We start from the raw sequence: 72089 nt of genomic DNA on the forward strand, positions 1-72089 counted from the left end.
CTATGTGCATCTAGGCAGGATATTATGCTTAGTGTTTGCATGTGTGCCCGATTTCAAGCTACACCGAAGGAATCACACCATAAGGTTGTGAAGCATATTCTTTGATATCTAGCTCACACACCAACACTTGGATTATGGTATCCCAAGGGCTCTTCATTTGATCTCATTGGATACTCAGACTCTGACTATGCTGGCGATCGCATGGACCGCAAGTCAACTTCAGGCACATGTCATTTCCTCGGACGATCTTTGGTCTGTTGGTCCTCGAAGAAACAGAACTGTGTATCTCTCTCCACTGCAGAAGCTGAGTACATTGCTGCTGGATCGTGTTGTGCTCAATTACTTTGGATGAAGCAAACACTCAAGGACTATGGCATCAACGTGAACAATGTGCCTCTCTACTGCGACAATGAGAGTGCTATCAAAATTGCTCATAACCCAGTTCAGCACTCGAAGACAAAGCACATCCAGATTCGTCATCATTTTCTTCGTGATCATGTTTTGAAGTGCGATATCTCCATCGACCATGCTAGCACTGAAGATCAGCTGGCCGATATCTTCACTAAGCCCTTGGATGAGAAGAGATTTAGCAAGTTGCGGTGTGAGCTAAATATCCTAGAATCTTCGAATGTTCTCTGAAATGGTCCTAACACTTATGCTGACTTGATGACTTAGATGCGCAACACACAAAGTAACGTTTTTCTTCAATCAATGAAGACTAACCTTCTAAGTGCAAAGAAATTAATGAAGAAATTGACTCTCAGAGCCCTACGACAATTGTACGCGGTGTCTGAAGCCAACTTTCTTATATGGTGGGTTACGCCACCACAAAAGTTGAAAATCATCAATTTGAGTTTTTCCTCAGTGTTTGAAATTCCTCAGTTTTTCAAATTCTTCAACTTGAAATGTCTTCACTATTTCCGTCATTTGTCTTCATTTGAATATATATATCTATATATATATATATATATGAATTTTATGTCCTCTACAGCATTCACTTATTGCTAATTCTTCAAGTTGTCTGTTTTCGCTAAGTGAATGTGATCGGACCCTTCCCCCTTCTATGCTAAACTCAATCTAATCTTTTCACAAATTCTTCATATGCGTTCTGATTTGAAACTCGTTCAAAATATTCACTGTGTCCGTTCTGCTTCTCACGACAACTACTTATCTATTCACCCACAATCCTACACGATCGCCACCTCACAGTACATGGGTTACACATGTCATGTGAATGGGAAAAGCAAGGGGCACGTTCGTCCAAAATCCTCAGGCGCACAGTTTTTCACTACCGCTATAAATACCCCTGCCTTCTCCTCACTTCACTTTTACTCCGCTCGACCTCTCTCTCCCGCTCGAGCTTCCCAAACCCTAGCACCGCCGCTACTTCATCGTCGCCGGTGAGGAAGAGCTTCACTGCCTCGACCTCGTCGCCGTCGTACTCGCGCCAGTTGCGGATTTCTTCACTCCGCCGCCACCGTAGACGTCTTCCTCCACCGAGTTAGGGCGTGGAAGATCTGAACGGACGAACTTCACCTCAAAGCTTCCCAGTTCGTCGTGTTCTTCACTTCGGGTAATTAAAAGTTGCTTTTATTGCCCTCTTTGATTCATGTGATTTCCTAAATATCTTCAAAGGTTTTTATTCTTCAAATCTTCACACACTAAAACACCTCACATGTTATTTATTCTTGATTCGTTTCTCTAAGCAATGATTTTTGTCAAGATTCCTCAATTGTGTGGATTTTCAAATCTGTACAACTCTAGAACCTAAGACAAAGAACGCTTAGTGAAATTCCTCAAGACTTATCTGGTCAAATTCCTCAAAACCTATTCTTTTTTAAAAACCTTCTGAGAACGCATATGACCTCTCCAAATTCCTCGCAACTATACTCTGTTCACAGGTACAAATGTCCGCTGCTGAATCACTAGGTTCTCATCAACTTAACTCATTTGCAGCGTTCCTCGAAGAAAAATTGCATACCTCTTCAGAAACTTCAGTTGTTCATATTCCTCAGCTGAAGAAAATGGCTGACAAGAAGCCACAGAAGGGAGGAAAAAGGCCTGAGGTCAACACAGTGTTTGAAATCCCTGAGGATATTTATGCTGGATACTGCACTCCTGGTGAGGCCAAGTTTGTCAAGGAGGACAAGAATCAGCGCAAGGTGCGCATACAACGAATTGAGAGGAGATGGGCACGAGAATGGAGGGAGTACAGGTATGTTACTCCCAAGTACATGAAGAAATTTGCGCTCAACCCTCCATGCTCAAGACCTCCACTGAGACCTGGCCAACTGGCGGATCCCACCAGCCTCAAGCGCGGTGAGGACTATGCTACTGAATGGGCTAGGCGCCAGGCCAAACTAGCCAAGCAAGCAAAAGAAGCAGTGAGGAAATTCAATGAAGATTCTGCTGCTGCTGCTAACGCTGCTGAGGCCTCTGGCAGTAAGCCCAAGAAGGCTATGCCAAAGAAGCCTGTCCACAAGTCCAATGCTTCTCCTTCAATGCCCTCACGGCCAAGCTCCTCAGCAATGCCCTCACGGCCAGTATCTTCAAAGCCCTCACGGTCAATTCCTCAGTCTGCTCCTCCTGCTCTGACAAAGTCTTCAGCTTCTCCGACAAAATCTTCGGCACCTGTGCATCTTGCCACGTGCCAAAGGACTCAAGGCTTCTCTATTGCCTCAGGAGCATCTGCAAGCTCCTCAGTTGCTCGACCTTCCTCAGCTGGTCCCTCACTGCTGAAGAAAAAGGCAATGCTGGAGGAGGTCTTCGACCAAGTCCTCACAAGAAGCAAGTCGCTTTCCAAGTGCCCTCTGATGATGATGAGGCGGATGATGATGAACTTGCCGAAATCATCAAAGACAGGCAAGCGAGGGACGCTAGAGCCAAAGGCAGCAATGTACCACTACTTCTGGATCCCAAACTGATCCTCGATTTCATTGATTTATGGCACAAGGACCCAGCTACACCTTTGCCGGAGATGAACCTCACTCCTGGTCAAAGTCATGTTCTCACTCACTTCATTGAGGAAGAAAAGTGGAAATATGAAGAAGGACGAAGGCTGAAGAAAGCGCAATACGAGAAACAGCGCTACCTCAAGGACAATGTCCTCACTCTTACTCCTGAACAACTCATTGATGTACAAGCTGAAATCAAGCAACTGAGTGATGATTTCAATCGGTACCATGCTGATTGGAAGGGAGCAAAAGTTCGGTTCGTCACTTTGACGAAGACTTTCTCTTCTTCTGCCTCTGCGCCGGTGCATGTTGAAATTCCTCAAGCTGAAGAATCTGCCCAGCCCACTGAAGAACATGCCAGCACCGCTGATGTCAGTATGGCTGCTGAAGAAAATGAGAGTACCAGGGCTGATGACTCCATTCCATCCGCTGAAGATATTGCCAGGGCACCCACTAGTGGTGCGCCTGAAGAAAGTGAACAAGTCAGGGCAACTACAATAGTTGCGCCTGAAGAAAATGCACCTCCTGCACCTACACCAACTCCGATCCTTCCATCTGCATTAGATGTGAAGAAGACCAAGGCTGCAGAGCGTGCAGCGATGAAAAAGAGGAAGGCATCAACCTCTTCAAATTCTTCAGCTCCGAAGAAGATGAAGACTCTGATCAGTTCAATTGACAATCCAATTGATGCCGTTCCCATCTCTTCAACGCCATCAAAGGACCTTGTTCCTTTTGGTGAAGAATATGTGATTCCTGATGAGTCAGATGAAGAAACTCCTTATGCTGCTTCGACAGAGCAGTTGGACGAAGAAATTGAAGTGGATGAGATCCCTTCAACCCCAGTCATTTCCTCACCTTTGCCTCAGTTTACTGCTGAAGAGGCAAGTGTTTAAGAAATTGAAGAGGAGGATGTGGACATTGGTTGTACCACACCTGTGCTCAATGATGAATTTTGGGACAGTCAACATCCCAACTCTCCAATGTTCACTCCCCTTCAAGCTATTCCTCAGTCCCCTGCCGCCACTGAAGTGCAAATGGGATCTGAAGAACCTCATGCAACCCCAAGTGTTCATGAAGAAATTCCAGCCACTAGTGCTGAAGAAATTGTCAATGAAGAATTGACAACCCAGGCTGAAGCTGCTGAAGAGCCTGAAATTCCTCAGCCCGAGGAACCTGAGATTGCGATCCCTGAGGTGGTAATGCAATTGACTGATACTCCTCAGCCCAAGCCAAAGGATCCTTTCTCCAAGAAGCAAAAAATAAAGGCTGATGATTTCTTTGGCGAGCACGTATTCTTCATGGATTTCAACCCCTATGACAATGCTCGTCTTAGAAGGAAGCGTTTCTGGACTGCTAGCCTGGCCAACTTCTATTCCTCAGTGCTCTTCAACAAGGACAGAGTCTTCGATCACGACATATTCCTCATGTGGACATGGAATCCATGCCTTGCTTCTCTCAAGTCCTCAGCATGATTCATGACGCTGGCTTGCTCAATTTCTGCTCTAACATAGTTGATTGGAATTAAGAGCTTATTCTTCAGTTCTATGCAACTTTGCATATCACAGGCGATGTTGCTGACGTCAACTCGTGGGTGTTGGACTGGATGACTGAAAATACTCATTAGAAGGCACCAGCCACTGAATTGCTTCGTGCCTTACCTATCAGTCCCCCACCTGACGGTGCTCGCTGTCTGTATGATGAACCTGAACTTACTGATCACTATATGAAAGTGCTCATGAAGCCGCTGAAGCCAGGACAAGCTCCAAGGACCAAATTCCTCGTGAAGGAATTTCTCTATGTGCCCAGAACCATCTACCGCATTCTGACGAAGACCATGAGTCCCATCAAAGGCCATGACTCATCCGATGAAGAAATTATCGGAATGATGAAGAATATGCTTTTCAATATCATGCATGGCATACCCATAAATTATCACGATTTCTTCATGAGGACTCTGGCGAATGTTGCACTTTCACCATTTGAGCTGAAGCCTTACGCGCCATGGATCATGAGATTCCTCAGAACAAGGTCTTCACTCAACTACAAGGCAGATTTTCAGAATCACCTCAGCTACTTGCCCCCTATTGAAGTCCTCAAGCGGACAATTTCCTCATCTGATGAGAAGGGCAAGTCACCAGCTGTGATCGATGAAGGCACTCGTCCATTGGATGGTCAGTTTCGCAAAGCTGCATCCTACTCCACCAATGATAACTCTGCCACACATGATTCTGCCGCCAATACTCCAAAGTCAAGTCCTCAAGCTACTGCTCCTCATGTGATGAATGACTGTGAACTGCTTATAAGTCTTCACCAGAAGGTCGAGTGAAATCACAAGTGGGTTAAGCGTCAGTTTGGTTCTATTCTTCACAACATGACTTCCACACATAATGCAGTGAAGAAAAAACACTACTACCTCCATGAAGTGTTTGATCGCACCTGGGCTATTTTATCACATCTATATGGTGAAGAAGATCTGAAGCAAATGGGCTTCAAGGAAGACTTTCACTGGTCTGCTCCTCCTCCAAAGAGATACAAGAAGGTCAAGGTTCCTCCCTTGGTGGCCAGCTCATATTCTTCATCGCGCGACACGGACGAGCATGAAGACTTGGACGACACTGCAGTAGGCCCTACAATGACTCAAGACCCTGACAATGCCGGCGCTCCTCCATCATCATGATATTCTTCAGGGGCGTTAGTCCTCAGTTTCAACCATTTTGGTCATTCGATGACAAAGGGGGAGAAATTTGAGTTAGTCTTCAAGCGGGTCTATATATATGGGTTTTTTTGGCTAAGTTACAACTCTCATTCTTCTGATGACTTTGCTGGATTGAGTTGTAATCTTTAACTCTATGGTGGCTTGATACTTTTGCCTTGTTCTTCTGCATGCTTGTTCCTCATTAATGTTAATGCACGCATGCTGAATTACATCAGCCACCATATTTCATCATGCATTTCAAATTCTTCATATTATATATCAAATGCATGTATGAATTACAAGATATAGGGGGAGATCTCCATGATTATACTCTTAAAGTGTGCATTGCTTCAAAAGCAAATTCCTCACTATGCACATCTTCAGGAGGAGTTCTTCTATATCTTGCAATCAAATTCCTCAATATCAGTATTTACTCTTCATATGTTTATTCCCGTTGAAAACTTAACCTATATTGTCATCAATCACCAAAAAGGGGGATATTGTAAGTGCATCTAGTGCCCCTTAGTGATTTTGGTGTATTGAAGACTTATAGGTTAAGGGACTGATGCGTTTGTGAGTGTACACAGGTCTATAAGTCTATGAGGAGTTTGATATTTACAGAGAAAGTCGACCCCTAAAAATGAAGTTCTTCGACTGAAGACTTTGGATTTCTGAAGACTTATTGAAGACTTTGAAAGTGAAGAAATTGGTGTGACCTTGAAGACTTGGTATTCATTCGAGGAACATGAAGCGTGAAGAATTTTGTTTTTATTGTTTCATTTTCTCTTTCTTCAGTCATAGGAAACACCGTAATGTTAAAGGGGGTCGAGGAAATACTAAGGAAAAATTTCCATGTGATGCTCAACTCAAAATCCTACACCTACCAATCCCTTCGAGTGAAGCCATTGGAAATCTCATACAGTTCAGTCATATTCTTCAGTGACAAAGACGAAGTTCTTCTGATCTCTGAGGAATTTGTTCTGACTGAGGAGTTAGGAATTCACCAGTGTGAATTGCCTACACAGTGAGGAACATGATAGCCCTGAGGATTTTGATAGTCAAAATTCCGACCGTTGTTGTGCTATGCACCAGCGGTTCCAAAATATCTACCCACCTAACGGTCATATCAGACAAGGGCATTTATGTCTTATCATGCTGGGCTGCTCCCTAGGCTATAAATAGCCGCCCCCTACAACCACTAGCTGGTTGGCTGCTCCGAGAGAAACTAACACTTGTCATTTGAGAGCAACCCATCCTCCGAGGACTTTGAGAGAAAATCATCGAGTGAGGAAACACTACTAGGGAAAACCTTATACACAGAATCTTACCAGTAGCGCGTGTTAAAATGAGGCGCTACTGCTAATTAGCAGTAGCGCGTCTACCAAAACCTCGCTACTGTTACCCCCTTAGCAGTAGCACGGCAGGAACTGAACGCACTACTACTATAATTGCCACACCGTTCCCGACGTGCTACGTATAGTAGTAGCGCCCTTCTAGAAATGGCGCTACTACTACCGATTTTAGCAGCAGCGTGTTTTCCCCTTGCACGCTACTGTTATATCTATTCTCACCTAACCCTCCACGCGGCCTGATTCCCTCCTCTTGCTCCCCCAATTCACCACTCTCTCTTCTCCCCCCTTGTCGCCTCCACCTCGCCGCCGTCTCGCCGCTGTCTCCCCCGACCCCGCCTCACGGCCGTCTCCCCCGGCCCCGCCTCACCGCCGTCTCCCTCGATCCGCCTCACCACCGTCTCCCCCGACCCCGCCTCGCTGCCGTCTCCCCCGACCCCATCTCTCTCCCCGCCCTCTGTAAGCACTCTCCCCTTCCGATCCCTCTTGTTAATTTGCTTAGTATAACCCTAGCAATTTAGTGCTAGTTAGTATGAACCCTAGGCTATTTTTAGTGTTAGTTAGTTAATTTAGTGTTAGTTAGTTAGTTAGTATGAACCCTTAGCAGTAGTTCCTAGGTACTAATTAGTTAGTAAGAACTAGGTACTAATTAGCTAGGTACTAGTTTATTTTTCTTTATAGTAAGTTTATTTTCAGTAAGAACTAATTGAATTAATAGAACATGTTAGTAAGAACTTGTTGCTATTTTTTTAGTTAAAGCAATTTTTCCCGCATCGACGTGGACGATGCCTATCCTGCATCCTCGTCGTCGAGTCGGTGGAGGACGACACCTGCTTGACCAGATGGGCCATGTCCGGGACTGGGCTTCGCCGGGGTGGTACTGGGAGGCGCTACCTACCGGGGGGCGCAGGTTGGTGAGGAGCCAGCCTGTCATTGACCCGAACCTTCTTTGGTGGCGGTCGCATGGGCCAGTGACGATCCAGAGGCTCGAGGACCCCGCGGAGGTGGTGCGTCACCGTGTCAATGAGGAGGACACGCACGTCCGTCGCTACCTGTTTGCGTTGGAGCACAGGCTCTCCAATACCTGGCAGGTTCTCCAGGGATCTTACTGGAGCTATGATCCCGTGATGGTTCCTTCTCTGTGGGTGTCCACCGCTCGCGCCAATACCCGTCGTGTGCTAGGGTTTTAGTTGTATTAGTGATGTTATATGTATGACACTATTCGGGATGTATTAGTGATAATATTCGACGATGTACGAACACGCATGAGATGATTTACTTTTGCTTATTCAATGCATGCTAATTTGAGTCCTATAAGATATTTTGAAATGTATATCTTGTGTTGCTCAAATATGATATGTGCTTGCCCAAGTGTCCGGTCATGTTTGCAGGTTACACCTCCGACTGGCCTATGTTTTGCCGGAGTGTTGATTCATTTCCGTTCCGGCAAATTTCAGGCGCTCGATATGTCCTATTTTAGCAAAGGTCATGCTGGATTTTTTCGTGAATTTTGGCATGACTTGTGCCAAAATATGTAGGAAATATCAAGTGCCCCGGATTTATGTGTTGAGAATCCTGGTACTTGTCTTCGATCGATTTTCAATTAATGTTTTAACGATGAACATAGGAAATGTCTGACAACGAAAAGGATTTCGGTATTTGCAAATACTGCGAAGACGAGCGCGGCCTGTGCGACGGAATCTTCCTAGATGATGATAGGCGCTTCAGCATCAAGCTTGACGAGAACTTCGAAGTGGATACAGTAAGTCACAACGACAAGTCTTTTTTCGTAATTAAGCATGACATATGCTTCATTTTCTTCAACTTATAATTTGTTTTTACTATTCTACTAGCGTATCCCCTGCCATGCAAGAGTTTTTCTATCGGATAAGATAGGTTGCAGTTGTACTATGGAGGTAAAGAAATTTTACTTAAAGACCGAGCATGGTTATATTTTCCACACAAAATTATACAATTCAGACGACTACACCTATTTTGGATGCAAAACATGGCGAGCACTATGCAAGACTTATGCATTTGAGCCTGATATGGTTATCACCTTTTGATATTCGTCCGGAAGATGATATTGAAGGTAATACCGACATCTGGGTCGATGTGCAGACGCCTCCAGTTATACCAAAATGTGAGTTTCTCAACCATATTTATGTCTTTGATATTGTTTATTCAAAAATATTTGACAATTAATTTCTATTAATAGCTTATTTTGGTGCAAGCAAACATGTCAGCGCTTGGTAGACATGACCGTATACTGTGTCGGGGCTGAACTCAACTGCGAGGAGCTCAGTCATTATGTTTCATGGCTTGCGGATCTTGATACTGTCAAGACGAATTTTCTTCCTGGATTTAGAAATGTTAGTACTGAAAACGTGCGACCAATAGTGTTCGTACTGAACTACGGTCACATCTATTTAAGAAGGATGGTAAGATTTTTAATATTTGTCCTCAGTGCATCTTTTTCATACATTATTTTTGAAGCTAAACTTCATTGCTAAGTATGTTACCATATGATGTTCTTCAACAGGGAGTCCTGATGAATGTTGTGCCTTATGGGATCGAGACTAAAGGTACCATGAGTATTATTAGCTTACGGCCAAGATATCCTACAGATTACTGTAGTGCATTCGAGATTAGCGACGGATGCTTAATAGTGCAATACTGGACCAAATATGTGATGGCGGAGCGCAGAGAAGTACTAGGGGGCAGCAAACAGAAGCGCATCCCACGATTAGGAGACAGGTTCATCTGCATGCTCCAACTTGATCAAGAAGGAGAGCTACACATGTTTTATGTTATTTTACCTAAGAGAGAGCAGCAGGAGTGATTAGCTAGCTAGAAATGAGTTTGAGGATGATGATGTGCTACACATTTACTAGGATGATAAAATAGCTAGTGTTGGTGGTAATGACTATGATGATTATTATTAGCTAGTGTTAGTGGTGATTAAATAAATAATGTTGGTGGTAATTACTATGATGATGATTAAATAGCTTGTGCTGGCGGATTAGATTCAAGTGGAGGCAACATGTGGTGCACATCGAAAGTACTACTAGTCCAAACTAGATCAAGTTTGGATTAGTAGTATACTTTTGACATGCACCACATATTGCCTCCACTTGAACCTAATCCACCTTAATTTGACACACTGGACATAATGATGTAAACCTCATAACTGGTATTGTACCAATATTTGTACGATGGAGAGAAAACCGCATAAATACACTAAAAATAAAAAAAAATAAAAAAATCAATACTAGTAGTGATGGACAGAAAACGCGCTGCCACTAGTTTCATTAGCAGTAGCGTGGGGATGAACAAACGCTACAGCTATTTGTCCTAGCAGTAGCGCGCGCCGGCACGCATTACTGCTAAGCAATAGCTGCAGCGCCTTATTAGTAGCGCGCCTACCCGCGCTACTAGTGAGCACAAAACTAGCGCTACTGCTAGGGTTTTCCCTAGTAGTGAAATCCCAAACCCAAACCTACAAAACCCTAAGTGATTGAGCATCACTGAAGAGATTGATCCTGCGTGGATCCGACGCTTGTTTCCTTTGAAGACTGTGCTTCTTCCAGACGGTTAGGCGTCAAGATCTAGAGCATCCAAGAGGAATTGTGGATCACCGAGTGACCGAGTTTGTGAAGGTTCGGAAGTCACCTGAAGACTTACCATGAGTGATTGGGCGAGGTCTGTGTGACCTTAGCTCAAGGAGAATACGGTGAGGACTGTGTAGCTAGGACTGGGTGTCCTCGAGTTTAAATACTCAGCCGCTCCAACCAGATGTACAACTGAGACAGCAGTTGGAACTGGTCTACCAAATCATTGTCTTCACCGAGCTAACTGGTTCTATTTCCTCAACTCTTTCATTTCCTCATGTATGTTCTTGTGTGCCTGTTCATATCTGTTTGAAGACTTTTGACTAAAGACTTTCTCAATTTCCTTAGTTTAATTTCTTCAGTCTGTCTGTCTTCATCTTGTGTTATCCTGTGTTTACGCTTTTTGTACTCTGTGGTTGTCTTCATTTCATCATGATGACTGTGCTTGTGTTCTATTATGTTCCTTTCTGAGTACTTATTCCGCTGCATGTAGTTCTTCATTTAGGAATTTCCTCACCAGAAAATTCCTCAGTAAAGAATTCATAAAAATCGCCTATTCACCCCCCCCCCTCTAGTCGATATAACGCACTTTCAATGACTACTTGATATCAGGAAATGAACGAAACTTGCCGATATGGTGCGATAATGATTGAACTTACTTCTGGAGCATTGCAGTCATGTCCGCATAAGCCTTGGGATCATTACGTCTCGACTCTAAGACAATTACTACTCCCCCGTCAAGCTTAATGGATAGCAGAATAAAGTGGAACTTGCGCATGCATAACTCATCAATTACATTACTTAACCTTGAGTAAGCAAAACCAAATATGCACAAGAGTATTTCCCTTTTGTTTTGATGTTGAAGGAACGCTTTTAGCAAGTTATCCTCAATTTCTTTGGCTTTGTTTTCTACCGTCCATTCATTTACGGTTTTTGGGCTAATGAACCCAATGTCGTAGATTTATCCTCCTTTGCATTCAATGATCTTAAATCTGCATAATATAGTGAGGATAATTATATATACATGCAATGAACAAGTTGAGCTAGAGACTTATGATACGTCTCCAACGTATCTATAATTTTTTATTGTTCCATTCTATTATATTATCCGTTTTGGATGCTTATGGGCTTTATTATACACTTTTATATTATTTTTGGGACTAACCTATTAACCGGAGGCCAGCCCAAATTGTTGTTTTCTTGCCTATTTTAGTGTTTCAAAGAAAAGGAATATCAAACGGAGTCCAAACGGAATGAAACCTTCGGGAGAGTTATTTTTGGAACAGAAGCAATCCAGGAGACTTGGAGTAGACGTCAGGGAAGCTTCAAGGTGGCCACGAGGCAGGGAGGCGCGCCCTACCCCCTGGGCACGCCCCCCACCCTCGTGGGCCCCTCGTGGCTCCCCTGACCGACTTCTTTCGCCTATATATATATCTATATACCCTAAAAACATCGAGGAGCACAATAGATCGGGAGTTCCGCCGCCGCAAGCCTCTGTAGCCACCAAAAACCAATCGGGACCCTGTTCCGGCACCCTGCCGGAGGGGGGATCCCTCACCGGTGGCCATCTTCATCATCCCGGCGCTCTCCATGACAAGGAGGGAGTAGTTCACCCTCGGGGATGACGGTATGTACCAGTAGATCTCTCTCTCTCTCTCTCTCTCTCTCTCTCTCGTGTTCTTGAGGTGATACGATCTTGATGTATCGTGAGCTTTGCTATTATAGTTGGATCTTATGATGTTTCTCCCCCTCTACTCTCTTGTGATGAATTGAGTTTTCCCCTTGAAGTTGTCTTGTCGGATTGAGTCTTTAAGGATTTGAGAACACTTGATGCATGTCTTACCGTGCTTATCTGTGGTGACAATGGGATATTCACGTGATCTACTTGATGTATGTTTTGGTGATCAACTTGCGGGTTCAATGAACTTATGCATAGGGGTTGGCACACGTTTTCGTCTTGACTCTTCGGTAGAAACTTTGGGGCACTCTTTGAAGTACTTTGTGTTGGTTGAATAGATGAATCTGAGATTGTGTGATGCATATCGTATAATCATGCCGACGGATACTTGAGGTGACATTGGAGTTTCTAGGTGACATTAGGGTTTTGGTTGATTTGTGTCTTAAGGTGTTATTCTAGTACGAACTATATGATAGGTCGAACGGAAAGAATAGCTTCGTGTTATTTTACTACGGACTCTTGAATAGATCGATCAGAAAGGATAACTTTGAGGTGGTTTCGTACCCTACAATAATCTCTTCATTTGTTCTCCGCTATTAGTGACTTTGGAGTGACTCTTTGTTGCATGTCGAGGGATAGTTATATGATCCAGTTATGTTATTATTGTTGAGAGAATTTGCACTAGTGAAAGTATGAACCCTAGGCCTTGTTTCCTAGCATTGCAATACCATTTACGCTCACTTTTATCATTAGTTACCTTGCTGCTTTTATATTTTCAGATTACAAAAACCTATATCTACCATCCATATTTCACTTGTATCACCATCTCTTCGCCGAACTAGTGCACCTATACAATTTACCATTGTATTGGGTGTGTTGGGAACATAAGAGACTCTTTGTTATTTGGTTGCAGGGTTGTTTGAGAGAGACCATCTTCATCCTACGCCTCCCACGAATTGATAAACCTTAGGTCATCCACTTGAGAGAAGTTTGCTACTGTCCTACAAACCTCTGCACTTGGAGGCCCAACAACGTCTACAAGAAGAAGGTTGCGTAGTAGACATCAACTTAATTACAGAAGTGATACTTACAGACAATAGCAAGTCATGAGTTGTTTGTCGAGGGCGTCTTGATTGAATAACTGAAATAATTCCACAAATTCAACAGGCATCACCTCAACTCCCATGAAGTCGTGCTCATCTTTAATTCCCAGCAATATATTGTTGGTCCCGTGCTTGCTGCAGGTTTCCAAGTACCAGTTATGCAATATTTGCATCATCGTTAGTAGATGTAGGAGCTGATCAGGTTTGACGAGAGGCTTCCCATGCTCGTATCTAAAAATCTCTACTACCTCAGCCGTTTCAAACTGTACATCATCGCCCACATAATCACCAAAAGTGGTACCGGGCAGTAGCCCTGGATTAGCGATATCACTAGACACCTTGAGCTGGGGGCACGATTGCTTCTCCTGTTCGCCGAGTTGGCGAATTGTTTTCCCACTTCTTCGTCTTGCAGCACTGGTAGTACTTCCCGACCGCCGTGCTTCATCATATGTCCTTTCAATACAGCGGTCATAGTTAGATTGCGGCGGAGGCGGTGGTGGTCGCTTAAGGGCATCCAGAGTGCGCTTCGCTTTCACCGGATCTATTGTTTCCTTCAGAGGTGGACGTTTCTTCTGTTCAAAATGGGCATGCACTTCAACTTCCTCGATGTCCGCATTTTCCTCGCTAGTCCTCTCATATGGTAACTTTGGAGGAGAGTTGAGGCTTGACCCATATTTGAATTTCTTCCCGCCTGTTGTTGATGGGGAAAGTAGCATACAATTTCAAAACATTTCCTACGCTCACAGAAGATCTATCTAGGAGATGCATAGCAACGAGGGGAGAGTGTGTCTACATACCCTCGTAGACCGTAAGCGGAAGCCTTTCACAATGTGGTTGATGTAGTCGAACTTTCTTCACGATTCACTGATCGAGTATCAAACGTACGACACCTCTGAGTTCTGCGCACGTTTAACTCGGTGACGTCCATCGCCTTTTTGATCCTGCAAGATGTCGAGGTAGTAGATGAGTTCCGTCAGCACGACGGCGTGGTGAAGGTGATGGTGCAGTGATCTCCGCATGGAAGTTGCTCCATTTGACTTGATTTGCAGTAATTCTCCTTGGTTTCCTTCCATATATGATATTTCCGCCAAACAACAGAAAAACAATTTTTCTTCCTTTTTGAAGGATTAGTGTTAGAAATTATCAAGAAGTAATAGAGTTCCAGTGAAACCAAATAAGAATCACTAAAAAATATCACAAATTATCGAGCTATTAAACAGTTTAGGGCCATCGGCGGCAATCTATGTGCCGCCGCTGCAGCGATGGAGTTGACAACCCTCTTGTTCCCATAGATCCTCATCCTAATAGTTGATCGTCCTAATTGAACACCATTCGTCACCATAGCTACCACCTCTCTGGCAACCCCTTTTTCTTCTGCTCTCTCTCTCTCTCTCTCTCACACACACACACACACACACATACACATAGGGTCGATTGGATGCTAATAAAAGTCACGTCAGGGGCTAAGTGAAAATTTTCCAACTGCTTCGGCCACCCCGTGTCTACCTGCCTGCCCACGTCGGCATTTTTTGCTTGAAGTCATCTTATGTTGGACTAAGCCGAGTCAATTGCTAAGTAGAGGATGCAAAGCCTGCATTTTACAACTACAAAGGTGTAGATAACTTTTTAGCAAGTACAAGGACCATTGCAGTATTTAACTCAGGGAGAAGGTGTGAAAGGAAGAATGCGCCAATTGAGAAATTTATCATAAATGAAGTTACAGATTTAAAATCCACCCAAAAAATGGAGCAAAAAATTAGTTGTTAATACCCGATGGACCACTAGCCCCCCTTTCCTTTTTTAACTCAAATTAATCAAAATCCTGGCGAATCAATTCAACTAAAGATATGATTATGTAACAAGGGCTAACTTGAAGGTTGGGAGGGGGCTTCTTTCTCAAAGTATCATGGTGATTATCCGGCATAGGTCACTAGATTTGAAGCTCAATCGAAGGGAAAATCCAATGACCTCTTTTTGACCCCCCATCTCATTCTCTCTGCCCCTTCTCCTAGAGAGTTCTTCCTTCCGGGCCACTCCGGCCCCTCCCCTCTCCCCTCGGCCTTGCCGGTAATGAGTTGTGTAAGGGTCCCATCCCATTTTTCCTTTCCATATTTGTAGGTAGATTTAGGGTTAGATTGGCACCATGTCGTGTCTGAGCTTCGTGCTGGAGATCTTGAGCGACTTTCAACTCACGGATTCCATTCCTTTTGCTCACTATTCATGGAGGGGGGTGGAGGTTGGTTGATCCGGTGATAGCTCCATGAATAAGCTCGTGGGGCAATTGGAACTGTCAAGAGTGGAGTTGTTTTTTCGTGTGTTCTTTGTAGTCGTGGTGGCAGACGAGAAGACAATGGTCTCCGACATCAGATGTGGAGCACTTACGAATGCTCTGTCTTTCGCATATCATCGGTGGTGTTCTGCATCGGCCTCAATTGCTGCACCGCTAATTGTTCTAACCGAAGGGAGGCACTTTTTCTCATGCCATGGTGCTGAAAGGAAAGCATGTTTGACTTTCTCCCAATGTTCATTCATTCTCTATCCCGATGACAATGAAGCTACGGCAAGGTCCCCTTCCCGGGACCGTGGTCGTCCGTTTCCGCTTTGCCGGTCGATAAGATCACTAAGGTTGACCAGCCAGCTGGGTAGGTTTGGTTATTCCTTTCTATTGAAAATGAGTCAGCTGTCTGTGCGAGTCACCTTCATTAGGCTCCGAGTAAGTGGTTTTGTCCTTGGTGAGGGGGATTCTTGGCCTAGGGGTGAAGCTCAGAGACGGTGGATTGTGGATCACATTGCAATCTCCCTATCGTGTCTAGGGTCTTTTCTATATAGTACTCCGACTGAGTTGTATTTCTGCATTTCTTTGGGGTCCTTTCACAGATGTAATCCAAATGTTTGATGAAGCTGGTCCACGTCGTTCTGGACCATTTCCTGTTAAAAAAGGGGAAAAACAAAAGATTTGTTAATTTTATTTTTATGAAAATTTAAATACCAAATTTGAACCAATCCAAACCAGTCTAGAAATTTCTCGTAAATGAAGTTACATATTTAGAATCCAGAAAGCATATTTTGGCGGACATTTTTCTAATTACTCGAGCCTGACTTAATCCAAATACCTTCAAATTAATTCAAATACAATGCATGCTACACGTCCGCCGGCTGATCTTTTTAAAAGATCGGCCGGCTCGCAGGTCGTTAGATTTGGCGCATCAGCGCCATCCATCATTGCAACATAGGTCTTATTGCAGAAATTTTTCGCAATGGTGATCTTGTTGCAGAAACTGCAAAATAAATCGCCAGCAGTGAGGAGCACATCACGTGGGAAAGACAGAGGGGCGTTTTCAAAAAGTGGCATAGGACACCTGGGCACCTGGGTGGGGTGGGGTGGGTGGTGGCGTTGGGACGTTTTCAGAAAAGTAGAGGGGCTTTTTAAGAAAAAAGCAGAGGGGTTTGGGCAGGGCCGGGTGGGGTGGGGTGGGGTGGTGGCGTTGGGGCTAGGTGGAGTCCGTTGGGGCTAGGTGGTGAGGCCGCCTCCTCTACATATTTCCCCCTTGCTCTTTCCATCCAAAACAAACAAACAAATTCTGTCTGCTCGCTCCCCCCAAATCCCCAGCCCGCCGCTGTCCTGTCAACCTCGCCGGCACCGTGGTCGATCGATGGGCACCTCCGTCGACGTCGTCCCCGATTGGGTGGGCGACTTGGGCAAGTCCGTCGGCCCCGTCGACTACGGCTGCGTGCGCCGGTGCCGTCACCGCCGCCTCGCCACCTACCTCTGGCTCCACGGCTTCCGCGACGCCCTGCGAGGGTACGTGCATCCTCACCCCCTCCGTCCTCCTGAACGAACTGCTTCGCCCGCTCACCGGCGGCCGCCATTGCCCCAATCAATCAATCGCTCGCAGGCTGCTCAACGAGACGGACGCGTACATGAGCGTCATCCACCTGTCGCGGCTGGTGCAGCAGGGCCTCTGGGACGACGCCATCGCCTACGTCTCCCGCTTCCTGCGCCCGGTCACGCATCCGCAGAGCGACGAGGCCCAGGTGCTCCTCCACTTCCTCATGCACCACGCCGCCTTCGCCAGCATGGTCGCCGGCGTGCCCGACCGCAACCTCAAGTATTTCAACCACAAGTACAACACACGGTACCTCAAGCACGATGACTCCGTCTCCTTCGACTGCCTCAGGATCCGCTCCATCGTCCTCTCCATTCTCCATTCGGAGCAAGTCAGGTAGCAGTCTGGTCGAGTAACACTAGCTAGACGATCACATCTTCAGTTCATGTCTGCCTGTCTGTCGATTCCTGCAATTTTCAAGCCATCTTCAGTTCCCATCCAAAATTTTCATCTTTACATCTTCTCAACTTTAATACTGTACTGTTACACATATATGTGCAAGCAGATCCTCGCTGGACTGGGAGCGCGTTCGTTGCAAGGCGTCTCAAATAGTCCAACACTTGGCTTATAAGGCTCCAGAGTTGAGAAACGTGGCCCTATTGCCGGCCGGCCCGATGATGCCGCACGATGTGCTTCCCATCGGATTCAGGTGATTCCGGTTCCATACTCTATCAGTTTGGTCGCCCATGTTCACTTGATGCATCCCATTGTAGGTAATGTGTAAAACTTTGCTGTCGATTTCACTGTAACTCACTTTGATTGCCCTGCAATCTTGCTTGCCTAGGTCCCGTCAGAGGCGTCACGTCAAGGAACAAGACCTGCCAGCACCTAAAACTCTGGCCAAGATCTATCTTAGGACCAAAAAGGGGTAAAAATATGACCTTGAAACATGCCAAATTGAAGGCGTCCCTCGATTCTGTTCTTGCTGGCTCTTTCTTGACCAAATCAGCACATGTTCCATGTTTTGCAGGCTGCGTTCGTTGACTCGCAGTCGCAAGTTAAATAGTGGTACAATGCCCTATTTACAAGCATCTTATGATTAAGCAATATACTTCCGTGTAGATTCTAAATCTGTATGCTAAAAGCCATCGTTACTGTTTTGGTGGCAGGATTGACAGACAAGACAAGGAAGTGGTTTGTAGATCTTATTGGTAAAACTAGCATCTGCCCTTGTGTCCTTGTCTTGTTTACTTTGCACTTTGCACTTTGCACTTTGCACATCTATTACTGCGCTCGACTTACTGTCAATCCATATACATTTGGCAGCAAGCTGTGAGGGCCTTTTATTTTTACTGGTTCACTCGTTTGAAAAACCTCTTGGATCATGTATATGCATATAAACTGTTCAACTTGTGTTATCTTCAGATGAAAGTTTGCAAGCTGGTCTGGAAGTTCAATCAAGTGGGAAGGAAGGTAACCTTAGCTCACCCATCTCATTTATTGTTGTCCCTACTTATTATATGGGGTCTCCACTACCCATTTAATTTGTTAATCCTTTTGGGCTATGTTTGCACATCATTTTTCCAAACCAATTTGAGCGGTCCCTTCTCTTTCAATTTCACAATTTTAGCTAATGATTTGGAGACCGTAGCCCTGTTAGTTATGTGCACATGCCTCATTTGCATGTTCGAACCAGGTCTTTGTTCTTGCTTCACCAATTTTATTAGTATCATCTTTCAGTCATTTTTTTGATTGTTTGTTGCTTTTAAAGTGCTCCACTAGGTTATACTTTGGATATTCCTGTATTGTGCCTCTACTAGTTTATGGCCATTAGTACCTCAACCAATTGTTTTGTTCTCATGCAAATTACCAACTCTTTACTTGTAGAAGTTATCTTTGAAGTATCTGTAGTTAAAACACGTTGTCCTTTGATTTTTCAAATCTGTCATTCTTTCGTTGGTTGCTCCGCATTCTTTGTTTCTTTGATGTGCACATAATTCAGAACTGCATTCTCTGTCGGTCTTGATGATGTTGTTTGCATTATATCAGTGCTTGGCTGCTCGCTGCCATTTTTAACCGTTTACCTGATTGCAGGTGTTCCTGGTCTTACAACCTCGTACACCATGCCGAATACCTCGACAGATCTTACTAAAAACTCTGGGTCTGGGACCTCTTCATTGACAAATTCAGGTATGTTGGTTTATCACCCTTGTTCATTCCCCAACCAGGACGAACTTCCATCATCTCGGGTGCAGACCTTACACTATAGCAGCAAGGTATGTTTGCTGTTAGAAATCACCAAATGTATGCATCAAGGGGTTATATTCATTATTGATGATAATACCCCCTCCATTCACTATTAGAATACGTTTTTAACTTTTTTCTTACTGGGATGTATGTAGACATGTTATAGTGGGTTTGTTCACTCATTTCAATCCATATGTAGTCCATATTGAAATATCTATAACATCTTATAATAGTGAGCGAAGGGAGTATTTAATTTAGTGATGATATGCAGTGGTTGAGATGTCTCAACAATTATCCATCGATATATATATTGCTGAGGTAATAATGGCCATCACTAAATTAAATACCCCCTTCGCTCACTTACCTATAATTCTTAATAATGGCCATCTTATAACAGATCCAACTATAATTCTTAATAACACTTACCATAAGGCTCGTGTAATTTTTTTGCCCTTTATGAATGCATGTTTACCTGCTGCCTTTACTACTGCTGGATCTGTTGCAGGTGCTCCAGGTTTGCAGACTATGTCCACATTGACAGTTCCTGCTAAAATATCCGGTATCTCAACTGTGAGAATTGCATGCAATATTTTTTTCAAACTTTGTCAAACTTCCACCTTGTTAGTTAATCGCTAATTTTTTTCATTATCATAGTGTATCAAATGTACTCATTGGCTATATGCATCATCATAATGATATTTTCATTGTTGATGGCATGCAGTTGTTCTTATGTTCCAAAAATCTGTTAACCAATTCCAGTCTATAACCTATGTGCCTGTAACCATTGGCATGTCTTCATTATATCGCATTACTTACTAATTTATTGTTTGATTCATGGTCCCAACACTAATAGTTGATTTATTGTTTGGTTCATATGCACATTGCCTGCCCATAGTTACAGAAGTTACTATTTAGTATCTACATCAGGGAACAATTCCCCCCCCTTAAGCTTTTCATTGCCAATCTTTTATTTTTCCATTCACATATTGTACCTGTCTTATGCAACAACACAATCATGCTTTGATGATGTTCATTACACTACCTTAAGCACCTGTACCTGCTGCATTTCTAATTAGTGAACTCGTTGCAGGTGCTCCTGTTGCTGCAGTCTCACAGACTGTTAATTTGACAAGCCATGCTGAAAACTCTGGATCTCGGCAGTGAAAAATGCAGGTAAATTTTTGAACAGTGTCAGCTGTTTCTGTATCAGGGTGAAAATCATCTGCTCAATTGATACCTAATATTGTTAGTTGCGAGCATACCAAATGTATAGTCAAGTAGATGCATGCATCACCTAATAATATTTATTATGTAATAAGCCATGTTTCAGTTTCATTTGTTCTGTCATAGAACTGGCTGTGCTGCTTTCTGCTGTCTTTTTACCACTTTGTTCCTTTGTAAATTATTACCTTTTGAACGATGTGGAAGACATTGTTTTGTCTATCAAGTACTCTCTCTGTCCCCATAATATAAGAGCGTTTTCGACACTATACTAGTGTAAAAAACACTCTTATATTATGGGACGGAGGGAGTATCTGTTAGCTGTTTTGGTTGTTTTGCTTATTTTTTATATTATGTTCATGGTAGTTCCAGGGCTAAATTTGGATTGGAGGGGCTAATTTTTCTTTCATGTTTATACTGCATAACAGTACTTGAAGCAGTCATTTTTAACACTATATATAGGTCCTGCTTAAAAAATAAAATAAACGTTTATCATCAGAAGAGAGTAATGAAAGTGAATAAGTTGAGATTCTTTCGTGCACAAGCTTCTTTCTTCACCTTGGATCCTTGTAAAAGTTGAGCCAAGGCATGTTATGACATGGTGTTAGTTACTACTCCCTCCGTCCCATAATATAAGAACGCTTTTGACACTAGTATAGTGTTAAAAACGTTCTTATATTTTGGGACAGAGGGAGTACTTAATTCAGTGATCCTTAAGAGTATTATTAATTCTTGGGCAGGCACAAGTAAGGTTGTGAGTTCGAAAATCTCCAACCTCAGAAAGCATCAAAGGACAGAAGAAGCAACTTTCGAGCAAGGTCCTCATCCAAAAATGCAACGGACACGTGGGGGGACTTTTGGTGAAGCATGTCTGGTAAGAAACCAGGTTTCATTTCCTTACTTCGTATCAACGCTGATATAACAGCCCGCAGTGGATCATTGCAGTTCCTAGTGTTCTTTTCTTGTACTCACTCTGTAAACTAATATAAGAATGTTTAGATCACTATTTTAGCGATCTAAACTCTCTTATATTAGTTTACGGGGGGAGTATATATGAAGTAAGCTGGACAGTCTTGGCACAGCACTATAGTTACTATGCATCATCTGGCAAGGTGTACTACTGTCTTGCGCACTATTAACCGGTGACATACACTTGTGTGGGAGTGCAGGCGTCAGTGACTAAGGCTGGAGCTGGCTCGCGCGCTGGTACTGTCCTGGAACTGGAAGGTCCCAAGCAAGAAGTTGAGCACGCCTAGCTTCTGGACTTGTGATTCAAGAGACGGTTTTCTGATGAAACAAGATGCTGTTGGAACAAAAGGAAAAATAAATAAAGCTGGTGCTGCTTGTACTGCACTCTGTTTCTGTGACCTGGAGTCTATGCTACGTTATGATGGTGCACCTGTTTTTATGAGTTTCTAATATCAGCTTGTGTATGAGCTGCTTGGCTTTGGCATGTTCTTTTCTTTTTAAAAACAGAGGCAAAAGATCAGTCTCATCCATTGACAAACGCACGGGGACTTGAAAACCTTCACAACCAACAAATGGCATTTTCACTTAAGACAAATCTCACCTCCAAATCCTTCCTTATAGTGAAACGCCATTTGGAGAAAAGGTGTGCTACCCCTACCGACTCTTTTCTAGTACAATTAGGCCAGCCCAACCTTTCTAAACAGTCGGCCGTCCAAACTTTGTTTTGAATGGCTAGTCACACAAACCTTCATTTTGGATCGCTAGTCGCACAAAGAATTGGATTTCAAACCCTGCAAAAAAATAAAAGAATTTGATTTTGAGGGGCCCAAGCTTTCTAGACGGTCTTTGGCATAGGGAATAGAGTAACCCCAAAAAATTTGCAGCTTGTAGACCGATCCCGCCGATCATTGTAAGTTTCCAAGAATTGGTGTCTTCGTTGTCGTTTTTGATATGCACTAGCCTCAGAGCAAGCTTGTAGATGCGCCATATCTACAACCTCTGAAACCGTTTTGAAGTGCGTGACGTGATACCATCTAAGAATCAACCCCAAACTATTGAAACCGGCTTGACATCATTATACAAGAGAGAAGTGCATATTTTAACTCCCAACTCTTGCCCTAGTCTAATCTACAATCCTCAACTATGATACCGTCTAAGAATCAACCCCAAACTATTGAAACCGGCTTGACATCATTATACAAGAGAGAAGTGCATATTTTAACTCCCAACTCTTGCCCTAGTCAATCTACAATCCTCAACTATGATACGTCTAAGAATCAACCCCAAACTATTAAAACCAGTCATAATTCAACCCTCCCCTCCGCGTTGATCAGTTTTGAGTTTTGACCCATTGGCCATATAGTTAGCATGTCCAGTTAGCAAAAAAACTAAAATTTCCAAAAAAAGAGAAATTTAAAACACAGAAAAATAAAAATACTGGTACAATTAATTCTTAATATTCTGTAAAGAAAATAAAAGAAAAGATTCTGTAAAATCAAAAATATCAAAATTTCCTGAATTTTTAATTCCTTTTAATACTTTAGATAAATATTTTTTATTTTACAGATTTTCTTCTAAAAATATCTGGACTTTTTATGTTACATAATCTTTTCTATTTTCCTGGAATTTTAAAAATTTTGTTGTGTGGATGGTCAACTGCGTCAATCGGTCAACAGGGAGGGGAGGATTGAATCCTGGCCGGTTTTAAGATTTCGGGTTTGATTCTTAGACGGTATCATAGTTGAGGGTTGTACATTAGACTAGGGCAAGTGTTGTGAGTTAAATATACACTTCTCTCATATTTTTGAGGCTATGGACCTTGTGGGCAAACTCAGATTCGCTATAATGAAACAATCTCCATATTTTATGGGCCCATCCGTCAGCGTCCATCGTCCCTTCTTTCCTATTTCCCCTCCCCCTCTCTCCATGCGATCCCATTATGCACTTGTATATCTTTCCCAATCACATTTTTTCATAGATGTTCATCGAAATAGGATGTTCGACACCACAAACTTGAAACAAAAGTAATTTAAACTTATTAGTCAATGTCGACTTACGGTGACACTTTGGAAGAGACCTCCTCAGAGGGAGATACTTTGGCTGCTTCAACTGGACTTGTTTGGCGTACCACCAGGTATCCTGGATGCGGGGGATGGCCACAACTTTGGTGACCTCCAAAACCACCTCGACGTAGGTGACCGCTCCCATGACTGATTCGAATTCAACCAAGGCTTTGGCCACAACCTTTTCGTAGTAAGCGCCTCATCTTCTCCTTAGTGACCCGGCCTCAACCAGGTTTCATGTCAAAAAGCAAGGTCAGCGTATGGAGGAAGAGTGGTGAAGGCGGTATGGTGACGTGAAACCAGGAGGCGATGTGAGAGGATTGTGGAGAAAATCGGGAGGGGGCGCGTCCGGCTTATGTAGCTGTGAGCGACACACTAAAGCCATAGGGAAACAAGCACGTGGAGGAGAAAATGGGCACGGGAGCAATGGCCGTCACTAATAGTGGGTTTCCTGGTGGAAAACACACCTTAGGCTAATCATAGTGGGGAGTAACTTAGGTTAGTATCATACATATGACTTTAGTCTATGTCACTATGCTTATTGTGCAAAGTGTCATGGAAATAGTATCATGTATGGCTACATTTATTAGCTTGTAAAATAAACTTTTATTGGAAAGCGCTTATTACGGTAACATAAGAATGCTGCTACACAGCCCGACACACGCTGGACAATTTTGAGACGATACAGCGCATCACACCATCCATGCAATTGGCAAAAGTGAGCATCACTACCCACTTCTCCCATCGTGTAAAGTTCGGCCGGCGACTATTGTCTGTACAACAATTTCAGTGACATAGTATGTTACTTCAAACACTTCTCTCATTAACTAGCTGCCATATAAACAAATTTATTTTGAGATGTGTTATGTTACTTCCTCCGTTTCTTTTTAGTTTGCATATATATAAGATTTGGTCAAAGTCAAATTTTGTAAAGTTTGACCAACTTTATAGGAAAACATATCAACATTTACAATACTAAACTTATATGGTATGAAAATTAATTTCATGGTGCATCTAAAAATATCGATTTCATATTATAAATTTTGATTTTTTTAGTAAACTTAGTCAAAGTTAACAAAGTTTGATTTTGATCAAATCTTATATGCAGACTAAAAAGAAACGGAGGGAGTACTAGCTAAGTTACTCCCACTATCACTAGCCTTAGACTACCCATAATGAGAGTAACATATATGTGTGGTGTCGTGCAACACTTCATTTATTATGTTGTAAACTCGTCTTGGTATTTGTGATGTTACCCATAGTATGATTAACTAGTTATGTTACTCTATTTGTCTCTCTCCTCATTAATTAGCTGCGATATCATCTTTTTTGCTTAGGTGTCATCTACTTCTTCCGTTCCTAAATATAAGTCTTTGTAGAGATTGCACTATGGACCACATATGGATGTATATAAATGCATTTTAGAGTGTATATTCATTCATTTTGCTTCGTATGTAGTTCATAATGAAATTTCTATAAAGACTTATATTTAGGAACGGGGGAGTATATTACTCTCTATGTTACTCCCGCTATGGAGTCTTAGCGAGTTGGCGCGGTGGTGGTGACATTAAGCAGGGAGGAAGAGAGGGCTGAAATTTCCTTTTGCCACTAGTTCAAAGGATGAAGTGCGTTGGAAAAATTGTCACCGATACTGCATACATAGAGGTTGAGGAGACAAATATGCAGCGTGCTCTAAAAAGGTAAAGGGATGGGCGTAGATATGGCGATTACTTGACGGTGTATCTCCCTTTAGTACCCATAATAATAGACTCCGCTTCGATACACCCCCACCCACTACATATAATGGCAGTATGGTCTTACGACAAAAGCATATACCCACCTCCGTATGGTATCCTTCCAAGACATACGAGTGGTATGTACACGTAGATGTTTCCCCACCCAATCCGCTGGGCCCTCCCGATCCGCAGCCCACCCTCCCCTCCCATGACCCCCGCGCATGTCGCCGATCGCCACCACACTCGTACTCGAAGGCATGCGCCGCCGGTTGCTGGTCGAGCGTCCTCATTGTCCCTCCCGCCGCCTCAGCGCCCCCTCGCGGCCTTGACCATTAGGCCCTCCATCGGCGGTGATGCCATCCCCGCCGCTATCTGATGTTTAGGGAAAGTACACCGTCGTAGGCGCGCCCTTCCCGCACACCCCCAACCACCACTCGTAGATGGACTTCCCGCCATACATCGACGCTCGTAGACGTAGGAACAAAAGGAATCGAAGATTTGTCATATATATTCTTGTCTGCACATTGAAATGGTGCAAAAAATGCTTCGCAGCGATGTTGCTTTTGTACATATTTCATTGTGCATCACACAATGTCAGCAAATTTGCATTTGAAATAAGAGATGATTTCTCTGTTGATGTTCTATAGTGTTCGTCGTGATTGGGGACTCTAGTTCAAGGTGTCTGAATGGAGCAAGAAACTGAATATGCCTGCGATGAATTCGGTAGCAATAATGTCTCTAGCAGCGAGAATGAATGTAGTAATGAAGATGAATATAGTAGCAAGAACGATCGTGGTCGTCATATGAAAACTTACCTCCCCAGGACTTCCAAATTAATGAGGATGGTGTAGGCAGTGAAAACGTAAGTAAGGTGCACGTTGATTTGTGTTTTTTATGGTCATAATAGTTGAGTGGTCAACAAAAACCGCAGGCAATTACTAGCACCGTCGGCCATTAGTGTAATAGTCGACGGCTTGTTGGCATTAATTTTCATCGTCGAAAATAAGGGAGTTTCTAGTAGTGAATTTCTTCGTATCCATCTTGAACATCTCATCGAAAGAGAGCTTCTCTAGGACATAAGATCTTGCATAGCAGGGGATGCACTAGTCAAATTATATATAAAAAAGGAAATTACACGTTAAAGCAAAAAAGAAAATCTTAAGCCATGCTTAATTAAGATGAAATACATGCTGCTGAAGTTATATACCGTAAAATATTTGAAGGGCTCCTTAAGTGTGTGAGAGAAGCGCCTATCTTTTTCCAAGTGAGGATTGTCGCACATACCCCCATCGTCGGTACAACCATCACTCTCGGTGATCCTTATCGCCGCCATCGATTTGTTGTGTTCATAATTAAAAAGATTTAAAATCAATGGCAAATTCTAGAAAGGTAACACACATATCACTATTCAGCACGGGTAAAATTTCGGTTTGTCGAATCTCCCTTGAACAACTCTTATCCCGTGTGGTGTATTTTAGATGAAAGGATCGAACCGAGCCCGAGTAGGGCTCGATCTTCACCCGGCTTTGAATTAACAAAGCCATCAACCGGCCAGGATTACAAGAGCACACCATTACAACCGAAGATAAAAAGGAAAATGGGGATGCAACCCCAGGCAGCAGATACAAGGCACCGATGAGGCTAAAATCTACGACCAGAGGATAAAAGGAGTACAACTTGGACCTAAGCCACAAATTGCAACTCGCACATGAGGAGCAGGCCGCAGTAGCCATAGGAACAGAGCACTACAAGAAGACACGGCAAGCAATGGGCAACGACGCCACCAGGAGGGCCGAGCCACACCAAGACCAGCAACACTTCTCCAAAACGCGACCAGATCGCCGTAGAGGGGACCACTATCCCCTCTCGCCCAGGCCGAGGACGTCGATCCACCGGAGAATCGGACCACGCAGAGGAGGAAATGAAGCAGCTTGAGGAGGACACCGATCCTCCATGGCGGGGAGTCACCGCTGGACAAAGGATCCGTCGCTAACTAGGACACCAAAGGCTTGCCGCAGGCCACCCTCCATCCCACAACCCCAAACGATGCCTACAAGAAGGAGGTGCAGGAGCACCGTCGCCGCCCAACCAAGGTTGTGGATTTTCACCCGGGAGAGGGGAGGGAGGAGGGGCGGGAGATGGACCTCAACGTCGCCTTCGGGAAGGGAAGCGATGCCCGGAGCGCCGACGATGATGTGGTCGTCGCCGGCCAGAGGTTAGCCCGATCCAGGGCTCCCCACCCCACCACCACGACGACGTCCACCGGATCCGGCAAGACATGGCGTAGGAGAGGCCGCAGCAGGAGCCAAAGGAGGCGTCTTCAGATCTGGAGAGGCCGGACACGGGGACTCGACCACCAGCCGCTCAGATCCACCGCCGGCCCCCCACCCACACGGCCAGGCAGAGGCGGCCACCGCGCCAAGGGACACGGGGATCCCGTGTGGTGTATATGGTGGACACTCCCTCACTGATATTTTAACCATCGGTGATGGCCGCCTCCCCTCCTTCCCTAGTGCATTAAGAAGGTCTAGCACAAAGAAAGGAGGGGAAAGCGACCCCCACGACAAAAATCGAGATCCTTCCACTAGTAGAAAAGGGGGCAATGGTCCAGGCAGGGCCAGCCCATTAGTCCCGGTTCAGTCCAGAACTGGGACCAATGGGGGCATTGGACCCGGTTCGTGAGCCCCGGGGGCCGGCCGCGCCACGTGGGCCATTGGTCCCGGTTCGTCTGGACCTTTTGGTCCCGATTGGTGGGACGAACCGGGACCAATGGTCCTCGCTCCTGACCCACCACTATTGGTCCCGGTTGGAGGCATGAACCGGGACCAAAGGCCGCCCATTAGTCCCGGTTCATACCACCAACCGGGACTAAAGGGTTGGTCCTTGTTGCGGCCAGAGTTTAGTCCTACCTCGCCAACCGAAGGGGGCTCACACCGGTTTATAAGCCCCTCCCTCTCTGCCTTGTTGAGCTCCTCTCAAAATGAAAATAGATGCCCTTATACAGGGAATTTGACCTAAATTCATACTAAATTTCTCTGAAGTTAGTAGAAATTTATTATGAATTTAGGTTGAATTTTCTCTATAAGCGCATCTATGCTCATTTTTTTAGTAAAGTTAATCACAACTATTTTTTCTTCTATTTATTTCCGAGTAGTTTTTTATATAGTTTTTTTTTCTTTTCTGCTATATTTATTTTTTTTTCTTTTTATTTCTGAGTTGTAATAAGTCATTAAAAATAAGCATCTATGCTCATTTTTTAGTAAAGTTAATCACAACTATTTTTTCTTCTATTTATTTCTGAGCTGTAATAAGTCATTAAAAATAAGCATCTATGCTCATTTTTTTAGTAAAGTTAATCACAACTATTTTTCTTCTATTTATTTCTAAGTAGTTTTTTATATAGTTTTTTTTTCTTTTCTGCTATATTTTTTTTCTTTTTATTTCTGAGTTGTAATAAGTCATTAAAAATAATCATCTATGCTCATTTTTTAGTAAGGTTAATCACAACTATTTTTTCTTCTAATAAGTCATTAAAAATAAGCATCTATGCTCATTTTTTTAGTAAAGTTAATCAAAACTATTTTTTCTTTTATTTATTTCTGAGTAGTTTTTTATATAGTTTTTTTTCTTTTCTGCTACATTTATTTTTTTTCTATTTATTTCTGAGTGGTAATAAGTCATTAAAAATAAGCATTCATGCTCATTTTTTTAGTAAAGTTAATCACAACTATTTTTTATTCTATTTATTTCTGAGTAGTTTTTTATATAGTTTTTTTTTCTTTTCTGCTATATATATATTTTTTCTATTTATTTCTGAGTTGTAAAAAATCATTAAAATAAAAAAGAGGCGCAATGCTCGTTAATTTGCTTTAAGCCGTTCAGAATAGTGTCAACTGCACTGCACATAGCTCCGTGCAGTCTACCCCATTCCTCAAGGCTTGAAGCTAACCAACGTGCAGGTGAGCATTGAGCCTCTTCTTCATCGTCTCTCCACTCAGGGCTTATAAACAGCTGCGAGTGCCTCTCGCTTGGCGAGGTGGGACTAAAAAAACAGCTGCAGAAAGAATCAACTAAAAAACAGCTGCAGAAAATAAATAAGTAATTAGACGAGTCCATTGGTACCGGTTGGTGGCGCCAACCGGGACCAATGCCTCTCTTTAGTCCCGGTTGGTGGCTCCAACCGGGACCAATGCCCATCTTTAGTCCCGGTTGGCGGCACCAATCAGGACCAAAGGTCTTTGTTTCCCGCCCTTTGGGCTGCTGAAAAGAGGCCTTTGGTCCTGGTTGGTGCCATCAACCGGGACTAAAGGTGGCATTGGTCCCGGTTTGTGCCACGAACCGGGACCAAAGCCTTTGCTATATAAGTAGCACTTAGGAAAATTTCAGAACCACACCCCCACTTCGATCTCTCCTCCTCCTCTCTCGACACCGCGCGCCGTCCCCTGCCGCCACCTCACCATCGCCGCCCCGCCCCGACGCCGTCGCTGCCCCGCCCCGCCCCGACACCGTCGCCTCCCCGCCCTGCCCTGCCTCGCGCCCCGACGTCGCCGCCCCACCCCGCGCCGCCCCGACGTCGTCGCCGCCCCGCGCCGCACCTCGCCGTCACCGTGAGCAACTTTTTATGATTTTTGTTAGATTTTTTAAGATTTTTTGTAGTTCATAGATTTTTTTTGTTAGATTAGATGTGTAGTACTTTAGATATGTAGTTCATAGTATGTTAATTTAGATTGTGTAATTAATTTGTTCATATTGTGTTAGATACTTTTGTTAGATTAGATGTGTAGTAATTTAGATATGTAGTTCATAGTATGTTAATTTAGATTGTGTAATTAATTTAGTTCATAGATTTTTTTGTTAGATTAGATGTGTAGTAATTTAGATATGTAGTTCATAGTATGTTAATTTAGATTGTGTAATTAATTTGTTCATATTGTGTTAGATTTTTTTCTGTTAATAGATTTTTTTGGTGATTTTATTGTTGAATATATATGCATGTTTGGTGATATTATTGTTAATAGATTTTTTTGGTGATATTTAGATTGTGTAATTAATTTTGTTCATAGAATTTTAATGATTTTTTGTTCATAGTATTTAGAAAAAGGAAAAAAATAAGAAGAGAAAGTGTTTAATATAATTAGTTAGAAAAATACTAGTTTATTTTTAGTAAGTACTATTTTATTTTATTTATAGTAAGTGCTTCATATATAGTTGAACTAGCTAGTTGATTTAATAAACTAATTTATTTTACTATATATAGAAGTAGTTTGTTTTTAGTAAGTACTACTTTATTTATTTATAGTAAGTGCTTAGTAGTTGAACTAGATAGTTGATAAACTACTTTATTTAACTATATATAGAAGTAGTTCCGGCATCGACGTCGGCGATGCCTATCCCGCATCCTCGTCGTCGTCGACTCGACGGTGGAGGCCTGCTTGATCAGGGCCATGTTCGAGACTGGGCTCTGCCGGGCTGGTATTGGGAGGTGCTACCTTCCGGGGGACGTAGGTTGGCGAGGAGGCAGCCTGTTGTTGACCCGATCCTTGTTTGGTGGCAGTCATGTGGGCCAGTGATGGTGCTGAGGCTTCCGGACACCGCGGAGGTGGTACGTCACCGTGTCAGCGAGGAGGACGAGCACGTCCGTCGCTACATGGTTGCATTGGAGGGCAAGTTCGACAATACCTGGCAGGTTCTTCAGGGATCTCACTGGAGCTATGATCTTGTGATGATTCCTTATCTTTGGGTGTCCACCGCCCGTGACGATACCCGTCGGGCGCTACAGTTCTAGTTGTATTAGTGATGCTATATTAGTGATAATATTCGACGATGTACGGACACCAAGCGATGATGTACTTTTGCTTATAATTATTGAATGCATGCTAATTTGAATACTACTTTATTTTATGATTTGGTTTTGCTTATTTTATGACTTGGTTTTGCTTATTGAATTCTCATATTGGATAAGTTCTCCTTCATTCCCGTGTGCTAGACAATTTGGTGTAATAATGCACTCGGGAATGAAAGGAGGAGCTACGTACATCACCGATAGTTAACCCGTGATTAATAATAATGATCTAGTTTAATATTTGAATTATGAACATAGGCCAGAAATGTCGTATTCGGACGATGAAAACCGCCCGGGGGAGTGCGACTGGTGCCACGACGACCGAGGTATGTGCGACAGGTTCATTGAGCTGGACGAAGATCGGCTCTTCAGCATTAAGCTCGAGGAGACCTTCGATGTTCATACGGTACGCAACGAAGACAATAGTTTTGTTCGTAATTAAGCACGACTTCAACTATTTTAACATGTATTTTTCATCTTTTCCAATTCGACTACCTTATCCCATGCTTTGCAAGACGCTATGTCTTGGAGAGGATGGGTTTTGAAGACCATGAAAGTATGGAAACCAAAAAAATTATCCTAAGTACCCATCATGGTGTGTATTTTCAAGTGAAGTTGTACAATGCTCAGAGTGTAACCCATTTTGGTTGCAATTGCAAGATGTATGGTTTTGATGAGGGTATGCTTGTCACCATGGATCTTGGTGATCCTACAATCGAGCAAGAGAGACCTTCGATTTGCGTCCTTGTGGATACACCTCCAATTCTTCCCCCATGTGAGCTTAACATAGTTATTAAGTAATTTATATTGTTTATTTCAAAATAGTTGACAACTTATTTCCATTGACAGCTTATTTTCATTCTTCAAAGAATGTGCGGAAGATGGTAGACAGAACCTACTACACCGAAGGCTCCGAATTAACTTATCAGGAGAAAAATCATCTGGTCGCATTTTATACTGATCTTGAGAATTACAATATCTACAATCAAACTCCTCAACATTATGGTCAATACGTGCCACTAGTGCACGTGTTGAACTACGGTAACTACCATGGAGATACTCTGGTAAGATTTTTTTACTATTACGACATCCGTGCATCTTTTTGCACACTTCTAAAACTAGTACATCATTGCTAACTACGAAGTTATTACTATGTTTTTCAACAGATAATCTCGAATGATTGTGTGTCTCATCTGATGTATACGCACGGTACCCTTCATGTTTTGAACATACAACCAGGTCTTCCTACGAATCTCAACTGTCCATACCGGGTTTCTAAAAGAAGTGGAGACATCAGAATCAAAGAATGGAAAAAATGTATGGACAGTCGTAAGGAGCTTCTTGGAAGCAAAAAGCAGCGAAGGGCAAGAATTGGAGATAGGATGATTGCCATTCTTCATAATGGAGAGTCAGGGTCTATATTGTTTTATGCTATTTTACCTTAAGGGTGTTTAGGTCCTACCTGATACTGATGATCATGTGCTAAGAACAATTATGTAGGGTTGGGTTCGATGACTATGAGGATGATGATCGTATGGCTTATTATTAATAAAGAGTAGAAGTTGTATGATGATGCATGATTAGTAGGACTTGTTATTATATATGATGATGTATGATGCGAGCATGCATGAGTTATTATATCAGCGGGTGAAATGAACATATATAGCAGCAGCGTTGGTAAACCAAGGACGAAGATATACACTACAAGAAATATGTCAACTTGTGACCTTGACTATTGGTCACTGAAAGGTCATGGTTTTTCATTTGCGACCTTTTTTTGACCAAAAACAGAAGGTCAAAAGCTGAGGGTCATTAACTGACTATAGCGACCTTCTCTGTGAGAAGGTCGTGGACGTTTACGACCAAAATATTCCTACTATGGCGTTTTGGTCACTAGCAACCCCCCTAGGCCATGTAGGCATCCAGCGTGGCAAGCTGATGTGGCACAAGATTCAGCCCGGTCCAATTCGATTTTCTACATGGGCCTAGCCCAACAATCCTTGATTTTTTCCAAGTCAATTCTTGTGGGCTACATGGGCCAAGCCCAATATTTCAGCGTCTTTATTTTTGGGCCTTGGCCTTCTTACAATCATTTATTTTCTATTTTCAATCATTATATTTTAGCGCTGGTCCCACTAGTCATAATGCCATACATCAGTCCCACATGTCAGAAATTTCAAAAATGCTCAGATTTTATTCACAAGTGGTTCCCACTGGTCAAGTTTCCATTTCACATCTTTTCAACAAACATAATCACTATTTCAAACATACACTAGTCTTTTACAATCTGTTACAATATTACAAAGGTGCATCTTAAATTGTTCTCACTCATCAGATTGTTCATCAAGTAACACTAAGTCTACTACAATCTGTAGATAGTCTATTACAACCCCAATATGCCTACTGTTACAATATTACAATATTTACAGTCTATTACAGTCAAACATAGAGACAACTCTTTGCTGAGTAGGGCTATACGGCTTCGAACTTCAAATTTCATAGACCTGGAGCTCCTGTAAAAGAGTGAACACATAGACTACCAGCATTAGATTATTAGATTATTCCTGGACTATCAAAAAATTATATATTGAAAGAGATCTCATAGAAATGTAGGTTTACGGGCCAAATATATGATAAAGCAACAGATTCAGCCAACTTTAAAGACCTAGATGTTTGTGATGCATCTTCACAGAACCACAAGAACACTAGATATAGTATAATATGATTCCAGGAGACCACAAGAGCATCAATCAGCAGCAGGTATATAGCTAGCAAACTATCTACTAGACATCATCGACACTTGAACCATAACATGCATGTCCAGCACCGAAACAAAAAATGGGACCATAACATGCATGTCCAGCAAGGAAACAAAAAATGGGACAAGTACTAATGCTGGATAACATGTACAGGAAGGCCATCCAATGGTTTCAGCCACATCCTAATAAACCAGCGACACTCTAATACTACTAATTACTAGCAGCGAATAAAATAGCCGAATGAGGCAACAACACTTGATCATCGACACAACAGTCAGCAAGGACTCAACCACGGCGCAAAAAGCATCAAAATCCGAACTACCCCATGAAACAGAGCATGGTTGTAGCATAGCAAAGGTAGGAGCTCACAATGGTGGTTTGTGTAGCCGATGTCGAACAGCCTCCGTTCATCGCTTGCGAGCACCATGCACCTTGGTGCCTTGCATACGGCCTCCTTCGAGTCTGTGAGGGAAAGAACGAGGTGAAGGTTAGTCGCATCAAGGATGCTGCTGTTCTGGGTCAAGCTAAGTCAACAGCATAAGAGATTTTAGTCAACAAAAAATAACATGTGAACATCTGGCACAATTGTAGTATAGATTGTAGTAGTAAGCATGCAAGGAAACAAAACATGGGACAGATATTGATAGCAACAAAACAACCAGGATATGGCAATAACAGTAGTATAGATTGTAGTGACAGAAGCACAAGCATGCAAACATGCATCTCATCCCAACCTAAAACTAGAAGCAGTAGCAGCCATTCATTTTTACGCAAGTGTAAAACGAAACCATAAGCACTACATCATTTGCTAAACTTGTCAGCTAAAGAACCCTATCTCGAAAGGCCTGAAATAAGATTACATAAGCACCAGAACACCCTAACCACCACCAATTCTCTTCATAGTTGATTTCATGTAAAAAAGTAAGCAATATGATACAGCAGCAGGCAAGTAGTATATATCACTCATGTATCTATATAAGACTGACGAGTATATGAGCAGCAGCTATATAGGACTGATGAGTATATGAGCAGCAGCTATATAGGACTGATGATGCATGTACTACCTAGGAAAGAGCAACCACCAGCAGTTTGTTATAGTAGCAGGGTCAGTGAACTTTCCAAATATGGATTCAGCAAATGCATAGTGAGTTCACTTGTTAATTGGCTAGTTGGATTCTACTAATAACCTACAGAACAACTAAAACGGTGCCGCTATATATAGACACGCAGCATAGATGAGAAAAATGCGTCCACCTTAAATAACAGTACAGAAATCCTACCATCAGTACAGAAATAACAGGGCACAAACATCAATGAACAATATGGAAAAAGTTAGAAATTACATGATTTTACAGTTACAATTTAAAAGGTAGTAGCTACTAGGTAGCAACTAGCAGCAAGCACAAGCAGCATTAGCTAGCAGTAGCAGCTAGCAGCAAGCAGCAACAGCAAGCAAACGGCAGCACCTAGCAAAATCAGTAAGCCAGGAACCAAAGCAAGCAGCTAAAGCAGCAGCTAGCAACCAAACCACCAGCAGCAGCCAGCAAGCAAACTAAGTAATACTAATCTGTTGACACATGCCTGTTGTTCCATCTGATCCAGCTTACGCATGAACCATACAACTAGAGTTGTCATTTTGGAGAAGTACCACTGGCCGTTAGAATATCGAAGTCCCAGATAACACTGAGACACCGGGTGCTAATTTTAAGAACTGAAACATGAGCCATCAATCCAAGGTGCAGCTGTAAGACAATACGTTTGACACAAGACTGACATAACTAATTTACTCCATCGGCCAGTGATCAGTAAATTACATAGTTCATTACTACATAGTACACACTGAATTCAAGTGGTATGTCCAACTTGAAACATGGACATTGGCAGGGAATGGAAACGGCGGTCAGCGGCTCACCCTAGCTCGGCGGAGCGGGTCGACGTCCCGAGAGGCGTAGACGCCCATGCCTTCGGGGCCCTCGAGGAACTCTACCCCGTAGGCGCGCATCATCCGAGCATACCCGATCCGGTAGAAGTCGGGGTCCACCGCCTCCATCTGCACACAAACAGCATTGCCCAAGCAGCGTCAGCAACGTATAACGAGGGAGGGAGGGAGCGGCACAATGCAGTGCTGGGAAATCACCTCGCCGGGCAGGGCTCGTCCTCCTGTGGCGGGTCGAGGAGCCTGAGCGGAGGCGCCTCATACTCCTCCACGTCCGCGGCTGCGGCCTCCTCCACTGGCGCCGGCGGCGGGTCGCGGAGGCGCGGGCGGCCGGCGTGCGGGGGAGGGGAGAGGAGGAGGCGAAGGGTGCAGGTGAGGCGGCGGGGCGGGAAGGTTGGGGCCGGGAGGGGGCGGGGAGGGGAGGAGGAGAGGAGAGGTGGCTTGGGGTGGCGATGCTTCTTGTGGTGGGGAAGGGAGGGGTCTGGGTGGCGATGCGGTGAGGGAAGGGAGGGGTCTGGGTGGCGATGCGGTGAGGAAGGGCGCAGGGAGGCCATGGATGCGGTGAGGAAGGGCTCGCCGGTGGAGCTGATGGGAGGGAGGGAATTCCTGTCGGATCTGGCCACGACATGAGTAGCCCGAGTGGATCTAGGAGGAGAGGGGAGGGGCTGTCGGCGATGAGGTTGGATGACGACGGCCTGGAGCGGAGCGGAGCAGAGCGGAGGTCGGGGCGCTGGGTGAGCTAGGGTTTGGGTCAGGTCGGGGCGGTCGGGGCGGAAGGGTGCGGTGGGCAGGGAGAGGAGTGGATCGAGAGGGGGGGGCGGCAGCGGCGAGGAGATGGGGGGAAGAGGGCGATCTGAGCTAGGGTTTGGGCTACGGGTGGGGGGTATCTCTGTTTCTTTTCTTTTTTTCTTTTTTTCTGTATATAGATGGATGGATGGATGTGGGATGTAGAGATGGATGGATGGATGGATGGACGCCATGTCATCGATCCGTGGGAAGAGTTCTCATTGGTTCAGAAAATCAGTGATTCAAAATAGTTTTGAAGTACTAAAAATAGAGTGATTTTGTGAAGTAGCTATCAAATTTTTTTTGCAAAAGGGAACAACACAAATTTTTACTAGAGTTATACTAAATTTTATGGATAAGGACCAATTTGTAAGCATTTCTGATCTTTCTACCAAATTTTAATCATTTTCCGCGTGCGAAAAATGAGTTTTTTTGTGAAGGACCTAACAAATAATTGTTTTAAAATTGTACCAAATCAATTTTCTAAAATACTAGGACATATTTAATGCATAATTGAGCAAATGGTTGGGTGTAAAAAGTTTTGATCCACCTCTGGTGAAAAAGACAAATTCTTGCCGATTCAGGTGAAAGCGGGTCAAATTTGAACTGCAAGTGCCTCATAGTTTGCTATTTATTTTTCCCAAAAATCATTTCTAGGTACATAAGTACCTATTTAATCAGCGAAACACCAAAAAAATTCCAAGATTCAACCACTAGCTAGGAACGGTCATTCCCGCTGTTTTGACCGCATTTTGAAATGAGCATAAAAAATTAAAAAATTCAAAAAATCGGGAAACCTTCGCATTGTGTCATTATATGTGGCCAAGTTCCAGGAAAAATAACAAACTTGTAATACGACAATTATTTTAAAGAAGTGTTCTCAGAAACGAGCTATCACGTGTGGAGATCAATGGCTTTCAAGCCAAATGATCAATCTTATGGCCACATTCATGGCATAGTTTGTTCAAATGATCTCATATTGTGCACAAGGGTACATCTTGGAATTCCAAACAATGTTGCCTAAGGAAGTTTTCATTTTCTTTGCACGGAAAATTCATTTTTCATTTTCTGAGTGCCCAAAAGGAGGTTTTTTGTGAAGGAACTACCAAATAATTGTTGCAAAATTGGACCAAATCATTTTTCTAAAATACTAGGTCATATTTAATGTACAATTGACAAAATGGTTGGTTGTAAAAAGTTTTGATCCACCTCTGGTGAAAAAGACAAATTCCCGCCGATTTAGCAGGAAGCGGGTCAAATTTGAACTGCAAGTGCCTCATAGTTTGCTATTTATTTTTTCCAAAAATCATTTAATCAGAGAAACACCAAAAAAAATTCCAAGATTCAACCACTAGCTAGGAACGGTCATTCCCGTCGTTTTGATCGCATTTTGAAATGGGCATAACAAATTCAAAAAAAATCAAAAAATTGGGAAACCTTCGCATTGTGTCATTATATGTGGCCAAGTTCCAGGAAAAATAACAAACTTGTAATACGGAAATTATTTTAAAAAAGTGTTCTAAAAAACGAGCTATCACGTGTGGAGATCAATGGCTTTCAAGCCAAATGATCAATCTTATGGCCACATTCATGGCATAGTTTGTTCAAATGATCTCATATTGTGCACAAGGGTACATCTTGGAATTCCAAACAATGTTGCCTAAGGAAGTTTTCATTTTCTTTGCACGGAAAATTCATTTTTCATTTTCCGAGTGCCCAAAAGGAGGTTTTTTTGTGAAGGAACTACCAAATAATTGTTGCAAAAATGGACCAAATCAATTTTATAAAATACTAGGCCATATATAATTCACAATTGACAAAATGGTTGGGTGAAAAAAGTTTTGATCCACCTCTGGTGAAAAAGACAAATTGCCGTCGATTCAGCCGGAAATGGGTCAAATTTGAACTGCAGCTGCCTCATAGTTTTCTCTTTATTTTTTCTAAAAATCATTTATAAGTAAATAAGTATCTATTTAATCAGAAATACATGGTTTGATGGCGAGACATTGAGGTTTGGACGATGGCCGAGGGCCCCAACTCTAGAGCGCGTAAGTTCGCATGCCCGCCGCGTGGTCACCGCGTGACCATGGCGTTGCCATATGTTCTGGGCAGCCTAGGCATGTCTAGTGGGTTGGACACTCCCTAGGTAGGTGCTAGGAAGAAAATCACAACATAAGATTCTCACGAGGAGACCGATCGATGCTCAAACATGAATAAGCAGCCAAGTGTTTGATTTGCGGTACGGGAATTGCACATGGCTAATGGGCATGAGTTTTGGCTGAGGATGATCAGTTACTAAGAAGACCGTCTTCACAAATTTTCACCTCAAAAGGAGGAGCCTAGGTGGTACTTGCTTTACAAAGTACCACACTGGACATAAATACAAATGTTGAAGCTGGGCTCAAAATAATGAATGGATTGAGCTAGCATTTGGTGGAGGATGGTTATTTGGGCATAGGAAAGCACTGTAGAAAATGGATACCATTTGGACATGCCAAAGTGGTACTTCCTTCACAAAGTGCTGCTTTGATCAGAATAGGAAAATGAATATTTTTGAATTATTTTTGAACTAGGCAAGGAAGGTTTTTACATATTTGACGAAGTTATGACCCAAAGAATTTATGAGATTTTTTTGGGAATTTTGGGAATAACAGAAATATAGGTTGCTTCACAACCTAGGGCAAAAACCGCCACATGGACATGACACATAGGCAAAACTGATGAGATGGCGCCTAGTCATCACAACCCACCACAATCTACAAGGCTATGAAGGCCAAAAAAAATCTACACGGCTATGACCATCTATATTGGTCATTAACAACTAGAAATAAGGCAGCGGACTAGCACTGTTTGCTTTGTGACCTTTTCGTGTAAGGAAATTACGACCTTTCTGACCAAAATGGTCGCAATGGTTTAGGGTTTGGAGCCCCTCGAACAGCTTTTGACCAATTGGTCTGAAATGGTCATAGATCTATGACCAATTCTTCCAGGGTCACTGACAATAGGTCACTAGTTGACATATTTCTTGTAGTGATAAGAGAGGACACTTCTCTCTATTAGCTAGCTAATAACAACCTAAAAATAACCCCCCAAACCCCTAAAGCAGCCACTTTTCTAAAAAAACATGGACTTTTGGTCCCGGTTGGTGCCACCATCCGGGACCAAAGGCCCCCCTGACTGGGCTCAGCGCACAGGCCACGTGGAGGCACATTGGTCCCGGTTCGTGTTTGAACCGGGACTAATGGGTGGAGGTATTAGTAACGACCCATTAGTCCCGGTTCATGAACCGGGACTAAAGGCCCTTACGAACCGGGACTAATAGGTGTTTTCCTACTAGTGTTCCCTCAAGAATATCAATCTATCACACAGGGCGACCCATCACACTGAAAGTCAACCCTAAAAATTGATCAACATTACATATGACAAAATGCACACAAAACAAAATCACATACTAGAACTACTCCTAGTTACTCCTAGGGTAGGGCACTCGATAGTTCCTACTTTCTACCACAAGTCATGCCGAAATCCACCAAAAATTTCGGCATGACCTTTGCTAAATAGGACATATCGAGCGCCTGAAATTTACCGGAACAAAAATGAATCAACATTCCGACAAAACATAGGCCACTCAGAGGTTTTCCCTACATAATCATACACATGTGCAAATAGACAAGCAATATATGTCCAAATATCCATCTTCTCCACAACAACACATGTCCAAAATCATACTCATTGTTGATCAAGTACAAACTCTTCATTTTTAAGTCAGAAACATATATACTTTGGTGTTCTTATGTAGCTTGTTCTTGGGGCTCTAGTTAACGTTCTTCGTGCACCTCCTCGCTTCTTCACACTAGTTTCTCTGGTCCAAAACAAAATATGAATTTATCCAAGTTCCAAGTCATATAATAAATGCCACAATTACCATATGCACCAAATGCAACATATCAGCAAGTTATCAAGTTTTAACATGGCATCAAGTTACATATTCAAATAGTAGACATAATTTAGAGAAATTTACATATATAACTTGTTTAAAATGGAGCTAAGGTTCAAGATTTACAAACTATACAAGTTTTATACTTTTCTGCCTACAACATCATCATCCACTTTTAAATTGGATGAAACAGCCGGTTGGTGATTTTAGTTATAGTTAATTGTTGCATAAACTGAAATTAGACATGATGCTCATGAAATTTCATATATAACACTTTGTCATATGAGGCATAATTGAATTTATATGAATTAAAAAATGTCTAAACAATGTTTAAACAGTGTCAAATTTTAGTAAATCAAAGTGTCCAATTCATTTTTCTACCAACTAAATTTTAACTGAAGTTGTCCTAAATTTTAACTCTGTCTACATTTTTACTAATTTAGTTAACTGGAAACTATCAACTAAACCCTAGAAGCTATCCTAAATCAAGGTGGCATCATTGCATTATTCAGGTAGGAGGGAGGAGGGAGGAGAGATGAGGGAGGAGGGGCGGTGGCTAGAGGAGGGAGGGTACACTTACCGAGGCCAGGGACGACAACATCGGTAGGAGGAACGGCCGCGGCGGTGAGAGAGGGAGAGAGTGTGAGGAATGAGCGGCAAGAAGAGGATAAAGGTGGCTTAGCAGTAGCACGGGGCACATGCCAGTGCTACTACTAAGCCCGTTAGCTGCAGTGTGGGGTACACTGCTGGTAGTCGGGGCTCGAGAGCTGGGCTCGTGTATCCACAGTAGCAGTGCCAATTATAAAGCCATCGCTACTGCTATGTAGCTAGTTGTAGTGTAGGTTTTATACCCCGTGATGAAGCCATATACTTAGGGTAGGGTCATGGACCTGTCCCAGATACCCTCCCCAAGGACATCTCTAGAAGAAACCACCTTTCAGTCGACCTGGAAGGGTTCCACTTGACGGACTCGAAGACACTCGACCATGAAGCCAACCACTCGACCACCAGGAGACCTAAAGTCACTCTGCACGCAAACGGTCTGTCATTAAGTAGCTTTTATGGTCATCATAGCACTTTATTTGTGGCATTACCAGAAATGCCCGACCTTAATGTACCTTAAACCCTGCACAACTGAGGGCCGGAGGGGTCTAGTGGACTCTATATAAGCCACCCCCTCCTCAGTGTAAAGGGTTTGCACCCCTGTAACTCACATACGCATAATCCAGTCGACCGCCTCCGGGCTCCGAGACGTAGGGCTGTTACTTCTTCCGAGAAGGGCCTGAACTCGTAAATCTCTTGCGTATACAACTACTCCATAGCTAGGACCTTGCGTCTCCATTCGTACCCCCTACACTACTGTCAGACTTAGAACCACGACAGTTGGCGCCCACCGTGGGGCAGGTGTCTTAGCGACTCATTGGAGAAGTTGCAATTTTTCCTATTTCCTTCATCATGATTTCAGGCGGAGTTTTGGTCGAGGGCCGCGAGATCCGTCTCGGCGCGCTCACGTTCATCGCCGACAACTCCGCTTGGCTTCAGGAGGCTCCACTCGACATCGACACGCTCCCCATCCGCGGGGCAACGCACTTTCGCGCATGCGTCCGCGGCATCCTCCTGCGGCAATCGTCAACCCAGTATCGGTCGACCCCTGTGTCATCCTCCCTCCCTGTCTCCTGCCGGTGCAAGCGCTCCGGTCGGTCGAGGCTTCAGCGGTGGGTGAGGCATGTGGTGGCTCGCCAGTCGGCCACCTCCCAGGTCGCGGCGATCGAGCCCGACGAATCTCTCTACGGCCTGTTCGACTGGCTCCATAGAGACTGCATCCAAGTGCGACAGCTGTGATCCAGCGGCAGAGGTCCTGATGGTCAATGGACCACGCAGTCCTCCCGGCTTTCCCCATGCCGACGGAGGCGACGGCAGAGGCGATCCGGCGCAGGTCCACGAAGAGTATCAACCCGAGCCTCTCACTTCACTACAGAGGGAAGAACTTCGCCGCCGGAACATGGATGCGCTACACACTCCTATCGTCAGAGAAACCCCTGAGGCTCGTTCCTTAGAGGACGCGCGCTTGGACAACTTGGCTGAGTGCACTCGACTGGAAAACCTCCAACGAGCACTTGACGAGCGTGTGCGGAAACGGGTTCCAGACTCCAGTCAACGTCAACTCTTTCCACCACCGACTCAGGTATATTGAACTCCGATTCAGAATCTAGCAGCTGCAGCTCGTATAGCAGAGTCAATTCAGCCTTCCCAGTTAGAGGCTGGCAGAGGCTTGTTACAGATCAGAGCATTACTCTGAGCAGCAGGGGATCAGTATTCAGCTGTATCGCAGTCACAGAACAGGATCCACAGTAGATCCATCGCTGCAAATACAGTCCAGTCGGCCCATAGCCCAAGATCGCCCCCGAGGCGTGAGGGACGTGGAGACCGGGATGATCAGTACAAGAACCGGGAGTAGTACAATGACCGACTCGATCGCGATGATCGACGTCGAGTGCCCACCCCGCCCCCAAGGGGTGGATCGTACGCGCCTTGGTAGCAGGATGACAGACGCCATCACAGTGTTAAGCGAAGGATTCCAGTCGACCCCAGGGAACCAGGCTTTGATGCAAGATCCATCATCGTTCAAGGTTTGGTCGACAAGAACAGAGCTCACCGAGAAGGTCATGACAGAGATTTACCCACCAGCAGCAGAGTTCACGTCTCAGGACCAGAGTGTTTCAGCAGAGCCATTAGGGTCGCGGTGATTCCTCCCAGCTTCAGATGGCGACTGGAGTCAGTAAGTTCACTGGTGAGTCCAAGCCTGATACTTGGCTTGAGGACTACCAAGTGGCTGTTCAGATTGGCGGCGGCAGCGATGAGGTGGCCATGAAACACCTACCTCTTATGTTGGAGGGCTCGGCCAGAGCGTGGCTGAATCAGTTAGCACCCAACAGCATTTACACTTGGGAAGATCTTGCCCGAGTGTTTGTCAGAACATTTGAAGAAACTTGCAAGCGACCAGTAGGGTTAACAGAGCTGCAATCTTGTGTGCAGAAGTCGAATGAAACTATGAGGGATTACATCCAGAGATGGATCACGTTGCATCACACGGTAGAGAATGTATCTGATCACCAGGCAGTCTGTGCCTTCAAGGAAGGCGTTAAGTACAGAGAGTTAAACCTGAAACTCGGTCGAACCGGAGACATGTCTCTGAGTCAAATGATGGAAATTGCCACCAAGTATGCAAATGGTGAAGAAGAGGATCGGCTCCGGAGTGGCAAGCATAATTCAGTCGCCCACGAGACCGGAGGAGGGAACTCCAATCGGAAGCAAAAGCGGAAAGTCGAGCCAGCTGCTCCTGGAGAAGCCTTGGCCGTGACTCAAGGAAAGTTTAAAGGGAAGCCCAAAGGGTCTTGGAACCCTAAGAAGGTGAAGGACAAGGAAGGGAATGACGTGATGGATTTTCCGTGCCACATCCACATGAAAAAAGATGAGGAGGGTAAATTCATTTATCTGAAACATACCACTCGACAATGTCGCTCTTGATCCAGCAATTCCAGGGGAAACAACCCAAAGATAAGGAAAAGGAGTCAGACAAAGTTGAAGACAAAGAAGATAGTGATGGAGGATTCCCCAGGTCAATTCCACCCTGATGATTTTTGCTAATGTCGAAAGCAAAAGTCGATTGAAAGTTATCAACCGAGAGGTGAATATGGTCGCTCTGGTGACACCCAGTTATATGAAATGGTCTCAGACTGCCATCACATTCGACCAGTCCGATCATCCGACACACATAGCCACCCCCGGGAGGCAAGCTTTGGTGGTCGACCCAGTCATCGAAGGCACTCAACTGACTAAAGTTTTGATGGATGGTGGTAGTGGCTTGAATATATTGTATGCAGAGACGTTGAAAGGGATGGGCATTCCGATGTCCAGACTCAGTACCAGCAACATGAGTTTCAATGGAGTCATTCCTGGGAAGAAGGCTGAGTCACTCGGCCAAATTGCTCTTGATGTGGTTTTTGGTGATTCCAAGAATTACCATAAAGAAAAGTTGACGTTTGAAGTTGTGGATTTCCAGAGTGCTTATCACGCTATTTTGAGCAGGCCAGCTTATGCAAGTTTCATGGCTTGACCATGATATGTGTACGTCAAATTGAAGATGCCTGGTCCCAAAGGTGTGATCACTATTACTGGCAATCGGAAGAAGGCGGAAGAGTGCTTTCAGAAAGGCTCAAAGATCGCTGATGCTCAGATGGCGGTGGTAGAGCTGCAGGAGTACCAGAAAAATGCAGATCCGAGTGATTTGTTGCGAGCCAAGAAGCCCGCTACGGAATCAGCGTTTCAGTCGTCCGGTGAGACAAAGCCGATTCACATCCACCCGACCGACCCCAGTGTTGCTCCGACTCATATCTCTACAACACTCGACTCCAAATAGGAAGAAGCGGTCATCCAGTTCCTCCGTGAGAACTGGGACATCTTCGCATGGAAGCCTGCTGACATGCCGGGTGTTCCCAGAGGGCTGGCTGAGCACCGTCTATGAGTCGACTCAAAACTGAAACCTGTCAAAGAACATCTTCGACGGTCCGCCGTCCAAAAAAGAAAGGCCATTGGCGAGGAGGTCGCTCGGCTCTTAGCAGCGGAGTTTATCCGAGAGACTTACCACTCCGAGTGCTCGCCAATGTTGTCATGGTCCCCAAGAAGGACAAGTCACTTCGCATGTGCATCGACTTCAAACATATCAATCGGGCCTTCCTGAAAGATCATTTTCCTCTCCCCCGCATCGACCAAATAGTCGACTCGACTGCGGGATGTGAGCCTGTCTTTTTTAGACGCCTATTCCGGTTACCATCAGATCAGTCTGTATGGACCCGACGAAATCAAAACAGATTTCATCACTCCATTCGGATGCTTTTGTTATGTCACCATGCCATTCGGCCTCAAGAATGCCGGAGCCACGTTCATGAGGATGATTCAGAAGTGTTTGCTCACTCAAATTAGTCGGAATGTGGAAGCATACATGGATGATATTGTGGTCAAATCATGGAAGGGTTCCGACCTACTGAATGACCTTGCTGAGACATTTGCCAACCTCAGGAGGTATGATATCAAGCTTAATCCATCCAAGTGCACATTCGGGGTTCCTGGCGGAAAGTTACTCGGTTTTCTCGTTTCCGAACGAGGAATCGACGCCAACCCAGAAAAAGTTGGCACTATACTCCGAATGAAACGCCCTGTGCATGTGCACGATGTCCAGAAGCTTACTGGATACTTGGCCGCTTTAAGTCGATTCATCTCTCGCCTCGGTGAAAAGGCATTGCCTCTTTACCGACTGATGAAGAAGTCACACAAGTTCGAGTGGACTCCCGAAGCTGATGCAGCGTTTGCAGAGCTAAAAACCCTGCTCTCCACCCAGCCGGTGCTTGCTGCCCCAATCAGCAAAGAGCCTTTGCTGCTTTACATTGCAGCCATAGGACAAGTCGTCAGTACAGTACTTATGGTCGAGCGGGAAGAAGAAGGAAAAACCTTTAAAGTTCAGCGCCCAGTGTATTATCTTTCTGAAGTTTTGACCCCATCAAAGCAAAGATACCCTCATTATCAGAAGCTTGTATATGGGATTTATATGACCGCAAAGAAGGTTGCTCATTACTTCTCTGACCATTCCATTACAGTCGACAGCGACACCCCATTGTGAAAGATTCTGCACAACAGAGATGCAACTGGTCGAGTGGCAAAATGGGCGATTGAACTCCTTCCCCTTGATATCAAGTTTGAGGCAAAGAAAGCCATCAAGTCCCAAGCAAACATCGCCTAGTGGGTTGAACAGCAACTGCCGAATCAATTTCACTCGGAGCACTGGACCATGTTCTTTGATGGATCTAAGATGCTGAATGGTTCCGGTGCTGGGGTAGTGTTGGTTTCCCCCCAGGAGATAAGCTCAGATATGTACTCCAGATCCACTTTGATTCCTCCAATAACAAAGCAGAATACGAAGCACTTTTGTATGGGTTGTGTATGGCCATTTCACTCGGCGTCCGTTGCCTCATGGTTTATGGCGACTCAGATTTGGTGGTTAATCAAGTGATGAAGGAGTGGGACGTCAGAAGTCCAGTCATGACTAGTTACTGCAATGCGGTGAGAAAGCTAGAGAAGAAATTCGAGGGGTTAGAGCTTCATCATATACCCCGACTGAAAAATCAAGCGGCTGATGATTTGGCAAAAATAGGTTCCAAGAGAGAAGCCATTCCCAGTAATGTGTTTTTGGAACACATCCACACACCATCAGTTCAAGAGGATCCTTTCACCGAAGAAGCTCCACAGCCATAAAGTGTCACAAATCCGACTAAAATTGAAGTCCCAGCAGTGGTCGACCTGATCATGGAAGTTTTGGTCGTCACTCCCGACTGGACAGAGCCATACATCGCGTATATCCTAAGGAAAGAGCTCCCGGAGAACAAAGAAGAGGCTCGACAGATCGTCTGTCGATCCAAAGCCTTTACCGTGATAAAGGGACTGTTATACAGAGAAAGCGCGACTGGAGTCGGTCAGAAATGTATAACACCAGAAGAAGGTCGGATAATCCTTGACTATATCCACTCGGGGACCTGTGGTCATCATGCGTCCTCTTGGACCATTGTGGCTAAAGCATACCGAGCGGGATTTTACTGGCCAAGAGCAAATGAAATGGCAAAGGAAATAGTTGACAAGTGTGAAGGATGTCAATTCTATTCCAATCTGTCACACAAGCCCGCCTCAGCCTTGAAGACCATTCCACTTGTCTGGCCCTTCGCTGTTTGGGGATTGGATATGGTTGGACCACTGAGAACTGGCAGGAGCGGCTTCACCCACTTGTTAGTGGCAGTCGATAAGTTTACTAAATGGATTGAAGCTAGACCTATCAAGAATCTCGATGCTTGCACTGCTATCAGTTTTGTCAGAGAGTTGATATTCAGATATGGAGTTCCGCATAACATCATCACTGATAATGGGTCGAACTTCAATTCTGACAAGTTCAAAGCTTTTTGCGCCTCTCAAGGCACTCGAGTCGACTATGCTTCAGTCGCTCACCCCCAGTCGAATGGACAAGCAGAAAGAGCAAACGGCCTAATTCTCAAAGGGCTGAAACCACGGTTGATGCGTGATCTCAAGCACGCAGCAGGCGCGTGGGTCGAAGAACTTCCATCAGTTTTGTGGGGATTGAGGACCACTCCTAATCGATCGACTGGACGGACTCCATTCTTTCTGGTCTATGGAGCTGAAGCAGTTTTGCCGACTGACTTGCTTCATAATGCACCACGAGTCGAGCTCTACTCTGAAGATGAAGCAGAACAAGCCCGGCAGGATGCAGTCGACCTCCTAGAAGAGGAAAGAGAGATGGCCTTGATCCGCTCGACTATCTATCAGCAAGACTTGCGTCGATTCCATGCCAGAAATGTGAAGAGTCGAGCCTTCCAAGAAGGAGATTTGGTCCTCCGAGTGGATCAACAGAAGCCACACAAGCTCGCTCCTACTTGGGAAGGCCCCTTCATCGTCACCAGAGTTCTCCACAATGGAGCATACCATCTTTACAATGTCGATCGCTAGATTGATGAGCCACGAGCTTGGAATGCAGAGCTGCTCCGCCCCTTTTATACTGAAGTACTCGCTCGGGTGAGATGTAATAAAAAGTACCTCTGTAGTTTGTTTATCAAAGACAAGAGTATTATAATTTACCCAGTGATTGTTGTTGCCTTTGTTTACGTGAGAAATCCCCCAGTGGGTGGCTTAGCCATGAATCCGTTTTGCCTAACTATTTGAAATTCCTACCGAGTGACGAGCAAGCCTCTCACTCGGAGGCTTAGCTGCGAATCCGTTTCGCCTAAGCATTTGAAAATCCTACCGAGTGGAGAGCGAACCTCCCACTCGGGGGCTTAGCTGCAGTCCAGTACTCGCCTAAGTATTTGAAAAATCCTACCGAGTGGTGAACCAGACTCCCACTCGGGGGCTTAGCTGCAGTCCAGTACTCGCCTAAGTATTTGAAAATCCTACCGAGTGGTGAACCAGACTCCCACTCGGGGGCTTAGCTGCAGTCCAACTACTCGCCTAAGTATTTGAAAATCCTACCGAGTGGTAAACCAGACTCCCACTCGGGGGCTTAGCTGCAGTCCAAGTACTCGCCTAAGTATTTGAAAATCCTACCGAGTGGTGAACCAGACTCCCACTCGGGGGCTTAGCTGCAGTCCAAGTACTCGCCTAAGTTTGAAAAATCCTACCGAGTGGAGAGCGAACCTCCCACTCAGGGGCTTAGCTGCAGTCCAGTACTCGCCTAAGTATTTGAAATTCCTACCGAGTGACGAGCAAGCCTCTCACTCGGGGGCTTTGCCGCGAATCCATTTCGCCTAAGTATTTGAAAATCCTACCGAGTGGTGAACCAGACTCCCACTAGGGGGCTTAGCTGCAGTCCAAGTACTCGCCTAAGTATTTGAAAATCCTACCGAGTGGTGAACCAGACTCCCACTCGGGGGCTTAGCTGCAGTCCAAGTACTCGCCTAAGTTTGAAAAATCCTACCGAGTGGAGAGCAAACCTCCCACTCGGGGGCTTAGCTACAGTCCAGTACTCGCCTAAGTTTGAAAAATCCTACCGAGTGGAGAGCGAACCTCCCACTCGGGGGCTTAGCTGCAGTCGAGTACTCGCCTAAGTATTTGAAAATCCTACCGAGTGGAGGGCGAACCTCCCACTCGGGGGCTTAGCTGCAGTCCAGTACTCGCCTAAGTATTTGAAAATCCTACCGAGTGGAGAGCGGACCTCCCACTCGGGGGCTTAGCTGCAGTCCAGTACTCGCCTAAGTTTGAAAAATCCTACCGAGTGGAGAGCGAACCTCCCACTCGGGGGCTTAGCTGCAGTCCAGTACTCGCATAAGTATTTGAAAATCCTACCGAGTGGAGGGCGAACCTCCCACTCAGGGGCTTAGCTACAGTCCGGTACTCGCCTAAGTATTTGAAAATCCTACCGAGTGGAGAGCGGACCTCCCACTCGAGGGCTTAGCTGTAGTCCAGTACTCGCCTAAGTATTTGAAAATCCTACCGAGTGGAGAGTGAACCTCCCACTCGGGGGCTTAGCTGCAGTCCAGTACTCACCTAAGTATTTGAAAATCCTACCAAGTGGAGAGCAAACCTCCCACTCGGGGGCTTAGCTGCAGTCCAGTACTCGCCTAAGTATTTGAAAATCCTACCGAGTGGAGAGCAAACCTCCCACTCGGGGGCTTAGCTGCAGTCCAGTACTCACCTAAGTAAGAAATCCATCCCGATCCGCAAGGACGACAAGGTGCAGGTCGACTGCCACCTTCTCCTTCGGAGCTACGCCACAGATACAGTGTGCGCTCTACAAAGACGGCGAGGTGCAGGTCGACTGCTACCTTCTCCTTCGGAGATACGCCACAAATACGATGTGTGCTCTGCAAGGACGACGAGGTGCAGGTTGACTGCTACCTCCTCCTTCGGAACTACGCCACGAATACAACGTGCGTTCCATCCCGATCCGCAAGGACGCAGGTCGACTACAATCTGTGCTCCATCCCGATGAAGTGCAGGTCGACTGGGTTTTTCCACCTCATAGCTGCGTTTCAAGCATTAAAGTATATTCTAAGTGAAGAATAAAGTTCGCTCAAAGGCAAATGCAAACATATTCAACGATAAGCCAAGTTCAGATAACATCCTACGGATTTAGAAGTTCTCAGGCGTCAAGCGTGTAAAAGTTTATCGGTTACAAAACAACTCAGCATTCCAAGGAAAATTTAAGGCGAAGCATAGAAGTTTTTCTCACTCCTCGGGTGGAGGACTGGAAGGCGCGACAAACTGGTCCAGGTCGATTCCGTCAGCAATCCGAGTGGCAGCAGCGATGAAAGTCTCCATGAAAGATTGGAAGTCATGCTTCTTGGTATTGGCCACTTTGATGGACGCCAACTTGTCCTCTCGCGCATCCTTGCAGTGAACGCGGACCAGAGATAGAGCAACATCGGCACCGCACTTGGTAGAAGACTTCTTCCATTCTTGCACTCGACCTGGAACTTCATTCAGTCGAGTCATCAGAGACTCGAGGTCATTTTGAAGCGTTTCTCCCAGCCAGAGTGTCGTGTCGATCTGCGACGCCGCAACCTTCAGTCGATCAAGGTAGTCAACAACTCCAGCCACACGAGACTCTGGTTGGAGCACATTCATGGCAGCTTCATCCTTCACCGGAGAGCTAATGGGGCCCAAGCTTGTCTCCACTCGACTGGTCTCCTCCTCGAAGTCTTGACAAAATTCTGTAAACAAAATTGGGAGTTAAGCCAACAAGTTCTATGATGAATCAACGATAACAAGTCAGTCGGATAGACGAGATAACCTTCAAACATGATGAATAACTTCTTGGCGAGCCCTCCCAGATAAGCCTCCAGATCATTCTTCTTCCCAGCCAGTTCGCTAGCCTTGTCACTCAGAGCTATCTTATCATTCTTCAGATGGTTGACCTCTGATGACCCACAAGTATAGGGGATCTATCGTAGTCCTTTCGATAAGTAAGAGTGTCGAACCCAACGAGGAGCAGAAGGAAATGATAAGCGGTTTTTAGCAAGGTATTCTCTGCAAGTACTGAAATAAGTAGTAACAGATAGTTTTGTGATAAGATAAATTGTAACGAGCAACAAGTAGCAAAAGTAAATAAGGTGCAGCAAGGTGGCTCAATCCTTTTTGTAGCAAAGGACAAGCCTGGACAAACTCTTATAATAGGAAAAGCGCTCCCGAGGACACATGGGAATATCATCAAGCTAGTTTTCATCACGCTCATATGATTCGCGTTCGGTACTTTGATAATTTGATATGTGGGTGGACCGGTGCTTGTTTACTGCCCTTACTTGGACAAGCATCCCACTTATGATTAACCTCTATTGCAAGCATCCGCAACTACAACAAAAGTAGTAAGGTAAACCTAACCATAGCATGAAACATATGGATCCAAATCAGCCCCTTACGAAGCAACACATAAACTAGAGTTTAAGCTTCTGTCACTCTAGCAACCCTTCATCTACTTATTACTTCCCAATGCCTTCCTCTAGGCCCAAATAATGGTGAAGTGTTATGTAGTCGATGTTCACATAACACCACTAGAGGTTAGACAAAATACATCTTATCAAAATATTGAACGAATACCAAATTCACATGACTACTAATAGCAAGACTTCTCCCTTGTCCTCAGGAACAAACGTAACTACTCACAAAGCATATTCATGTTCATAATCAGAGGGGTAATAATGTGCATATAGGATCTGAACATATGATCTTCCACCAAATAAACCAACTAGCATCAACTACAAGGAGTAATCAACACTACTAGCAACCTACTAGCACCAATCCCGGACATGGAGACAAGAATTGGATACAAGAGATGAACTAGGGTTTGGAGATGAGATGGTGTTGGTGAAGATGTTGATGGAGATTGCCCTCTCCCGATGAGAGGAGCGTTGGTGATGACGATGGTGATGATTTCCTCCTCCCAGAAGGAAGTGTCCCCGGCAGAACAGCTCTGCCGGAGCCCTAGATTGGTTCGGCCAAGGTTCCGCCTCGTGGCGGCGGAGTCTCGTCCCAAAAGGTTCTCCTCTATTTTTTTTCTCATTGAAAGACTTCATATGGGAGAAGATGGACGTCGGAGAGCCACCAGGGGGCCCACGAGGTAGGGGGCGCGCCCCCACCCTCGTGAGCAGGGTGTGGGCCCCCTGGCCTTCATCTTTGGCGATGATTTTTCTTTATTTATTCTAAGGTATTCCGTGGAGTTTCAGGACTTTTGGAGTTGCGCAGAATAGTCCTTCAATATTTGCTCCTTTTCGAGCCCAGAATTCCAGCTGCCGGCATTCTCCCTCTTCATGTAAACCTTGAAAAATAAGAGAGAATAGCCATAAGTATTGTGACATAACGTGAAATAACATCCCATAATGCAATAAATATTGATATAAAAGCATGATACAAAATGGACGTATCAACTCCCCCAAGCTTAGACCTCGCTTGTCCTTAAGAGAAAAGCCGATAACAATAAATATGTCCTCATGTTAAGAGGTAGAGGCGTCGATAAAAATAAAATACAGACATGAAGGCATCATGATTATTTCATAACAGCAACATATATAGATTTTGTCATAAGATTACTTAGGTTCAAGTGATGATCTTTTCACAAAGCCAAAATATAAATCAGAAACTTTATTGGGCACCAACAATTATAATCTCAGTCATTGAAGCAACTGCAATTTATCATAACATCGGAAAGAGTCTATGTCAGTGCTTAAAAGCAAACCCACATACTCAACTATCACTTAGTCCTTCATAATTGCTAACACTCACGCGATACTTGTGGTTACGGAGTTTTAATTGGACACAGAGAAAGTTAGGGGCTTATAATTTTGCCCCACAACTTTTTACCTCAAGGGTAATGTCAACAATAATAATTCACGCTCCCCCACATCCAATTGGATATATATATCATGTTCTTTCCAACATGCTGAGCTTGCCAAAGGATAAAATGAAAAAGGAAGGGTGAAGATCACCATGGCTCTTGCATAAGGTAGAGGATAATAATAAAAGATAGGCCCTTCGCAAAGGGAAGCAAAGGTTGTCATGCGCGTTTAGGGTTGATGCACAAAATCTTAATGCAAAATAACGTCACTTTATATTGCCCCTTGCATGTGAACCTTTATTATGCAGTCCGTCGCTTTTATTGCGTCCACAACAAGTTTGTACAAAGTTTATTTCTCTGCACTAATAAGTCATGCATATTTAGAGAGAATTTTTTATTGCTTGCACCAATGACAACTTACTTGAAGGATCTTACTCAATCCATAGGTAGATATGGTGGACTCTCATGGCAAAACTGGTTTAAGGGTATTTGGAAGCACAAGTAGTATTTCTACTTAGTGCTGAGAATTGGCTAGCATGAGGGGGAAAGGCCAACTCAACACGGTAGAGGAACCATGACAACATACTTTATCTCAGATGTAAGAAAACATAACTCATCATGTTGTCTTCCTTGTCCAACCTCAACTCTTTAGCATGTCATATTTTAATGAGTGCTCCCAATCGTAAAAGATGTCAATGATAATATATCTATATGTGGAACCTCTCTTTCCTTATTACTTCCTATTAATTGCAACGATGACCAAAGCTATATTTTCCAATTCCCAATAACTTTTAATCATCATACTTTTTCTATGTGAAGTCATTACTTTCAATAAGATCAAAATGAACTCTTTGATTCTTTTTATTCTTTTTCTTCTAATCACCCAAGATCATGGCAAAATACTCAAGCCCTTGACTCAACACTAATCATTATTATATAGCTCACGGACTCGATTACAAAGAAGGATCATAAAGCAAAACTCAAAACTAGATCATGCCATGACTTTATTCTACTAAATAAAGATACTACTAATAGGATCGAACTAACAAAAATGGTAAAGATAGGAGTTGTGATGGTGATACGATACCAGGGCACCTCCCCCAAGCTTGGAAGTTGCCAAGGGGAGTGCCCATACCCATGTGATTATGTCCTCGGAGGTGATGAAGGTGGTGATGATGACGGAGGATAATCGCACATCGAGCGTAAAAGTTCCTCCAACTTGCGGATAATGTTCTTGAGCCCGGCAATATGATCCTTCAACAAAATATCCTCCTGTGTAAGATACTTGTTCTGTATGCGGGCTAACTCAATCATCTGGAAGGCTTCAATCTCTGTTGGAGTAAAAAGGTTAGGTAAAGGTTGAGGGATGTCTTCTTCTTTCACCACCGGAGCTTGAACCTCCATGGTCTTCTTGATCCCTTCATCCTTGTTGATTTCTTCTGGTTCTTCTCTTTTCAACTCTATCTTCAATAGCCAAGCATCCTTGTCTTCATTTTTGGAGGAGGGAGAAGTCATGGTGCTCTAGACCTGTCAGAGAAACAGCTCAAAACAAGAACAGGGGAGATTTGCGTGATACGAGAGTCAAAACCTTCGGGAGTATATATAATGAATTTTTACCGACCAAAATACGTATCGTGCAAGGAAACGGAGTCCGGAGGGCACACGAGGTGCTCACAAGGTAGGGGGGGCGCCCAGGGGGGTAGGGCACGCCCTCCACCCTCGTGGAGGTGTCGTGTCCTCCCCGGACTGTCACTTATTTTTCTATTGTTTTGGAGTCGGTTTACTTACCATACCACATACCTATTCCTTTTTGGAGTCTGGAACATTCTGGAAAGTGTCCCTTATGTATTCCTCCAGGGTTACGGTTTCAATAACATTAGTTTCAACATTTATGGGATTACCTGAAATATAGTGTTTGATCCTTTGACCGTTTACCACCTTCGGATTTGTGCCTGCGAAGTTGTTGATTTTTATGGCACCAGAACGATAGACCTCCTCGATAACGTAAGGACCTTCCCATTTGGAGAGAAGTTTTCCTGCAAAAAAACTTAAACGAGAGTTGTATAGCAATACATAATCACCTACATTAAACTCACGCTTTTGTATCGTTTTGTCATGCCACCTTTTAACTTTTTCCTTAAACAACTTGGCATTTTCATAAGCTTGGGTTCTCCATTCATCAAGTGAGCTAATATCAAATAACCTCTTCTCACTGGCAAGTTTGAAGTCATAGTTAAGCTCTTTAATAGCCCAATATGCCTTATGTTCTAGTTCGAGAGGTAAGTGACAAGCTTTTCCATAAACCATTTTATACGGAGACATACCCATAGGATTTTTGTACGCAGTTCTATAGGCCCATAATGCATCATCAAATTTTTTGGACCAATTCTTTCTAGACCTATTGACAGTCTTTTGCAAAATTAATTTGAGCTCTCTATTGCTCAATTCTACCTGACCACTAGACTGCGGGTGATATGGAGATGCAATTCTATGATTAACATCGTATTTAGCAAGCATCTTACGGAAAGCACCATGAATAAAGTGTGAACCACCATCAGTCATTAAGTATCTAGGGACTCCAAACCTCAGAAAAATAACTTCCTTAGCATTTTAATAGAAGTGTTATGATCAGCACTACTAGTTGGAATAGCTTCTACCCACTTGGTAACGTAATCAATAGCAACTAAAATATGAGTGTAACCATTAGAGGCAGGAAAAGGTCCCATATAATCAAAGCCCCAAACATCAAATGGCTCAATAACAAGTGAATAATTCATAGGCATTTCTTGACGTCTACTGATATTACCAATTCTTTGACATTCATCGCAAGACAAAACAAACTTACGGGCAACCTTGAAGAGAGTAGGCCAATAAAATACGGATTGCAATACCTTATGCGCAGTTCTATCTCCAGCGTGGTGTCCTCCATAAGCCTCGGAGTGACACTTGCGTAGGATTTGTTCCTGTTCATGCTCAGGTACACAACGTCTAATAACACCATATACTCCTTCTTTATAAAGGTGTGGGTCATCCCAAAAGTAATGTCGCAAGTCATAGATTTTTTTCTTTTGTTGGTATGTGAATCTAGGCGGTATAAATTTAGCAACAATATAATTAGCATAATCAGCATACCATGGAGTGCTACGAGAAGTACTTATGACATTTAATTGCTCATCAGGAAAGCTATCATCAATAGGTAGTGGGTCATCAAGAACATTCTCTAGCCTAGACAAGTTGTCTGCAACGGGGTTCTTAGCTCCTTTTCCATCAATAATATGTAAATCAAATTCTTGGAGCAAGAGAACCCATCTAATGAGTCTAGGTTTTCAATCTTTGTTTTCCATAAGATATTTAATAGCAGCATGATTTGTGTGAATAGGTACTCTAGAATCAACAATATAGGGTCTAAATTTATCACAAGCAAAGACAACCGCTAAAAGTTCCTTTTCGGTAGTAGCATAATTTCTTTGAGCATTGTCTAGAGTCTTACTAGCATAATGGATAACATTCAATTTCTTATCAACTCTTTGCCCTAGAACAGCACGTACAGCATAATCACTAGCATCCGACATAATTTCAAAGGGTAAATTCCAATCAGGTGGCTGAACAACAGGTGCAGAGACTAATGCTTTCTTAAGTATTTCAAATGCTTCTACACAATCATCATCAAAGACAAATGGTACATCCTTTTGTAATAAATTAGTCAGAGGCCGAGAGATTTTTGAGAAGTCCTTGATGAACCTCCTATAAAATCCGGCGTGACCAAGGAAACTTCTTATACCTTTGATGTCCTTGGGACATGGCATCTTTTCAATAGCATCAACCTTGGCTTTATCAACTTCAATACCTCTTTCAGAAACTTTGTGCCCCAAGACAATACCTTCATTAACCATAAAATGGCACTTTTCCCAATTCAAGACAAGATTAGTTTCTTCACATCTCTGCAAAACTCGAGCAAGATTGCTCAAGCAATCATCAAAAGAGGAACCATAGACGGAAAAGTCGTCCATGAAAACCTCACAAATTTTCTCGCAAAAGTCAGAGAATATAGCCATCATGCATCTTTGAAAGGTAGCAGGTGCATTACATAAACCAAAAGGCATACGTCTATAAGCAAAAGTACCAAAAGGGCATGTAAAAGTAGTCTTTGATTGATCTTTAGCCGACACAGTATTTGAGAAAAACTAGAGTAACCATCTAGAAAGCAATAATGTGTATGTTTGCATACTCTTTCTAGCATTTGATCAATAAAAGGTAAGGGGTAATGATCTTTCTTAGTAGCCTTATTTAATTTGTGGAAATCAATTACCATCCTATAACCTGTGATAATTCTTTGCGGAATCAATTCATCTTTATCATTAGGGACAACAGCAATACCTCCCTTCTTAGGGACACAATGGACAGGACTTACCCACTGACTATCAGCAACGGGATAAATTATACCTGCCTCCAGAAGCTTGAGTATTTCTTTTCTTACCACTTCTTTCATTTTAGGATTCAAACGTCGTTGAGGATCACAAGCTGGTTTGGCATCAGCTTCCAAATTTATTTTATGTTGACATAGAGTGGGACTGATGCCCTTAAGATCATCCAGAGTATATCCAATAGCGGCACGGTGCTTTTTCAGAGTTTTCAATAATCTTTCTTCTTCATGCTCTGAAAGGTTAGCACTAATAATAACAGGATATATTTTCTTTTCATCAAGATAAGCATATTTAAGATTATCAGGCAACGGTTTAAGCTCAAACACGGGATCACCCTTGGGTGGAGGAGCATCCCCTAGGATTTCAACAGGCAAATTGTGTTGCAGAATAGGTTCCTGTTTAAAGAATACTTCATCTATTTCCCTTCTTTCATTCATGAACATATCATTTTCATGGTCTAGAAAATAGTTCTCTAAAGGATCACTAGGAGGTACAGCAATAGAAGCAAGACCAATAATTTCATCCTTACTAGGAAATTCTTCCTCACGATGTTGTTTACTGAATTTTGAGAAATTAAACTCATGAACCATATCATCCAAGCCAACAATAACAACATTCTTTTTGCAATCTATCGTAGCATTAACAGTACGCAAGAAGGGTCTACCAAATATTATGGGACAAAAGCTATCTTGCGGAGAACCAAGAACAAGAAAATCAGCGGGATATTTGGTTTTCCCACACAAGACTTCAACATCTCTAACAATTCCTATTGGAGATATAGTATCTCTATTGGCAAGTTTAATTGTAACATCAATTTCTTCTAACTCAGCAGGTGCAATGTCATGCATAATTTCTTTGTATAAACCAATGGGTATAACACTAGCACTAGCACCCATATCACATAAGCCATGATAACAATGATCTCCTATTTTAACAGAAATAACAGGCACGCCTACCACAGGTCTATGTTTATCTCTATCACAGGGTTTAGCAATCCTAGCAGTTTCACCAGTGAAATGAATAACATGCCCATCAATATTATCAGACAAGAGATTTAACAATAGCAACATTGGGTTCTACTTTGACTTGCTCAGGGGTTGTATAAGTCCTAATATTGCTTTTACGAACAACAGTTGAAGCTTTAGCATGATCCTTCATTCTAACAGGGAAGGGGGGTTTCTCAACATAAGAAGTGGGAACAATAGGATCATTATAAGTGACAATCTTTTCTTCAACTTTAATAGGTGCAGCTACTTTTACTTCTATGGGAGGATGATATTTAAACCACTTCTCCTTGGGGAGATCAACATAAGTAGCAAAAGATTCACATAAAGAAGCTACTATCTCAGAGTCAAGTCCATATTTAGTGCTAAACTTATGGAAAACATCGGTATCCATAAAAGAATTAACACAATCAAACTTAGGTGTCATACCTGACTCCTTACCTTCGTCGAGGTCCCAATCTTCAGAGTTGCATTTAATTCTATCCAATAAATTCCATCCAAATTCATTAGACTTCATCATAAAAGAGCCAACACAAGAAGTATCGAGCATGGTGCGATTATTATCAGAAAGCCGAGCATAAAAATTCTGGAGAATTGTCAATTTTGAGAGCTCATGATTGGGGCATGAATATAACATTGATTTAAGCCTCCCCCAAGCTTGAGCGATGCTTTCTCCTTCGCGAGGCCAAAACTTATATATATAATTGCGATCACGATGAACAAGATACATAGGGTAATACTTTTGATGAAATTCCAATTTCAATCTTTTATAGTTCCATGATCTCGTATCATCACATAGCCTATACCATGTCAATGCGTCTCCCTCCAAAGATAAAGGGAAAGCCTTCCTCTTAACAACATCATCGGGTATACCTACAAGCTTAAATAGTCCACAAAACATCCACAAAGTGTAGATGTTCGTCAGGATGCTTTGTTCCATCTCCTGCAAAAGTGTTAGCTAGCGTTTTTCCATCATACCCGAAGGAATCTGAAAAGCAGTTTCATTTTCAATAGATTCAATAAATTCAGTAGGTTGAGGAGCAACTCTTGGCTCAACCGGATGGGGTGAAGATACCCCGAACAAGCCCCTCAAACAATTAATTTCCATAGTATAACAAGTGACAGAAAATTTCAGCACACTAAATAAATTTTTCCTTACCAAATTCCACCTACCAAAGGCGCTTCACTCCCCGGCAATGGTGCCAGAAAAGAGTCTTGATGACCCACAAGTATAGGGGATCTATCGTAGTCCTTTCGATAAGTAAGAGTGTCGAACCCAACGAGGAGCAGAAGGAAATGATAAGCGGTTTTCAACAAGGTATTCTCTGCAAGTACTGAAATAAGTAGTAACAGATAGTTTTGTGATAAGATAAATTCTAACGAGCAACAAGTAGCAAAAGTAAATAAAGTGCAGCAAGGTGGCCCAATCCTTTTTGTAGCAAAGGACAAGCCTGGACAAACTCTTATAATAGGAAAAGCGCTCTCGAGGACACATGGGAATATCGTCAAGCTAGTTTTCATCACGCTCATATGATTCGCGTTCGGTACTTTGATAATTTGATATGTGGGTGGACCGGTGCTTGGGTACTGCCCTTACTTGGACAAGCATCCCACTTATGATTAACCTCTATTGCAAGCATCCACAACTACAACAAAAGTATTAAGGTAAACCTAACCATAACATGAAACATATGGATCCAAATCAGCCCCTTACGAAGCAACACATAAACTAGGGTTTAAGCTTCTGTCACTCTAGCAACCCATCATCTACTTATTACTTCCCAATGCCTTCCTCTAGGCCCAAATAATGGTGAAGTGTTATGTAGTCGACGTTCACATAACACCACTAGAGTTTAGACAACATACATCTTATCAAAATATCGAACAAATACCAAATTCACATGACTACTAATAGCAAGACTTCTCCCTTGTCCTCAGGAACAAATGTAACTACTCACAAAGCATATTCATGTTCATAATCAGAGGGGTAATAATGTGCATATAGGATCTGAACATATGATCTTCCACCAAATAAACCAACTAGCATCAACTACAAGGAGTAATCAACACTACTAGCAACCTACTAGCACCAATCCCGGACTTGGAGATAAGAATTGGATACAAGAGATGAACTAGGGTTTGGAGATGAGATGGTGCTGGTGAAGATGTTGATGGAGATTGCCCTCTCCCGATGAGAGGAGCGTTGGTGATGACGATGGTGATGATTTCCTCCTCCCGGAGGGAAGTGTCCCCGACAGAACAGCTCTGCCGGAGCCCTAGATTGGTTCGGCCAAGGTTCCGCCTCGTGGCGGCGGAGTCTCGTCCCGAAAGGTTCTCCTCTATTTTTTTCTCATCGAAAGACTTCATATGGGAGAAGATGGACGTCGAAGGGCCACCAGGGGGCCCACGAGGTAGGGGGGCGCCCCCCACCCTCGTGAGCAGGGTGTGGGCCCCCTGGCCTTCATCTTTGGTAACGCTTTTTCTTTATTTATTCTAAGGTATTCCATGGAGTTTCAGGACTTTTGGAGTTGCGCAGAATAGTCCTTCAATATTTTGTCCTTTTCCAGCCCAGAATTCCAGCTGCCGGCATTCTCCCTCTTCATGTAAACCTTGTAAAATAAGAGAGAATAGCCATAAGTATTGTGACATAACATGAAATAACAGCCCATATTGCAATAAATATCGATATAAAAGCATGATGCAAAATGGACGTATCAACCTCCTTGTTGGCCGCCTCGAGAGCAGCTTTCAGATTGACGTTCTCCTCTTCAAGTTTGCTGACTGAAGCCAGTTTTTCTTCCGCAAGCTTCGTTTTGTCCAAAGCCGCCTTCTGCGCCTCGGCAAGTTCATGGTCCTTCTTCTTCAGAGCCTCCTTCAGTATATCTGCAAAGTGACAATGAGATCAGAATCAGGACTGGACGGAAAGATAAAGACAGTCGTTAAGATTCTCACCAAACATACCTTTCGCTTCATCTTTCGCCTTCGTAAAGTTCTCCTGAACAAGCTTCAAGTCAAGATCGAGCTGGATATGTTTGTTTTCCAATTCAGTATAGCGAGCCACAAGCTCGCAAGATTTCTGCAAAGGGACATTCGACAGACATGAAAGATAGGTTGCTTCCGAGTGACTAAGAGAAAAATTGTAGCATTTCTAAGACTACAGCCGAATCAAAATATTCAATAGTAGTCTCAGGGACTACACCTAGTGGGTGCACTCAGCATGCCCCCACTGGTTCTACTGACTCGGTCCGATTAGTCGGCCGAAAGAGATAAAGAGGTTATGATCCTAAAACTATAGCACTATAGCTAACTGCCAGCAGTCAGCCATGGTCTCATAAAAAAAGCAGGTTCTTCAGACCTTAGTCGACTGCCAGCAGTCGACCATGGTCTCAGGGACTACACCCAGTGGGTGCACCCAGCGTGCCCCCACTGGCTCCAAGATTCCATTCGACCAGATCGAGTGGAGAAGTTAGAGTGAAGAAAAATATAAAGACTACAGTCGACCGCCAGCACTCCACCATAGTCTCTGGGACTACACCCAGTGGGTGCACTCAGCGTGCCCCCACTAATTCAAAAATTCAATCGACACACCCAGTGGGTGTACAGATTCAAAGATCTTCAGAAAGAAAGTCTTCAGATAGCATATCCTAACAGAACAGGCGGTGACCAACTAACCTGGACGTTGCTCTGAAGAGCTGAGCTGGTATCATAGGCCGCTTGGCTGGCTTCCCGGATCGCCTTCACTTGCTCCATCATGATCCCCGCATGGCGTATAGCCTCCTTAGCAGCACCCGCTTGGTCCTCTGGGACGTGGTGTGTGGCAAAAAGGGAAGGTGGGTCAGCAGCCGACGTCGAAGGTCGAGCACTCGTCAGCGGCACAGCGAAGGACACAGAAGTCTGAGTGATGTTGCCACCTTCCTGAACCAGCGTCTCAGGTACTGATGCAACCGGCGCCTTTCTATTCCTCCTTGGCCTCGGTGGCGCCTCGTCATCGTCATCAGGGAGATCAATGACATGAGGAGGAGCTACAGGAAAAATCCAAAGTTAAAATCAAGAATCCAACCAACCAAAAGTAAAATCACAGAGATCGTACCAAGGTTGGAAGTGACAGCGTCTTCTATTTCCTGGTCTTCGTTCTTGGCAGAGGTCTCAGAGGTAGCAGCACTGCAGATTTCAGAAATCAGTCGGTTAGTCAATGAGTCGACCAAGAGTCTGTCCATGCTAAACGAGTCGACTGAGATTCTGTTATTACCCGGAGATGGTGGGGATGGTAATTCTCATCTTGGGCAAGGCCTTCGGCGGCTTTGATGACGCCGCTCATGGATGCTTCGGCGCTTTTTCAGTCGGCGCCGGGGAGGTCGTCCGAGGGCGCTTCGACGACTGCCCAACAGGCGAAGTCGCTTTGCCACGCTCGTTCACGGGGTCGTGGGTGATCTTGGATCGCCTTTTCAAACGAGGAGGATTGACTTCCTCCTCCTCATCTTCACTGGAGTCGTCGTCATCCTCTTCCCCCTCACCATCAGATTGCCATCCTTCTCACTTTCGCCTCCGCTCGCCTCCTCCTCCTCAGTTGATTCTTGCACCCCGTTGGGCATCGAGTACATATCAATAGTGGCCTGGGAGACAACAAACAATACAAAGGTCAGTTGACTGATTGTAAGCAAACAGAAGGAAGAAAGCAAGATCACAATCAGAGATGCAGAATTGGACCTGGTCTACGTCGTATGACTGGTCGAGTGGAGGAATCCTCCTGGCTCCTCGGGGGTTGTCTTTGTTCCCTGTGATGGCCGCCAGCCACCTCTCCAGTGTGGCCTCGTCGACCTCCTCCGGGTGGATCCGAGTGGTGTCCTCAGTATCAGAATACAACCACATCGGATGGTCTCGGGCTTGAAGCGGCTGTATGCATCATCGGAGGAAGACCTCCAAGAGGTCCATGCCGGTCACCCCGTCACGGATAAGCTAGACAACACGTTCGACTAGCACCTTAACCTGCGCCTTATCTTCCGGGATCACCTTCAAGGAGGAAGGCTTCCTCACTCGGTCCATGGAAAAAGGAGGGAGTCCAGTCGACTGCCCTGGCGTCGGCTGGTCCCTGCAGTAGAACTAGGTCGACTGCCATCCATGGACCAAGTCGGGTAGGATCATGGCCGGAAAAGCACTTTCCCCCCTCATTTGAACCCCAAGACCGCCACACATCTGAATCACTTATGTTCTCTCGTCACTCTGATTGGCCTTTTTCACCGTCTGGGAGCGACAGGTGAAAATGTGCTTGAAAAGACCCCAATGAGGCTGACAACCCAAGAAATTCTCACACAAAGACACGAAAGTAGCAAGGTACACGATGGTGTTGGGTGTGAAGTGGTGGAGTTGCGCCCCAAAGAAATTCAGAAATCCCCGAAAGAAAGGATGAGGTGACAAAGAAAACCCATGGTCGACATGAGTGGCCAAGAGAATGACCTCACCCTCTTCAGGCTACGGCTCAGACTCCTTCCCCGGTAGCCGCGCCGATCCATGGGGGATCAGTCCTCCATTGGCCAGGTCGTCAAGGTCCGCTTGATGAATTGTCGAGCGGATCCAGTCGCCCTAGATCCAGCCCTGCGGCAGGCCGGCCCTCGACGAAGATCCGCCCCGACTGGTCGCCCTCCCCTTTGCCTTCGCCGTCGCTTTCTTCGCCCGCTCCAGGGCCGCCGTCTTCTCCTTCACCATCGTCGCCGGCAATATGCACACGGAGCAGCGGCGCTGAGATGGAAGCGAACGCGGCGGATAAATCTGAGGGAGAGGGGAGGAAATGAGAGCGCACTGTTCAAAAAACCCCGTCCGGCGCCTTATATGAGTTTACTCCCGAGTGGCTGACTTGTAGGCCCGGGCGATCCTGTCAAATCCCGCAACAGTCGCGCGCGTGATACGTGGCAAAAAAGGTGGTGCGGAGATCGAGGCATTCCTGCCTTATCCCATCCGATTGCCACGACCCCCTCCGCCCCGTGCGCTTCTCGAAATTCGAATCCCGCTAAATCCACGGGCTGCAGAGCAACTTGTCAGACGGAGATTTCCTCCGCTCTGTCGCTCGGAGTTCTCCAAGTAAAGACATTCACTCGACGGATACAAAGAATGGATCAAGGCGACAGAAAAAGAAGTTGGTGCCGTCACCTAAGTTCATTGATCCAGAACAAGGTATACTCATCGCACAAAAATGGATCGGAAGTGTGCTTAACTCCTTCCCCACTCAAACCTCGATCCATTCGTGGGCTAATGATGAAGCCATATACTTAGGGTAGGGTCATGGACCTGTCCAAGATACCCTTCCCAAGGACATCTCTAGAAGAAACCACCTTTCAGTCGACCTGGAAGGGTTCCACTTGACGGACTCGAAGACACTCGACCATGAAGCCAACCACTCGATCACCAGGAGACCTAAAGTCACTCTGCACGCAAATGGTCTGTCATTAAGTAGCTTTTATGGTCATCATAGCACTTTATTTGTGGCGTTACCAGAAATGCCCGACCTTAATGTACCTTAAACCCTGCATAAATGAGGGCCGGAAGGGTCTAGCGGACTCTATATAAGCCACCCCCCTCCTCAGTGTAAAGGGTCCGCACCCCTGTAACTCACATACGCATAATCCAGTCGACCGCCTCCGGGCTGCAAGACGTAGGGCTGTTACTTCTTCCGAGAAGGGCCTGAACTCGTAAATCTCTTGCGTATACAACTACTCCTAGCTAGGACCTTGCCTCTCCATTCGTACCCCCCTACACTACTGTCAGACTTAGAAGCATGACACCCCGTGCTCCTACTATGGCCAGCCGAGGGGCCACGGTGGCCATATTGCAGTGCGATCTCGTTAACGCAGGTGGGTAGTCGTTCTTTGACTCAGACGATCCTCGTTGGGAAGATGCGTGGCTCGATACCTCGGATAACACCAGCGAGAATGATGATGAGGACGACTCGGAGTAGGTTCTAGTTGCATCGTAGTTTTTATCTAGTTGCACCGTAGTTTTTTTATCGTGTTGGACTAGTTTTTTTATCTATCTATGCTATGATGAACTATGTACACTATGTGAACTATCTATGTATCGTTTTATATCTATTTTTATCTATGCCTATGTTTTTTTATATTTGTTTAGAGTGCATATGTTGTTTGTGCGAGAGCGCGCGCTGTTCAGGTTTGTAGCGCCTGCTAGAGCGGCTCGCGCGCGCTAAAATTTGCAGCGGCCGCTAGAGCAAGCGCACCCCGCCGCGCAAACACAGGTGATCCACGCGCTGTAAATGGAGATACTCTAACAGGCGTTAGGGCATGGTTGTCCTCGGGAGGTCATCTTTTTTGTTTGAATCTAGTACTTGACTGCACGAGTAATGCAGACTGATACTTTTGTTGTAGTTCTTGTGAGTTTTGTTGGATTTATGTAAGAATGATTTTATTATTACTAATTCTCAATGGTCTTCTAGTATTACTTAGTACTATAGTACTTGCGTGTAAACTAAGTTGGACTGAGAGTTCAATTGTACTAGCACTTCTGTTCTTAGCCTGACTGTTATTAAGGGAATGCGAACTGATGCTTCTTTGTCCTTTTTATAGTAGTAAAGTTGTACTGCGCGTTCAAGTGTACTAGTACTGTCATCTATATGATCTGAGTCTGTTTGTCAGATATTTCACAAACACTGGCAGACTAAGAACAAAAAACAATACTACCCTTGGACGCTCAGTAGAGCTTAGTCCTGTACAGCAGTACTATCACACTAAATAGTTTCAGAAGAACACTAACTATGATTTTTTATAGTGAGCTTAGTTCTGGAAATTTCGGGATTTTTGCTTCAGCAGGTTATAGCTCCCGACGGAAAATACCATTACACCTAATGCCTGCATGTAATGATCTATAAATTGGAGGAGAAATTGTATATACCAAATTGTGTGTGTATATATACATATATACACCTAGGTGCCTGGGCACCTATGCCTGTTATGGCAAGCCATATTTGTTCATGCATGTGTACAATCCACAATATAATGACTTTCCAAGTTTGTTTGCATGTACTTTAACCATTAACGACCAGCGATTCCTTTCCAAAAAAATACTATACTATTGGTTCTATAGAAAATTTCTTTTCCAAACTAAAACCGCATGGTATTTTTCTATCAAATGCATTGTATTATACGTTCATTCAAAATATTTTGAACTCTCATACCTCCCTTTGACTTCTAGAAAAAATGGTGTGCGTACATACATACCCATGATATTTTTGGTTATTCATACATCCTTTAAGTTTCTCACATTTTGACCATAGATGCATTCCAAGGTACCCAAGGGTATGTATATACCTAATGAAACAAAATGGTATGTATATAACTAATGAAACAAAATGGTATATATATATATATACCCTATAATTTTCTCAAGCTATAAGATACGATCAAATGATACCGCCAAAAAAAGATATGACCAAATAATATGAAAAGTTGTCCCAAAGGTTTGTACGTATTATTATGATGTTCCTATGATTTTTCTAATGTTTTACTTTTCAAGGTATCTATTATTATTTTTTAAATAAGGCCAAGTCACACTTTTTGACGACTAATTTTTCTATACAAACTAAGGTGACCAAATAATATAAATATGATTCTAATTATATTTTTTTTCTCTTATGAATGTACGCATGTTGATATCCACACATGATTTTTTTGTTGCATTTTGACCATAGTTGCGTATCAAGATACCCAAGTATATGTATATACCTAATGAAACAAAAAGGGTATGTCTATACTCTCTGATTCTTTTAAGGTATTTGATACATCCGAAGAATACAAAACATCGTCCCAAAAGTTTGTATGTATAACTAGGACATTCTTATGTATTTTTATAATGTTTTATTTTTCAAGGTATCTAGTATTTTAAATAAAATTAAGGTATCTAGTATTTTCCTATACAAATGAAGGTGACCAAATAATATAAAATGTGATCTTAGTTATTTTTTACTTTGTGATGAGTATAGCTCGCCCCGCAAGATGAATATTATTCAGCAATATCGTGAAAGGATCCTGACATACCTAAAATCGTCCTCACTTTTTGCATTTATTTTTTAATCACATGCAACCATACATGTCAATGGGTATGAAAAACTAATTAACTGTGGGGACGAGACTTGCCTGCTCCTCTCGCGTGTGCCCATCCGTGCTCCCGCGTATGTGGCTTAATTTGATTGGAACAAAATAAGGCCCGGCCCCACCCCCTTAAAATCAGGGGGGATGATTAGATTAGAAAAAGAAAAGAAAAAGGGACAGCCGTAGGATGAAGTGGGAGCACGCATGGGAGCATGGAGAGGGAGTAGGCAAGCCGGATCCATTAACTATGACTCTCTCATGCAAAAGCCAATTAATGGCATGCATCAATTACTAAATTTGACTGTTCCATACAATGTTCTTTGGAAGATCAACAATTAGCACACATTAATTTTTTGGAATGCCATCAATGCATGTACGTGGGTATACAAAGTATGGAAAGTCTTTTTGTTGCCCTTAGAGGTATGCCTGCAGCCATCACAACAACAAATCAGGATACGATCCAACGGTATCTAGACAAGGTGCCTCGGCACCTAGGTGTGTGTGTGTGTGTGTATATAGTGTGTGTGTGTGGGGGGGGGGGGGTGGTCATATACGAGAAATTCTATTATATATGCATGACATGTACAGTATGTAGTACGTAAAATATGTTTGAAATGAAAAAGAATTAAATGGAAAACACAAAATAAAAAAAAAATATAAACGATAAACCCTCAAAACCCTAAACCCCTAAACCTTTAGTCCCGGTTGGTGTCACCAACCGGGACTAAAGGTCCCCAGCCCCCGGCGCGCGCTGCAGGCTAGATGAAAGGGATTTAGTTTCGGGTCGTGGCCAACCGGGACTAAAAGGTGAGGGGCTTTGGTCCTGATTTATTAGTCCGCGTTGGTGACCAGGGACTAAAGGCCCTTCCCAACCAGGACTAGTGGCCGATCCTCTACTAGTGAGATATGTCTAACAGCGTCCAACCGACCGTCCACACGCCACGCCAGGCGACGTGACGGGACCCACTGACCGCTTGCGACGCCGCCGCTAATTGGTCCCCACTTTGCGACGCGACACGAGGCGAGGTGGCGCATGTACGGCCGGTTCAAGTGTACCTATGTATGTACACACGCGTGGACCGCCGAGGACGGGTGGGTGAAGACTATAAAAATATAACAACATCCTGCCTTTTATATGAATGGGTATACGCTATTCGTCTTTGTATTTAGGTGATGTACCGAAACAGAAGTGGCCGTAATATTTGACCGTTATTATTGGGAGGGGGCGACTTTGGTAGAGCTGCTCTTAGGTATTAGCTTTGCCAACATACCCAGTCAAACAGGATGATATGCTGAACTTTCAAGTTTTGCAAAAGAATGGCCAAGGAGCAAAATTCCAAACAAGTGGGAGATGATTTAGAAAAGAGAAACGGCTTAAAAGGGCAATGCATGCCACAGTTTTTCTTTTAGTAAAAAGGAAATCAAGTTTGTGTAATGATGGTTTCCCTCGATCTCATGCCAAGTACAAGCAAGAGACCTTAGCAGACATATTCACCGTTCTTAACTAGTTGTAGACTAGAATAGCAGACAATAGATGTTTATTGTTGGAAGTTAGCAGAGGAACCATCCATGACCATGAGGGTTCTCAACCGCAAGTCCACGGCTGCATAGCAGGCGCTTGACCTGAAGCATAAGCACTGCTACAGCTCCGGCAGCTCGGGAAGGAATTCACTGCCATCAAACGCCGAGTAGTAATCAGGCACGCCATCTTGAAGTGCAGGTGCAGGAGTAGGCGGCGGTGGGGGCACGGTCGCGCCTTGCAGAGCGGGAGGAGGCACCGGAGCATCTTGGGGTGCGCCTCGCAGAGCAGGAGGAGGCGCCGGAGCATCTTGGGGTGCGCCTTGAAGAGCAGGAGCAGACGCCGGAAGGGTGGCTGCAGCAGGGGGAGGCGCTTGGCGTGGCACGGCTGCAGCTGCAGCAGGAGGAGGCGTTTGGCGTGGCACGGCTGCAGCAGTGATGGCCTGAGCAAGAATAGGTGCTTGCGCCTGTGGAGGAGGTGCAGCAGCTTGACGTTGCATTGCCAAGGCGACAAAGCCCCCAATGTTGTCAAGGATTTCTTGGAGCGAATTGATCCCCACATTGACATTTCCTTGATTGCTTCTCATTGTATCCAGGACTTGGTTTCCATCCTGCAGCTGCAATGCACACGCACTTCAGTTCAGTTAGCGATGGATCCATGTTTCGGTTTCACACAGGGAGGACAGGACAGGAGCACTGGAGCAGTTAGTTAATTTGCAACATGATCGGATCGACTCACTTACCTTCTGATAAATCATGTGAAGGGGATCAACGGGAGGATTTGCAGTCAGCTTGGGAGCCTTTGAGACGTTGACGTCGACGGCGTTGGCGCCAGACCTCTTCTTCTTGCCTCGACCTTTCTTAAGCGCATCACGATAGCGCAGCTCCGCCTCTGGGGTCATGCCAGGGCACTCCTCCAGGTGCGCCGTCATATCCACTCCGATCCTGCACTCCGTGTACTCCTCCACACTGCAGACGAGGCACCACACATGTGGGTGACTTTTGAGTCCACGAACAGGCACGTCCAAACTCAAAGCAAATTCCCACAAAGCAGACTGCTTCCCTTTCGGGCGCTTGTGACTGAAATGCAACAATAGAGATATATATATGAGACATCTCATACAGAGCAATTGACATGCATATGCATTGTAGATGCAATCACAGGTTACGAGTGTAATGTACGTGTACATACCCAATGACATCTGGCAGATAAAGCCGCATATAATCGTTGATGAGCTTCATCATAAGCTCCGTCCCACAGTGGGCATGAGCGAAACTGGATTTAGATGCATGTATAGACAGACAGAAGAGCACACATGTCTTAGTTATCTCACATGCATGCTACTCTACAACATAAGAGTGCTGAATCTGCATGCATTGCTAGCTGGGTGAAGAAGAAAGCAAAGAAACAACTTTGTATATACCTGGTCCTCGATCCCACACTTGTCTCAATCTTCGCTATCTCCTCGGACAGCTTACCAGCATCAGCATAGGCGGTAACAATAGCTTTGAGCGGCACAACCTTCTCAACAAAGATCCGAGCTGAGTCCTCGTACCTCCCTCCATTAATTAGATCCATCAGCTGTAGACCAAATCAGCAGGAATAAATTTGAGAGAAAGAAAATAACTAGGTAATCTGTTGTATGTATGTGTGTGTGGCTCAAAGCGATACCTGACGCCTCCATATGGTAATGAAGGGCGTAGGATGAATCAGAGATGGGTGGGCATTGTCCTGAGATCTTGGCATCGCATTGGCGATGTGTTGCTCCAGCAGGTTCCACTGATTCGTTTGGATGAAGTTATTAACTTGAGCCACATTATACACCCCATGAGCAAACATCCTACACATATTTGCAAAAAAGAAAAGAATAATGGTGAGTTCTAGTGTCAGTTTGCACATACATTAGTTAGCATCAAAGTGAGATACACACAAACAAGATGGGGTCTTCTCTGTTGGGCTGGCTGGTTAGCTATGGTAATGGTCGTCATAGATTGAAAGTGTAAGATTTTGCATCCTAGCAAGGCCCAATGTTGGCTGCCTAGTCTACGATTGCTCAAAACTGTGATTTCAACGAGCCAATGGATTCAGCATTGCTGATTGAATCTATGAATGGTAATGCATGCTAGTCAATTGCAACATACAGTATATATATAAAGAAATAGGGAGATAACACCGCTGCCGCTAGCTAGCTTGTATAGCAATGTGGGCAGAGCCGATCGAGGTTACATGCATGAGCATTGAGCAGTGTACCAATGCATCTACGGAGAATCAGTTTCATCCACTTAAACAACCAGAGCATGATCCCCTTGAGGACGGCACAAAACATAGGAGACAAAAAAAGAGCCAGCTTTGGAGACTCACTGGTGCTGCTGCTGGTTAGGATCGGCCAGCATCTCCTCCCCCTCACCATCATAATCAACGGGAAGCACCGCTGGGTCCATCAAGCTGCAGCCAGGCAAGGGAGCAAAAGGAACCATGCATCAGCAAAGATCCATGTACGGAGAACCAACCAATTCATCAAACTGACAAACCAGAGCATGATCTACCAGAACCAGAGCAGAGCATGAGGTAGGAGGACAGAGCATGTTGACGCACGCGCAATCAAGCGCCCTCTTGGGATCAAACCATACATCATAACTAGATTCGGGGCTTTACAACTTACGGTTGCTCAGCAAGGATGTCTTCGTCGTTGTAGTCGACCAGAAAGTTGTTGGGATCAAACCTGCAGACAAACAGAAACGAGTAGAGCAAGACCGATCAGGAAAGAGGGAGGAGGAGGAGATATGTTGGTGAGCAAAACCAGAAGTGAAACACCGCCGGCCGGATCCATCAAGCTGTAGCGAGGGAGCAAAGGAAGCTCGGTCGGCGGCCCGTGCGCGTGGAAAGGGGCCCTCCATCCCGCCGCCGCGCCACCCTAGGGGACGCTTCGGGTGGCCCCCAGGGCCCTCGGTGTGA

General features: G+C 44.2%; 1 protein-coding gene across 6 annotated transcripts; it reads left to right on the plus strand.

Moving 5' to 3' along the window:
* The first annotated feature begins 16933 nt into the window (after positions 1 to 16933).
* On the plus strand, positions 16934 to 22138 carry LOC123093704 (uncharacterized). 6 transcript variants are annotated; one of them, XM_044515720.1, is made up of 12 exons: positions 16934 to 17192; positions 17287 to 17613; positions 17783 to 17926; positions 18062 to 18145; positions 18248 to 18285; positions 18387 to 18428; positions 18643 to 18690; positions 19312 to 19493; positions 19970 to 20034; positions 20555 to 20637; positions 21426 to 21559; positions 21855 to 22138. In XM_044515720.1, exons 1-9 carry the CDS (start codon positions 17044 to 17046, stop codon positions 20000 to 20002), a joined length of 1047 nt encoding a protein of 348 aa, XP_044371655.1. In that variant the 5' UTR covers positions 16934 to 17043; the 3' UTR covers positions 20003 to 20034; positions 20555 to 20637; positions 21426 to 21559; positions 21855 to 22138. The 6 variants fall into 6 exon arrangements, with proteins under 6 accessions (XP_044371655.1, XP_044371656.1, XP_044371657.1 ...); XM_044515721.1 differs by having other exon boundaries at positions 19970 to 20023; XM_044515722.1 differs by having other exon boundaries at positions 16935 to 17192; positions 19312 to 19407.
* Positions 22139 to 72089: the final 49951 nt, after the last annotated feature.

Source organism: Triticum aestivum, chromosome 4B (genome assembly GCF_018294505.1).
Source record: "Triticum aestivum cultivar Chinese Spring chromosome 4B, IWGSC CS RefSeq v2.1, whole genome shotgun sequence".
Taxonomy (NCBI): Eukaryota; Viridiplantae; Streptophyta; class Magnoliopsida; order Poales; family Poaceae; genus Triticum; species Triticum aestivum.

What these genes read in the sequence shown, in the direction of transcription:
- LOC123093704 (XM_044515718.1), top strand. Translation starts at nt 17,044, where the DNA reads ATGGGCACCTCCGTCGACGTCGTCCCCGATTGGGTGGGCGACTTGGGC. An exon ending in GTGCTTCCCATCGGATTCAG is followed by an intron (nt 17,927 to 18,061) that starts GTGATTCCGGTT and finishes TTGCTTGCCTAG; the next exon opens with GTCCCGTCAGAGGCGTCACG. An exon ending in GTGGTTTGTAGATCTTATTG is followed by an intron (nt 18,429 to 18,642) that starts GTAAAACTAGCA and finishes TGTTATCTTCAG; the next exon opens with ATGAAAGTTTGCAAGCTGGT.